At 44.3% G+C, this 72,089-nt stretch overlaps 1 protein-coding gene across 2 annotated transcripts; it reads right to left on the reverse strand.

Annotated features, from left to right (window-relative positions):
- Window positions 1-11,215: 11,215 nt before the first annotated feature.
- On the reverse strand, window positions 11,216-50,948 carry ACSS2 (acyl-CoA synthetase short chain family member 2). Of its 2 annotated transcripts, XM_066587936.1 has the most exons (19): window positions 50,127-50,948; window positions 43,971-44,166; window positions 36,482-36,573; window positions 36,155-36,258; window positions 34,526-34,598; window positions 33,921-33,996; window positions 32,568-32,682; window positions 30,892-30,930; window positions 24,126-24,263; window positions 23,808-23,978; window positions 23,548-23,681; window positions 18,413-18,545; window positions 18,216-18,272; window positions 16,503-16,583; window positions 15,532-15,640; window positions 15,130-15,198; window positions 14,804-14,980; window positions 14,641-14,715; window positions 11,216-11,787 (listed from the first exon to the last, which is right to left on the reverse strand). In XM_066587936.1, the coding sequence occupies exons 1-19, from the start codon at window positions 50,236-50,238 to the stop codon at window positions 11,660-11,662; spliced, it is 2,079 nt and encodes a 692-aa protein (XP_066444033.1). In that variant the 5' UTR covers window positions 50,239-50,948; the 3' UTR covers window positions 11,216-11,659. The 2 variants fall into 2 exon arrangements, with proteins under 2 accessions (XP_066444033.1, XP_066444034.1); XM_066587937.1 differs by lacking the exon at window positions 30,892-30,930 and having other exon boundaries at window positions 50,127-50,947.
- Window positions 50,949-72,089: the final 21,141 nt, after the last annotated feature.

Raw genomic sequence — 72,089 nt, forward strand, 5'->3', positions numbered from 1 at the left:
TTCCGCGCTGCAGCATATTTTTCATGCCCGGTGAATGGACGAGAAAATGCTAATTAACTTTGGGACTTGATTGCGGATATTGAATGGAGATGTGTGGCTGGAAGATATCTTCAGTGCACTCTGCCTGCATTCTCTTAAGTATCGCTCCTGCGTGACAGCTGTCGGGCGCTCAATAGTCGACCTGTGTAAAGGTACCTTAAGATGCTGCCATTAAATGATTTGAATGGGGGGGGGGGGGGGGGGCCTTAGTCACCCAAACAGCTATCCTGTGATTGACTTCTAGGCCTGGCATGTACAGAAGCCTATTAAGCAGTACCAGATTTGCATTAAAATTTGCATAAGGCTTTCGATGCATCTTTTTCACCTTTTAGAGGTGGTGACATCTGCAGCATAAAGTGACACGCTGCGGATTTAAAATCCTCAGAGCAAAGTTTAAGGATGTATGTTAAAAGGGTAAAACCCACTCAATGATCCTTGCAAATAAAAATCTAAAAAAAATTGCTGTTGCTGCATTCTATTTGTGCTTTTAAGTGTACGGAAATGTGAACTAAGAAACAGATTAAAATAGTTTAGATTTATTCATGAGCCTGGGCTTCCATAGGGACAAGGACAAACAACGGTTTCATTTCTTATGCTGTAACGACACAAATGATCAAAACAGAAAGGCCGGTTTCACATGTCAGAAAATTCTGCGAAATTTGTGTTGCAATGCAGGAAAAAACATTGCAGCATGTCCTATTTTCCTGCGATGTTCTCTCATTGTTTTCAAAAGGGCAGGCGTCACCCTGATTGAAAACAATGGGAGAACATTGCGATTCTCTGCCGCGGCTGAGTCCTTCATGTGAAAACGCCTTGCAGCCACAGGGCTTTCACATGGATGGTGAGGGCAAGATCGCCCGTGTGGAAATGGCCTGAGGCTTATTTACTACTGTATTTAGATGTAACATTACATCTTCAGTGTCTGATATCACCTGTATGATGCAACATCCCTTAACATGGATCCACGCAGAATTGCGTTAAGTTTCACGAGTTTTTGTCTGGCAGGGCTTAATCTGCCAATGAAGGTGAAAGAGGTGGAATAATCTGTGTCGGATTCTATCACATGACTTTACATTTAGGCCTCCAACGCACTAGTGAGTTTCATAGAAGCACAGAATTTGGCACAATCTGCGGTAATTCATGGCCCACCCACAGCCCCATTACAGTCTGAGGCTATGCACATGAACACTTATCAAAATAATTCCATGTTCTATTCCTGTTTATCACAGATGAGAAATGGGACCCGTTAATGCATGTCAATGTGCAACCTTGTGCATAAATTAGACAACGCTCGAGCAGGTGTTTGCATGCAGTTTACCGTGAGTTGCACCTGAGAGACTCTGCATGACTCGCATATGCGGGAAGTGTGGTGCCAGCCTTCTAGGACAAAACGTAGACTGAAGAAATTGTAAAGCCACCTCCTTTGCCTGCCGTTCCCTTTTGTACCATGCTTTACACTGCTGCTGTTTTTTCAAATACAACAAACATTTATGGCATCAAAAGCCCTGATGTACACATTTAAACTTGTTTCATAACTTTATTTTCATACTTTAGTAACAAGACCATATTATGAGGCCTGGCCATGTCTCAGTGGTTTCCAGTTCTATAGTTAAATTTTTTTTTTACTGGTTCGGAGGGGATGATGACATTTGTCTAGTCAAAAGGTGAAGTGCGAATATAAATCACTAACTAGAATCATTACGCATATGGCATTATGGGATGAAAACTGACATTGTCCAGTCAAATAGACTAATCATCCAGATTTAAGGACCTTAAACTGATTAGAAACCACTCTCCCGTTCCTGCCCTGTTCTCATGTGGGAGCACATTGCTTACAGAAGGTAAGCAGTATCTGTGTATGATAACATGGAGACTTAAGAGCAAACATCTGTGTTTGCCCAATCAATAACCTAAATATACACTGAACAGCAGCCCATGGCACAGGAGGCATGACAGAACACCTGAGCGTTCACATTGCATATGACCCTGGATCTCTGATAGCTGCATACTGGAACCGGTGCTATATACCAGAATGGTCGTTATAGAGTCTGACCTCCCAATTACTACTGCTTCACATTTAATGTGACTGATTGATCTGAATATGGCTGCAGCTCTGCCTTTGGTCAAGTAAATTCTTACTATTAATATTCAATTTGCAGGTATGTACTGTAAATATTGACATGCATTATAATGCAAAATGTTTCAATTGGGGTGCATTCACATGGGCGAGTGCAATTTTGGTCAGTGAAAAGCTGAGCTTTCTATGTTATTCTCACATAGGAAGTGCAAAGCAGTGAAAACATGTTTCTTTTTCAATGTGGTCCCTATAGTAAACTGTTAAAAAAAAAAAACATCATACTGGCTTAAAAATGACATGCGACTATGGAAGATTTTTTTTATTTTTTTTTTAAATAAAAAGGAAATTTGATTATTAAAAGCAGCCATTGTCCATTCAAATAGACCAATTATCCAGATCTCAGGACCTATTTACACGAGCGTATATTGGCTCGGCCAATATACGCTTCAATCTGAGCGGTTTATCTCCTCACCTCCGGCTGTTTGCAATGGGAATGGGCGGGACGGGACAGGGCAGAGCTAAGCTCCTGCCCCCTCCCCTTGTCTGCAGCCAGCAATGGGAGTGGGCAGGACAGAGCTTAGCTCCACCCCCATTTCATTGCAAACACCAGAGGGGGGGGACTGCTCAGATGGAAGCATATATTGGCCGACTGTGAAAACAGCGGGCTGATATACACTTGTGGGAAAGAGCCCTTAAACCAGGAGTCCCCAACTCCAGTCCTCAGGGACCACCAACAGGTGATGTTATCAGGATCTCCTATAGCAAGAACAGCTATCGCAATGTCTGAGGCACAGACAATAATTACATCACCTGTGCAATACTAAGGAAATCCTGAAAACATGACCTGTTGGCGGTCCCCAAGGACTGGAGTTGGGTGACCACTGCCTTAAACTGATAATCCGTAGAGTACACTCTATCCTGCCCTGTTCTCACATGTGGCAGCATGTTGCTCACAGAAATATAGTCCAAGTTACAAAAATCTGTATTCTACTGTTACGAGAGAAAAATAGTTTGTGTGAATGTATTCATTTAAATGAATGGGTTCTTTTGCTATGTGGCTTCTGTCCATCTGAATTGCTTAGGCCTCATGTCCATGAGCCGGTCAGATTCTGTGCAGGAAGTCCCACACAGAATCCAGTCCCGCTCACAGCCAGCGAGCCCTGCATACCTGAATCTTCCTGCCAGCGGCATCTGCAAGGATCTCTTCACTTCCGGTTGCGCTGTACTGTGCATGGTCCTTCAAGCATGCGCAGTACAGTTTTTTTTTAAAGCTACTTTCCCACGGAACGTCTGTAGTGTCAGGTGCAAATTGAACAGCTCGGCCGATTGAATCCGCAGCAAAACAGATCCTGCTGCGATTAGTTCTCTGGACCAAAAGATCCACTAAACAAATCTGCATGATTTAATGAATTTGCGAATGCTAATGCTTCCCTATAGATGGCTTGATTTGCGCAACTCCCGCAAATCAAAGCTGCCTATGGATATTGGGCCTTAGGGTGTATTCACACAGGCAAGTGTGATAGTTTGTCCAAGGAACTTGGGCGTTCTGCAAGAAAAACTGATCTCATCTCTGCAACGTGCGATTTTTTACACGTCTGAAAATCACACACCGTTTTAATAGTAAAATAAAAAAAATAATTGCATTGCACTCACATAGAAATTGCAACAACATGTAAGGGCTTCCACCAACATGGCAAAAACTCAGCAATACCGCATGAAAAACCACGGAAGAAAAACGCAAGTGTGGAAGAGCCCTTCAGGCTATTTACAGAGGAGATTTCTTCAAGGGACGTCTGTCAAAACTCTCACGAGCTTAGATATATGGCTGATTTTTCTCTTGGATCAAGTCTCAGAAATAAAAAAAAAAACCATCCAATATTTCTTTATATTTCCTATGGGTACGTGTAAAAGAAAAAAAAAAAAGTATCGCACTTGCATGTAACTGAGGCTTTTCTTCCATTTGAACTATTGGAACAAAATATGTGTTTTATGTACATTAAATGCATTATGTAATTTTTTTAAATGCCAAAACACATTGCAATCGCAAAAAATAAAATATGCGATGTGCGTCCTATTTTCCTACACCTACATCTGACTTGCCCATGTAAATACAGTCTTATGCAAATGTGTCATACACCATATTAAGGTAAGCACTATTACCCCCAACCCAATAGACTTTGGATGGAGGGTGCATGCTCATCCATCACTCTATTGAAACTCCTTACCATGGTCATCTGGGGGAGGAGATATTGGGGACCTGGGACCCCCTTTGTATGAAAGTGTTTCCCACAAAATGTACAGTACTATAGCTGGGACCACCATCTTTTACTACAGAGGTCCCTTATTTGAAATCTCAATCAATTCTGTAGAGTGGTTGCAAAGAGTCTTTCACGCAAGAAGGCTGAGTACATGAGTGCATTACACTGACAGCCCATTGATTTCAATGGACAATACAAGGAATGCTTCGTTTTCCTCCTGGTGGTGCTGCACAACAATTGGACACTTGTGAAGTTTCTCTGCAAAGTACAGCTCTTCAGCAGGGTTCCCAGGAGCAAGAGCCCTTTGTGCAAAGCAGACAAACCCAACCATTTGGAGATGGAGTAAGCAAAAATCCATTGCCTGAATACAATGAGAGTGTTTAAAGAACAAATGAATAGGAAAAGACAAAGTTATAAAGCCAAGTTTTACTGTGACATTAGGAAAATCCGTATTTTAAGCAAGCAGTACATATTAAGTGCAGATCAAGAACAAGCAAGCATTAGACATACAATATATGTAGCACATTTTATTCTTCCCTTCATCCAGTAATTATTACTGCAGATCTAAGCACAAATCACTCAAGTGATTCATTGGAAATACACAGTACTTTCCTCCACTACTGTATACTGACAGTTGCAATGATACATATTACACACTGACTATAGCAAGTATTTAGGAATAAAGATGGTAAAAAGTGGTTCATTACTATAGGCCCCTACTGCCCGGATTGTGGACAGTGGTGCTGGATTCCATATGACACTGGAAAGGTACAGAGACCTCGTGGGTTTACTATATACAAAAAGGTCAAATCACTGGGGGTGTATAACTAATACAATACTATTACACTTCCTACACAAATCAATAATTGGAGCTAAATTTCTTACTTTTGGATTTTGACCTGCCTTTCCCTTGAGAAAATTGGTACCTGAGGTGGGTGAAGGCCTCTACTATCGCCTGTGCATTACTAAGAACGTGTCTGTTGGACCAAACTGATCATCTTGCATCTATGGCAAGCTTCGATGATCTACCCTTTTTCCCTGAAAATAAGACATAGCATGATTTTCCAGAATTTCTGAGGATGCAAAATGATTTTTGAGGCTTTTTGAGGATGCTTGAAATATAAGCCCCACTCCAAAATTGAGCCCTGCTAACAGTTAATTAAAAAAAGTCAATTGAAATAGTGTCCAGGCAGCTATACATGTCAAAAAGTTAAACCTTTTTGAACAAAAATTAATATAAGACACTGTTTTATTTTCAGGGAAACACAGTAGGTGGCTGGCTGTATTTTGTGCAGCCTATGTAATCTATTGCAACAATACAGGTAATTCGTACAGTAGTAGGGCCGGTAAAATATATAGGACATATTGTTTTATTGTAGACAGAAGAGAAAAAGGAAACCCTTCTGCTCTAGTATAATGCTGGCTCATTCCAGGCCTGCTTCACTTTAGTTGTTCATGCACCAAACCTTGAGAAACAGGAAAATAGTCTGGGCAGAGCACCCGAATAAGGGAACCTGCGGTAGAAATGGGGCACTGGCGTACCGGAATTTTGGAGGGGTGATATTGCAAATGATACAAAAGGTGCCGACAGCCTAGTCTGATGAACCAGACCCATCATATAATGAAAGGATCTCACAGCATTCATTGTATTTTTTTTTTCTACAGTTATTGCTTACAAATACTGATTAAAATATGGCCCTGTGAAAGTGACCCAAGGCCAGTTCCAGAGAAACCATAATATGGCCACAAGATTCATTCATTCACCTCCTCCCTACTGAACCTAACTGCTACCGTAGTACAACTACTTGTGGTTAGAGTCAAATGTGAGCCGTGTTGTGATGTTCAAAGCCACAGTTAGGGCTTGTTCACACAAGAGTATTTGCGCAGCGTATTACGCATGCAAATGTGGTACGTGTAATACGCAGTCAATAGATCCCATTGATTTCAATTGGTTCATTCACATAAGCATATTTTTTTTAACGCCACTGACCCATCTTGTGCACATTTTGCATCAAAAGAGCCCATTGAAATCAATGGGCTTGCATAAATGCGCACCACATACGTAGAAAACCTGTGCATTCGCTGAGCATATATGCGCAAAATTAACGATTTTATGTGTGTGTGGGGGGGGGGGGGGGGGCACAAACATACAGTAGACGCAGAAGGGGGGGGGGGGGGGGAAGCGCATTTTGCTCATGCAAACACGTGGCATGTTTCAGTGGCTGAAATGCTCTTACACCAATGTAAGCCCTGCTTAGAAGCCAAATATACATAATTAAAAATCTTACCAAATTGTTCTTAATATCAATATGAATTTACGGTAGGTCTTTTTCATTAGGCTGCCTTCATGGAAGCGAATGATGGGCAGATTTGTGTTCCCATTGCAGATGAGTGTCCAGGTGTGACTGTGGGTCTATTGCCCCAAACTCAGGGTGCGTTCACACGAGCGTAGGCGTATTTACGTTCGCATGTGCGCAGAGTATAATCGCTGGAAAGAACGTTTTTTCGGCGATCTTGACCAGAGCTAGAAAGCGTATTATCGTTTGTTCCTACTTTGCAAACTATCTTTTCGGCCATCGAATATGTGTTGGTGCGTATTTCGGTCGCGTATGTTCCGGTTTTTTTTCGGGTTGCCGTTTTTACACACTGTAAAATCGCCCGTGCGAACGAATACATTCAAAACCAACGCCTCAGATGGTCACGTATATACGATTGGGCGCAAAAACGCGCCGTTTATGCGCTCGTGTGAACGCACCCTCAAGGTTATAGATCCCTCTAATGCTGCGAGATTAGGTCAGTAAATCCATGGTTGGGTGGGGAAACTAGTCCGCAAAACAGGCACAAAGATGTGGCCATAACACACGTTTGAATGCGGCCTTAAAAGCGCACCTTTGGTAAACCACTTAAAATATGCATCTCCCCATCAGGCTGCCTGCCCACGGGCGATATGTCACTGCGTTATCCGTGGCGATAATCCGTCCGCGGGTAACGCAGTGAACCCTTTCCATAGGCTTAACTAAGACGTCCACCAGTGGAGAATCGTAGCGATTCTCTGGTTGTGAGATTCAAATCGTGGCATGTTGCGATTTTCCACGATGAGCCTATCAGATAAGCTCACCGCGGAGACCTGTCAGTTCTCCCCCCTGCAGCGGAATATCATTAGCGATATTCCGTCTCAGCCGTGGACAGGCAGCCCTAATTAGTTCCTAATCTAAAGTTATAGAATGAGAGCTCTGTGTCATCTTCATTCATTACTGTATAGGGCAGAATAGAAGACTAAAGTACTGCAGCCCTTTACTTCCTCCTTGCTAAGAGATAAAAACTTGAATATTTCACCCAAACAGGGGATTTCTTATAAACATATGCAGTCATTTAATCACAGCAGCATCAGCACTGAGTTATGTTTCACAATCTGCAGTGTAAGGGGAGGGGGGGCAAATGTAATGTGAGCTAGAAGGCTTACCGAGTAATTTGTAACATAGCGGACGACAATAAATGTGTTGGTGAATTAGATACACAACAAGCTGAGCACTGAATGAAGGACAGACCTAGGTACACTACATGATAATGTAAGAGCACATTTTTTCTGGGGGTACACATTCATGACAATTCAATGGACGGTTAACACCTAATATTGCCAGTAGTACATCCAGGAAAATAGAAATATATACATATGAAGTAAAAGCTCCTTATGGCTTTGATGTAGAGAGGAAAATGGCTCTTCGAATATACAAAACAGTCGCTCAACAATCACACATTAAAATGCCCATTTAAAATTGTCTCGCATGATCTATTGCTCAAATGCTCTGTGTTTTTCTATATATGTGGTGATATGACCTCCATTTAATTAGTGGATGTACGCTGTACTTTGGCCTTCATGTGTGAAAATAGTGTAATAAATTTTTTGCCTACAAAAATACAATAGATTGTTATGGGCGGCACCTATATTTTACGGTTTTCTTCACACATCATCCCATCCTTGCCTGGTAATGATGCTGGTGCTTCTGTGAACTTAGATACAAATCTAGATTTCTCACCCACAGGCTGGATTCAGATGAATGTATATCGGCTGGGTTTTCACGCCCAGCCGATATATGTCGTCTCTCTCTGCAGGGGGGGGGGGGGGGGGGGGAGAGCCTGGAAGAGCCAGGAGCAGTGCTCTGAGCTCCCGCCTGCTCTCTGCCTCCTCTCCGCCCCTCTGCACTATTTGCAATAGGGAGAGGCGGGATGCGGCGGGGCTAATTCTCGGAACTTAGCCCCACCCCTGTCCCGCCTCCTTTCATTGCAAATAGTGCAGCGGGGCGGAGAGGGGGCGGAGAGGAGGCAGAGAGGGGGCGGGAGCTCAGTTCCTGCTCCAGGCTCTTCCATCCTCCCCCCCCCCCCCCCCCCACGCAGATGAGGACACTGTATATCGGCTCGGCGTGAAAACCGAGCTGATATACAGTCGTCTGAATCCACCCACACATTTATAAACTTTTGGACAGCAAGTTCCAGCTGACAATTCCCTTTAATGGTGTAGATTTTACCCTCTGCTTTGCAATGGGTGGAAGCTGCAGCGAACAATTGACATACTCTGGATTTAAATTCTGCACAGAGTTTCTCCACACCGTGTGGATGAATGTCATCCACATGGCTTGTACTATAAATGCTGCAGATATTCTGTGCAGAAATTCCGCGTGAAAAATCCACAGCATTTACATCCCGTGTAAAAGAGGTTTTCCCAGTAGATATTTATCACCCATTATCGCAGATTTTGGTGCAGATCTGCTGCAGCTTTCACTGCATCAATTTGAATTCAGTTAAATTGAAAGAGTGAAATCTACTGCAGAGTCGCACATAAATCTGTAATAAAATCCACAGCCAGTCAGCACTATGTGAACGCACCCTAAGGCTGGATTCACACGAACGTATATCGGCTCGGTTTTCACACCGAGCCGATAAACCTCGTCCTCATCTGCAGGGGGGTTGGGGGGATGGAAGAGCCAGGAGCAGGAACTGAGCTCCCGCACCCTCTCTGCCTCCTCTCCACCCCCTCTGCACTATTTGCAAGTTACGCGAATTAGCCCCGCCCCCATCCCGTCTCTCCCCATTGCAAATCGTGCAGAGGGGATGGGAGCTCAGTTTCTGCTCTTGGCTCTTCCAGGCTCCCCCCCTGCAGAGAGAGACGAGGTATATCGGCTCGGCGTGAAAACCCAGCCGATCTACGTTCATGTAAATCCAGCCTTAAACAAAGAAATCAGCAAAAAATGTGAAATCTAAAACGGAGTTAAAAAACAAAAAAGACACGCTTTCTGTAAGGCCCAACAGATTTTTCCACATACTACAGGTTGTGCGATAACTGTTTATTCTAAAAACTTAATTACATTAAAAAAGGAGTGTATTTTAATTAATAAGAAACCCCCTTAGGCTTCCAAATGAACAGTTCCTTTGCTTGCTGCCAGTACCCAACCCAAGTATGTTCAGGCATCTGACAAGCAACAGGTACAGTTGCAGCGGGCGCTACCCCTCCGTATCCATGATCCTGTGGAGCCACTCGCTGCTGGTAGCACATATTCATCACAATCACACTCTCCCGTCTCCTGCACCTAAAAGGATAAAGATTGTTGCCACTTGACATATTAAACACATCTACACTGAAATTGGCAACTAGTGCCTGGCATGAATACAGTCCTCAATGGTTCAAAGATAATGGCCAAGCTATAACACTATTAAAATGATAACTGCCCCCTGCTGGGTATTGGAATGCTACGTCCATTCAACATTTAATGGCTAGGAGGTTCATCTCATTTCTGTTTGGGGGATATGCCAGACAGCTCCCTACTACACATACGTAATAAACTAAACATGACATTATGAAAGCTACTTTTACACGGGCCGATAGCTTCCTGAATAACTGCTCAAATAAGCCATTATGGACGACTATCTGCCCATGTCAAAGTATAGCTTACACCCTGTAATAGAGGTGAGAGGAGTCATGGGAACCGTACTCCTTCACATTGGTAATCTCACTCACAGCGAGCCCCAGTGGCAACAAACAAAAGGTGCTAGGCAATAACGAAAATGAACCTCTTGATATAAAGTATCTTCACATGGGGAGCAGTCAGATACAGCGATACTTTGTTTTTCTTTTTTTAGATAGAACTTTTTAAAAATCTGCCCTGTAATTCCAGAAACATCTAATGGTCATATCAAAATCATCCATTCTGGAAAATCTCACCAGCAAAACTACAATACATAGAGAGGTCTTTATTCCCAACTCAGCTAGTTGTAGCACAATCACAGGCAGTTGCCTCACCAGGTGGGATGGGGGTCACCAGATCCCCATTCTCTACATCGGTGCTGGTCCCAGTGGCTTGATCCACATTTGTCATATACCAGAGTTGGAAATAACCATGTCTAGAGGACCTACCAGCTCTCCCGACATGTCTGTTTTAGGAAACGCTTTCCCATAATACCATAAAACAGCATTTTTTCATAGACCCCTGTATTGTGCCATTCCTGCTGCAAAATACAAATAAATCGAAAATTGGTCGTTATTATTCCCATTGCCAATAGGGTGGTACCCATACAGACTGTCCAACCAGGGGCGACCGTTTCAGACTATACAGGGACAGCCCCAATCGCCAAGAATGGTAAAGTCCAGTTGTTGATTCATGCATTTCCAGGAAGAACAAAGGAAAGATGATCCAGAATTATTATGGCAAGTACAATCATTTGCTACAACAGACATGTCAGTAAAGCTTACACCTCCTCTTTAAACCCTTGAATAGCTTATCTTACAGTATTAGCAGTTTTCTTTGGAGCACACACATTCATCCTGAGGCATTATGGACTAGTCCAGTACATCAAACTCTTGATTTTTTTTTTACAGATTGTGGTAAAGAAACCACAGAACATATACAAGTAAAATTAAGGAAAAAAAGTCACGAATCACACATAGGACTCAATCCTCACAACATATACACTATCCCTTATCAACACCAAATGATTATATGGCTGCAACATCCAGGAGGGTGTTAACTTTTTCCTGGCATTCACAGCTAACATTACATTCTCCATTAAGGACAAGTTCACATGTTGCAGAAACGCAGCGAAAACCGCAGGTTAGAGTTACAGTACGGTTACAGCAGAAGATCCGCAACGGTTTGTTTCCTCCATTTGTGAATAGGATTTGCTTTAATCCCATTTACTTTAACAGTAAGCATTTCTGCTGCTGACAGACTGCAGCGTTTCCGCAGCGTGTGAACGCGCCCTAAAGGATTCAAGGTTATGACCTTCTTGTGTCCTATTGAATCGTTTTACATCGGTTTTGGAACAGCTGTTGTATCACGGTTGTGTCTGCAAGAGTTGAAATGTCTCCCAGTTCTTGATCGTTTTTGGCAATTTTTCTTAACACCCGTCTCATTATTTTTCCTGTACAAAGATATAATAAAAAACAAAAAAAAAAATTGTCACTTTTCAGGAACATAAAGTGCAGAAATCGATGAGGCAGTAATTGGGGTTTATCAGGTTTCAGAAAATAAAACAAAGAATGATGAAAAGAAAAAGGACTATTTTTCAATATACATGTTGTATGTCCATTACTATAGACTAAGATCTCATTTACACTGACAGATGATCGCTCAGACGACAGTTTGAGTGACCGTCTTTGCATACCTTATAGTAGCCAAGTAGCTACTATACAGTTATAAAGCCCAGCCAGGGCCCCTAATAGAACAATACAGCTGTTTTACATAAGCAAACAGCTGTATTGTTCTGCATGCTTACAGACCGTGCCCATTGTGAATTTACAACAGGACACGGGTACAGGGAATCTTATCAGCGCAGCTGGCTGTGATAACAGCCCGCTACGCTGATAACTGCTGATGGCTCTATTCAAGAAAACTTGAAGTGAGTGATCAATGACTCGCGCACAAAAACTGCACGATGTCCGTGCATTTAGACGCAACTAGAATCGCTCAAAAGACGGCTTTGAGCGATTTTCGTTGTGCCTAAATGGGTCTTTACAATACACACGTTGACAGTCATTAACATTTCAAAGTCGAAGCCACTTTTGCGGACATGGCCCGATTTTTCAATTCGGACCTGACTTTTTGTGGTTGTAAATTTTTTTGAATGCTTTTACTTATGCAAGGGTCTACGAAATTATATTTTTTCGTGACGTCTTGTACTTTGTTAGTGATAAATTTCAGTAGACTGTTGCATTAAAAGAAAAAAAAAAAAAAAAGTCCTGCCTCTGGCAGGGCATAATAGGCCACATTTTGGCCTTCAGACTGCCATGGAACCCACTGGCACACTGATTGGATTGCGGGAGTGGCATTTGGATGAAGGAGGGAGCCCCCTTCTCTAAATTCTCAGCTGCTGCGGTCTGCTTTGACAGTGGCATCTATGTGGTTGAATGGCCAGGATCAGAACCAGCTCTGATTCTAGGTACAGCAGCGCAAGTCCAGCTGTTAGTTACAACTAACTTCCATGAAAGATACTGCAGAAGCAGCTCCTGCGCCCACATAGTGCATGACCATACATTTACAGATGGTTGTGCTAACACCTTGGCGGTCGTGAGGTACATGTGCATTCCTTGTCATCAGGGGGTTAAATAAGAAACCTCATTGGGGATTCCTGTGTAATCGAAGGGCAGACTTTATTGAGACACAGGAGGTCAATGATAATTATGTAACACCAATGTTAAATAAATGCTAAGTGGAGCTTTAAATGGAGTTTCCATTTTTGCTTGGATAAACCATCACTCTATGATTAGTGGGGGTCCAACTTCTGATCTTAATGTAGGGCTGCATCGCTTTCTAGGTTTTCCTTGCACAGTTGGGTGGCTGCGAACATCACTGTACAGGGTAAACTTATGGGATGTAGGAGGCATCATCCAACGGACCAGGAGCTGGCTTAGCAGGACATTTGAATGGAGTGATCGTGTCCAGCGAACACTTGAGACACAACTTGCATATTCTATGTACGTTACAAGGGAGTAATAGCTATCATTTTAGAAAGCTCTCTGCCTACCTTACATCTTGGTGGGAATCATTTATGAAACAAAACAATATAAAAGATGACATTTTACTTTGAAAGACAAAAGTAACATCAAATAACTTTATATAACTAACAACGCGGCCCTCCCCTCCCCCCCACCCCTCTTTTTGTTTTCTCCTCCCACTTTAAAAAAAAAAATTGTAACTCCTTTATTTATCCATCGAGGTTGCTGTATGAGGGCTTGTTTTTTGTGGGACGAGTTGTATTTTTCAATGGTGCTATTTAGTGTTCCTTATAATGTACTGAAAAACGTTAAAAAAAAATTCTAAGTGGAGTAAAATAAAAAAAGAAAACAAACGACATTCCACCATCTTTCAGTGCATCTTGTTTCTACGGCGCACAAACCGCAACAAAAACGACATGAAAACTTTATTCTATAGGTCAGTACGATTGCTATGATACCAAATGTGTGAAGTTTTTTTTTTGCTGTACTACCTTTTGATTTTTTTTCAATGACATTTATTTTTTAAAATTACTTTATGCCACCATCTTCTGCACGCCATAACTTTATTTTTCTGTTGACGTAGTTGTGCGAGGGCTCATTTTTTGCAGTACATCCTGTAGTTTACGTTGGTACCATTTCGGAATACATACGACTGATAGCTTTTTATTGCATTTTTTTTATGGAAGACAGGGTGACTGAAAAAGTGCATTTCTGTTTTTTTTTCGGACGACATTCACCGTGCTGGGTAAATAATGCGCTACTTTAATAGATCAGACTTTGACGGGTGCAACGATACCAAATACGTATTTATGATTTTAATTTTCTTTTTAATAGATATGGCAAAAGAGGGGCGATTTAAACTATTACTTTTCCTTTTTCTTTGCAATTAGTAAGACTTTATTGATCTGATTTTTACTTTTTTTTTTTTAGTCCTTCTAGGGGACCACAGCTAGCGATGCTTTGATCGCTCATGCAGTATGATATAATGCATTACATCATACTGCAATCTGACAGGCAGTCTTATCAAGCCACGCCACGGGGATGGGCATTTAAAGGGTTAATAGCAGTGATCAGCCGTGCGACTGATTGCAGCTATTGCTCGCAGGTGTCAGCTACAATAAACAGCCAACGCCCGAGCTGTATGAAGAAAGGTTGCCCCGCGATCTTTCTTCCTATATATCCGATGCTGCATGACATAAATGTTCGTCGTATATCGGGAAGGGGTTAAATATCCAGTTAGCAAACAATGTAAAATAAAAACATAGTGGACCATTTCTTACCTGAGCGTGTTTTAGGCAATCCAGGAGCATTCTGGATATAATCTGGAGTGGCAATTGGTCCAATCTTTTCCCTTACTAGAAAGATCAGTACAACACAATGAAAGAGGTTTCTGATCATGTAAAATGCTGAATCAAAAACATTTATAAGGATAAAAGTCATTACCTAATTTCTTTAGTTGATCAGATAGCGAGCCAGTGAACTCGTGTCCATCACACAGTGTGACAAAGCAATACAGACATTCCCCCTTCACTGGGTGAGGATGACTTACAGCAGCAGCCTCCGCCACAGAGGAGTGTTCAATGAGTGCGGACTCCACCTCGGCTGTGCTCAGCAAGTGACCTGAGGGTGGAGTGAAAGAGCGGAGCATCAACCAGTATAGTCAAATGATCCATAGATGATCACATGATCACAACTGGGAGGAATGTTCCAATCAGATCCTTCCTGGGGTAAATTAGGCTTTCTACTACACAAGAGATGAAACAACTCACCAGATACATTAAGCATGTCATCAATCCGTCCAGTAATCCAATAATAACCATCCTTGTCTCTTTTACAACCTTAAAAAAAATTTAAAAAAAGTTATTTTCAGGCTGTTTTCAATGACAAACTTTACTTTTTTTTTAATATTTTTTTTTTTTTTTTTTTTTAAACAAGCAGCATGGTAATTGCCTTTCTAGATAAAGGTAACTTTAGGTGGCAGTCAGACAAATCTCAATGGTCATTCCTTTATAAATGGGAAAATTGTGGGTTGTAGAAACCATAAATGCAATCAATCCACCTGAAGTAAACACCGAAGTTACCTATCGAATGGCAACAAGCAGAGATCTTGAAGAAGGAGTTAATGCAGGAAGTATATTGCAAATTTGTACAGACAAATATATAAAACTTACCATCTCCTGTCACATAATATCCAGGGAACTTCTTAAAGTAGGTCGCCTCAAACCGTTCGTGGTTCCCGTAGACTGTGCGCATGATTGCAGGCCACGGTTGTTTAAATACCTTGAAAATAAAAGTAAAAATGTGTCACCATAAGAAACGTGAAAAATCATGCAATAGTTATTTACCAAAGAAAATACAAGATTTTGCTTTCACTTTTTTGTAGTAAATTAGCCCTTTCCAATCCACTGTCTGACATCTTTCTACATTCAGATTGAAGCTTCTACAGCTTTAATGTCAGCAGACGTCCGCCAGGGTATTCTTACCATCTATTGACAGCCACTCTGCTGTCGGAGCCTCTCTGGTGCACACACACTGGCTTTAGCCAGCAGATGGCACCGTTGTATAAAAGAGAAAGCTTTTAGGAAACCCTGAATCCAAAATTGGATTGAAAAGTGTTAAAGGGAAACCTGTCACCAGATTCATGCTGCCCGAACCGGAGGCAGCATGAACCCAGGACAAGTGTGTACATTGCGCCCGTGTATGCTGTATTATGAAACACTGCAGCGTTTCAGAACAAACTTGCTCTGAAGTTCCACACAGCAGTACGCTCCCAATCAAGAGGGCAGGCCAAGCTGTGCCCGTCTCTCCCAACCTGGTCATCAAGAGTGACAGCTCCTCTTACTATAAAAAAGCAGAAGAGAGCTGTCATTACATGGCAAAGAGGGGGAGCTGACTACTGATTGATTTACACAGCTGGTATCAAACTCAGTAGAGCTATACAAATCTCTATGCGGTGTTGGCAGTAGGAAAATATGATTATTGTAAGTCAAAAAGCAGGTCGCAGCATGTACATCACTGTGGCCAGACATGGTTTACAACCTACAAATGGCTTGGCAAGAGGAGAGGCGGCGGAATGTAAAAAATAATAAAAAGAAAAAAATGTTTTGAAATTAGATTTGGGTCTACAGAACCATTTACTTACCAAATAACCTTCAGCTTCTCCTTCAAGTTCCTCACCAGACTCATTCAGGATGGCAGGGACTACTCCAAAAAATGGGAAAGTCTTAACAAAAATTAAAAGAAAAAAAATAATAAATATTGTACTCTTTATTTCCTACCCTCCATCAACTAGTATTTTGCAACAGTAGCTTGAAGAGTGCAATGCTTATGGCTCGCTCACAAGAGCGCATGGGGGCTGCATATTATGTAAGCATCTTTCACCGGAGTAATTCACAGTGAAATACGAATGTAACACGCATATTTACTGCAAGCTTTCAACCCCCACAGCCTCTAACACTATGTCCTCACTCTACCTAAAACTAAATCTCTCTAAAACTGACCTGCTGGTATTTCTACCCTTCGCTAACCGTCCTCATCCTGACATCTCCATCTCAGTGTGTGGCACCACCATAACTCCCAGACAGCATGCCCGCTTCCTTTGGGTCATATTCGAGCTCTCCTTTACCCCCTACATCCAATCTCTTCTCCGAACATGTCAGCTGCACCTCAAGAACATCGCAAGAATCCGCTCTTTTCTCACTATGCACACGCTAAAAACGCTTATTGTTGCCCTCATCCACTCACGGCTCGATTATTGCAACTCACTGCTGATAGTCCTCCCCTGCACCAGACTCTACCCTCTCCAATCCATCCTGAATGCGGCAGCCAGGCTCATCTTCCTGTCCAGCCGCTACTCGGACGCCTCTGCCCTGTGCCGCTCACTGCACTGGCTGCCCGGTAACACAGAATTCAATTCAAACTCGCTACCTTCATCCACAAATCCCTCCACAGTGCAGCGCCGCCCTATACTGCTTCCCTCATCTCAATCCATCACCCAGCCCGGGCCATCCGAACTGCTAACGAAACTAGACTGAGTGCCCCTCTAATTCGAACTTCTCATTCCCGCCTCCAAGACTCCTCCAGAGCAGCACCGGTCCTCTGGAACGCACTACCAAAGGCTACCCGAGCAATCCAGGACTCACAAAACTTCAGGCGTGCTCTAAAAACGCAGCTCTTCAGGGAGGCATACCACATTCCCTAAACAAACCCCACTGTACTCCGCCTGATAACATGCTCCCTGACCTACTGACTGCAATCTCTGCCAGCCACGATCAACTGCCCTTGCAGTCATACCGATTCTGCCATCACACGGCTTAATGTCTGACCATTGTCTATGTGTATAGCATCCGTCACTACACCTCCCCATACCGTGCACATCTCCAGCCCCTTTACCTTCTGTATCACCCCACTATTCGTAGTATGTAAGCTCGTTGGAGTAGGACCCTCACCCCTACTGTTTCCATCAACTGATACTATGTAACCGTGGTTCTGTAATTTTTGTACTTTTGTCTTTCTGTATTCCCCGTCTTTGTTAGCGCTGCAGAATATGTTGGCGCTATACAAATAAAGATTATTATATTATGCTTCTAGAGGCCTATTAGCATCTAATAGGACGTGTGAAAAAAGCACATCTGAATGGCCCAATGTAAATCAACAAGCTTTTAGGACTGCGTATTATACATGTGAAAGATACACACATAATACGCAGCCCCCACTTGCATCAATTTAAGATTGCTTCAATCAAAATTGACCCCCCCACCCAAAAAAAATAGGCTTGTACATTAAATAATCCCCGAGTACATGGTTAAACAAAAACCCCCTTTTGTCATCAGTTATTACTGTACACTTAACTTACTGCTGAGCCAGGCTTGGTTGGTGTTGCACCTGGAAGTGGAGTTAATACATGGCCCCCCTGCAAAGAAATAAGTACTTATAAAACAGTAATTCTTTTGCAATTCATTTCCCTTTATTCTAACAATTCAAATCAGGAAAATATACATCTGCTCTGTACCATTCAGCGCCCTTCCTCAGGCATCAAGCACTATTTCTCACCGTTTCTGTCTGCCAAAATGTATCAACAATTGGACATCTCTTCTCTCCCACCACGTTGTAATACCAAAGCCAAGCTTCAGGATTAATTGGTTCTCCAACAGTTCCCAAAATTTTCAGGGATTTCCTACTATACCTGCCAAGAAACATGTATAAATGTTGAACATCCACTGCAGATGTAGTAGTGCTTGCTCCATTTAATAAAATAGTCATGTGGCGCTAAGGAAAAAAAACAAGATGTCATTGGGAGGGCCATGGGCACCAATGCATGTGCGGAGGTCCCTGTATTAGTGATGTCAAAGGTGATGGCATCACAGGTGGCGCATGACAGAAAATGATGTCACCATTAGCTGTATAGACTGATCCCCAGAATCCGCAGCTGCGAGACAGACAACAGCTACATGCCGGTCCATGGGTAGTCCTTGCTGGAGGATTTCTGCCTTGCTTTAAGATTCCATAGTATGAGAAAATGCTACGGAGAGTATTATTGTTTTGATATTACTACTGAGGTCATTGAGGGTTGTCAGAAATGTTCTTAGGTTCACACTGCTATGGTTATTTGCTTCAGAAAAGTGTGAAAAGTTTGCCATGACATGACAGGCCCTCCACTGGAAACATGCATCCATACATGCACTCTTTGGTGTGGCCGCTAAAGGAGAAGAAAAAAAAAACAACAAAAATCCATACCGTAGATACCCTTACCCCGCTTTCACACGGCCAAGAAAACCATGCAGGATTTGTGCACTGCAAGACGCACGAATATGAACCCCATTGTTTTGAATGGAGTCATATGCGAGGCATTTTTAACACAAAGACGCCTTGCATCTGTGAGGACATGGCACATTGGCGAGCCTGACATCGAGCCGGGCTTCATGGCCCGATATCGCACTCGCCCGTACGAAGTTAGCCTTAATCTAGACCTGCATTCGGGCTTCAAGCTGTAACACTGCATTGATTAAAGAGAACCAGCCATGTACTTTATGCTGTTCTTACAGAGCACAGCATCACGTAGCGACAGGCAGATGGATTTCAGGAGTCTGTCACTTAGGGCAGTGGTCCCTAACCTTTTTGGCACCAGGGACCGGCTTCAAGCACGAACATTTTTACAAGGCCCGGCAGGGTTGGGTGGGACATGGGCAGGGCTTTGGCTATATGGGGCCGGGTTATGAAGGGGGTTGGAATTTAGTGCATACTTATTCAAGTATAACATTTAGAATGTCCTGGCAGTACACACATAGGGCAGTATAATATATCCACCGCCCCACCTGGCAGCACACACATAGGGCAGCATATAATTTATCTCTCCACCCCCCCAGCCCACACATAGGGCAGCATATAATTTATCCCCCCCCCCCCAGTAACAGGCAGCATATAATTTATCGCCCCCCCCCCGCCAGTAACGGGCAGCCCCCCTCCCCAGTGGTAAGCAGCCCCCCCCCAGTGGTAAGCAGCCCCCCCCCAGTGGTAAGCAGCCCCCCCCCCCAGTGGTAAGCAGCCCCCCCCCCCCAGTAGTAAGCAGCCCCCCCCCCCCAGTAGTAAGCAGCCCCCCCCCCCAGTAGTAAGCAGCCCCCCCCCCAGTAGTAAGCAGCCCCCCCCCCAGTAGTAAGCAGCCCCCCCCCCAGTAGTAAGCAGCCCCCCCCCCCAGTAGTAAGCAGCCCCCCCCCCCAGTAGTAAGCAGCCCCCCCCCCAGTAGTAAGCAGCCCCCCCCCCAGTAGTAAGCAGCCCCCCCCCCCCCAGTAGTAAGCAGCCCCCCCCCCAGTAGTAAGCAGCCCCCCCCCCAGTAGTAAGCAGCCCCCCCCCCCAGTAGTAAGCAGCCCCCCCCCCCCAGTAGTAAGCAGCCCCCCCCCCCCAGTAGTAAGCAGCCCCCCCCCCAGTAGTAAGCAGCCCCCCCCCCAGTAGTAAGCAGCCCCCCCCCCAGTAGTAAGCAGCCCCCCCCCAGTAGTAAGCAGCCCCCCCCCCCAGTAGTAAGCAGCCCCCCCCCAGTAGTAAGCAGCCCCCCCCCAGTAGTAAGCAGCCCCCCCCCGTAGTAAGCAGCCCCCCCCCGTAGTAAGCAGCCCCCCCCCCGTAGTAAGCAGCCCCCCCCCCGTAGTAAGCAGCCCCCCCCCCGTAGTAAGCAGCCCCCACCCCAGTAGTAAGCAGCCCCCACCCCAGTAGTAAGCAGCCCCCACCCCAGTAGTAAGCAGCCCCCACCCCAGTAGTAAGCAGCCCCCACCCCAGTAGTAAGCAGCCCCCACCCCAGTAGTAAGCAGCCCCCACCCCAGTGACAGGCAGCCCCCACCCCAGTGACAGGCAGCCCCCACCCCAGTAACAGGCAGCCCCCCCAACCCATATACTTACCTCCTCCCCGCTGTCAGCGTCGGTCCCTCTCTGCTTGCCCAGACGTTAGTGTGCAGCCCTGCACGCTTCCTCCCCGAGTCCTCTCCTGGGGAACTAATGAGCAGGGGACTCGGGGAGGAGGATCCTGGTTGCACACTGATGTCAGTGTGCGCCGGGACCAGCGCAATTACCAGCGGGGAGCTGCGGCGCCCCCACTGGTAATCGCCTCAGTGGTCAGCGGCGTCGACACGCCGCGGGCCACATAACACAAGGCAGTGGGCCGGATTCGGCCTGCGGGCCTTGTGTTTAGAAGAAAAGTTCCGCGGACTGGCGCTGACCACCTAACGGCCCGACCCTGGTCCGTGGCCTGGTGGTTGGGGACCCCTGACTTAGGGGGATAACTTGCAGTGTTTTTTAAGAACTTACAGCTTGTTTGTACAGCTCACAGCAAGAGATGAATCCAGTTTAATAATTAGGCGCTACTAGATCCCACTCATCCACCCCGATTGACAGTTTTCTAGCAATTACACTGCATACTGAGAAAACTAACAATCACAGAGGATGGGTGGGACTAGCAGCACCTCATTAATTAACTGAACTTTGTATTTGTTTTTCACTCACTTTTATCCTGCATAAAAATCATCGCCGGCTCGCTCACATCTCGTTACGCCTAAACACTTCCCACTCAGTGTTTCATAAAAGATTGTGAGAACCCAGCAAGAAGTGAACAATTCTCAGTGATGATCTGTCTGTTTAACCCCTTCATGACATGGCCTATTTTGGGCTTTAGGACGCAACGATTTTTGGCGGATTTTCTTCTCCATTTATCAAGTCATATTTTTTTTGTTTTTCCATTGACGCGGCCGTATAAGGGCTTGTTTTTTGTGTGGCGAACTGTAGTTTTTATCGGCGTCATTTTTGGGTACATTGACTATATTGTAAAACTTTTATTCTTTTTTTATGATAGCAGGGAGAGAAAATGCATCAATTCTGCCATAGATTTTTTTTTGCAGTGTTAATCATGCAGCATAAATGACACAATCCATTTTTTCTGCGGGTCGGTACGGTTACAACGATAACAAAATTCTTACCTTTTTTAGGTTTTTCCACTTTTCTGCAATAAAAACCCTTTTTTTTGTAAAGCTTTTTTTTTTTCTAAATCGCTGCATTCAAAGTCCTGTACCTTTTTTATTTTTTCATGTACGGAGCTCTATGAGGGCTTATTTTTTGCGAGACAAGCTGTAGTTTTTATTGGTACCATTTTGGGGTACATACGGCTTTTTTGATCACTTATTGCGTTTTTAGTGAGGCAAAATGCTAAAAATTAGCATTTTGCCTCAGTTTTTTAGCGTTTTTTTACGCTTTTTTCCGTGCACAGTCAAAAGCATGTGCAATGTATTGTACGGGTCGTTACGGATGGGATAATACCAAATATGTGCGGTTGAAATTTTTTTTTTACCTTTTTTTAGGCTAATCTTAGAAAAAGCATAAAAAACTTTTTTTTACATTTTTTTTTAATTAATTTTTTCACTCTTTTTTTTTACAACATTTGTGTTCCTCTGAGGGACTTTCACGACAGCCCTGATGATCACTGTGATAAGGCATGGCAGGGCTACTGCCCTGCCATTCCTTACCGCTTACACAGCGATCTCAGGCACTGGCAACACAGGACGCCAGTGTCTGGCGTCCTGCTGCCATGGCGACAGGCCGGGCTCTCGCAATAACATCACGAGAGCCGGCCGAAGACACAGAGGGAGCACGCGCTCCCTCTGTGAACTCTTTCCCTGCCGCAATCTACTTAGATCGAGGCAGGGAAGGGGTTAACAGCGGGACAGCCGGCTCCCACTGCGGGATAGCGCGGGATCATATGTGATCCTGCGCTATCCCCAGGATGCTAGTTTACGCCCTGTTGCGGGAAGTACCCCGCTCCCAGGACGTAAACTTACGCCCTGGAGCGGGAAGGGGTTAATCATTCGGCACGAGCAACTAGTGGGGACGTCACTTGTTCATGCGCTCGTTTAAACGAGAATCGCCCTGTGTAGAACGGGCAATACCTCTATGTGTCCATTGTATTACTTCTATGGTAATCAGATCTGTCTATAAGTTGTGTGTACCGTTCTTATCAATACATGCACAGTGAGTGATCAGTGCAGGAGACAGAGAGGAATAGTCTTGAAAAAAAGCATTTGCCGCTACTAAGATATATCAGTTTCTTATATTTGCTTGTACTATTGATTTATGGGGGAAAGAAAAAAAAAAAGTTTAAAACTTCAGGTACTCTTTTAAAAAGGGGCTGTCCTGTTACCATTAACCTAAAACCATTTAAATAAAATTTGTCATGCTATAAAACTTTCTAATTTGGTCTCATAACCAATCCTCTGTGCATCCAGAGATACAAGCGGCAGTGATGTGAAGCGGATCCCGACTGTTTTCTTTATTTCTGCCGATGTCCTGTTCATGTACTTCCCCATTTAGTTCCTACCAGGACAATTTACACTGCATCACTAGTGACGTAATGCCTGTTGCCTGGACAGATGTACCGTTACTGAAGTGTCTTATCCGTGCGCATGCACAATCTGTATCGAGAGTTGTACATGCGCAGTCCAGATGGGAAGTGATTGACCTTGGCAGGAGGTCCCAGACCATGATAAAATTGGCAGATGGCAGTAAATGAGACTAACACTATGGACAGCAAAATAAAGCGAGAAAGGTACTTTGAAGGATTTGTATAAGCGTTGTGAACAGTACCAGGAAGGAAGGAAAAAATAATTTGAGTGGGAAAACTGAATGACAAACTGATAAAGTATCTACTGGTGCGATACCTTTTAACTGGCTCCTCTCCGAACTTCATCAGCAGGCGGATTGCGGTTGGTGCTGTGTAGAATTTGCTTACACTGTACTTATCAATGATCTGCCACATGCGGGAAATGTCTGGGTATATGGGCAGACCTTCAAACTGGGAACAAAATGGAAACAAGTTAAAAAAATATATAGGACGCCAAATAAATGGTGAAAGGAAGCTATCCAAAACTGGAAAGCCAAAACTAAAAGCGGTAGCATATGGTATGAAGAATTTACTTACCAATACACTGCTTGCCCCATTGGCTAGTGGTCCATAGGTGAGGTAGGAGTGGCCAGTAATCCATCCAATGTCAGCAGTGCACCAGTATATATCATCATGATGGTAATCAAACACATACTTGAATGTGGTAGCAGTGAAGATCATGTAGCCTCCCACAGAATGTACAACTCCCTGTGAATTGGGGGAAAAAGTGGGTTATTCCATCCTTGCATCAAGGACATCACCTTTACAGGCAAAATTGCCTAAAAAAACCCCCAATAAATCTAATTTACATTTCCCTTTGCCAGACCCTTTTTTGCCCCGAGTGCATGTACTCACCTTGGGCTTGCCGGTAGACCCACTGGTGTACAGAATAAACAGCGCGTCTTCAGCATCACACCACTCCGGCTCGCACTCCGTGCTGGCATTCTTCACAAGTTCGTGCCACCACAAGTCCACAGATGGATTCCATGTAGTCTGAAAATCAAACCATACATCTCTGAATATACATTGCACTACTTGTTTATTCCGATTTTGTGCTTGCAGACGCACTACTCCGTAGGTGTGGCACCTCTAAATAAAAGGTGGTTTTCATAGGACGACTGTCACTTCATTTTAGCATCACCGCGTAATGGTTACATAAGGTGCATTCACAGCTTAAACTAATTGTTCCTTTTTTTGTTCCATACAAGCTTCCATTCGCCAAATGTCATCTTTTCCATGCCTTCTATGCAGTATGCTTATTTCTCTTAAACCATCAGGAGGTTCTAGCACAGCTGCTGAAAACAGCACTGTGATGGAACCCTTGAACAGAAAGGAACCGAACCATTCCATTGCATTAGTGAAATAGACACCACTTTGGGGGCTTCCGGTTGTTTTAGTTATATTTGGTAAATACAATAGGGTAGTTGGTTATTCTATACTCCAAATAGAATAGAAATTGTAAAACAGACATCAAAGTAATGCAAGTGCATGGTTCTGATTCCTTACGTTCAGGGGTTCCATCACGGTGCTGTTTTCAGCAGCTGTGACCGAATCACCTGACATATTACTATAGCGAAATATAAAAAAAGGACTGTGGGACCGCTCTTACTGCGCCAGCACCGCACTTTGGGATTCAGAACATGGGCAGTAACATACTTTCATCTTTTCATCATCAATGTTGTCACATGAGCTGGGGACGTCAATCAAGAGCAGGATGGGGTGCTTTTCGCTAAGGGGAGAGAAACCGGACAAGTTCCGGAGATGAACTGCCTATCGGGTGGTTTAAGGGAAATTATCATACTGTGCAGAAAGTGCAGAAAAATATTTGGCGATTGGAAGCTATATGAAAAGTTACTTTAAGCTATGAATCACACATCTTACGATAGCATTGCTCGGTAATGCTAAAATTCGGCAGCAGGCAAATTCTTTAATGTAGAACAACTTTGATTCCTTGTCAAGATCATCCAGAAGTTGTACTAAGTAAGGTGTTCACAAGTGGTTTAGTATTTCCATGTACAAGGCATGCAAGCGCATACAGAATCCCCTGCACTTCCAAAGATGTCGCCACCAAAGAGGTCAGCCAAAGTAAAAGTCATCACAAGATAATGAGAAAATGCAAACAAATCCCTCCCCTGTCCAAATATAGTAGATGCAAACAAGTGGAGGTACTAGCTGCTTGTTTAGGAGTGGGAAAAAACAACTATAAAGTGCCATGTGAACAGCGTATTTATTGGTGGTTTCCATGCACTAACAGTGTTCAAAAAGGCAGCAAATACAGTAACTATTAAAGAGGTCTTATAAAAGGGCTAGATACATCCAAGACTAGATTGTTGACATAACTAAAAGGTGAGGTCTCACTTTAAATTAGTAACAGCCCGAACCAAAGTGCAGAATTTTTAGTGAACTCCAAAATGCAAAAAGGTAAACTGTAAAATGGGAATTAGAGGCAAACACTGGACCAAATACAAGTGCACATTTTTTCGCGTTTTTGTAGCTAAAGCTGGCCATATACATTAGATAGCCACCTACTTCTAATTGAACCACCACTGAATGAATGAATGAATCATCTGGTGAACATTCATCACACAAAACGCAACGATAAACATTTTAGTCCACCACAATTGTTCAAAACTGGCCATATACATTCAATGGCCCAGAGCAAAAGATGAAAGATCCTTCTGGCAACAATCCTTCAACAAAAGACCGTTCAAGCATGAATAAGGTTTATTTCAAAGGTCGATCTTTAGTCCGACTATCGGCCGAAAATATCTAAAATTGGCAAACTTCTTTTCAGAAGAGGAGTCAGTCATTGGTCAGCTAAAATAAATTGTTCGTTTTGGTTGAGATTGTCCATTTCCAATAAACTTTAGGCTAACGTCTATGGGCCCTTTTAGCAATTAGTGACCAACTATTAACCAAAAAAAAAGTTCAGAGTATGATAAAAAAAAAGCAGTGAGATTTTTACTGCTTTGTATTCTTCCACACATCAAACTTTGTTTATTACCTTAGATGACATCAAGGGGCATTGTACATAAAGAGTGCACTCCGACAGCAAAAGTCAGAAATCAGTCATGCAACACAGATTTTTGACAGAAGCAGCCAGTTCTCAACTGATCCGCTATCAAAACAGATCTGCAATTTACAGCCTGACAGAAGCATGAACAACGTTCGTAAATTATAGTAACTATCAAGCTGAAGAAACCTTACACAAAGGGTCAACTGAAGTATTTATACCACCACAAGCGGGCCAATTGGATCACGTTATGATATGACAAGTAAACATATCCTCTGATAGCTTTAAAGATTCCAAGCAAATCTTTTTCTCTATTGCTAGGCTGGAATTGGCAGGCATGCGCTGTTCTACACCCAATGCTCACTGAGCAAGCGCCAGAAGTGTTCCTGGGTTGGACATGAGGGAATAATTACAATTGGTGGACTGTGCTGTCCATTATAGGTGGTAAGCACAGCTAGTGTCTCATTATTGAATGAAACTGTGTATGTGGTACTATTGGAGATTAGACTGCTTGTCCCGGCTCTATGCATTTAGGAGCTGTCATTGTGGTGCGGCTCTCAGTATAGCCTCGTTCTTTTCCCTGATGATGCATAGTTAGGTGAAACTTGCGGGGTAAGGGGTGAGGAAGTCAGTTTGTAGACTTCTCAATTCCCATACTATGATGGCATGATACATTATCCACGAGAACTCTCCTCCAGCCGCCCTGCCGTCAGCGATCCAGCGATGCTCAGTCCTGTGCAGTGCGAGCATCACAGGGGCGAGTGTTTGGCATCGTTCGTCCGACACTCGTTATGTGTAAAAGGACCCTTAGGCCTTATGTCCACTGAACAGTTATAATTAAAATGTCCGTGCGGGTGTCCCGCACGCATTTTCCGCTTCCATAGGGATGCATTGGACACTCGCAGGTAAGTAAATATATGCGGATGTTTTTTTGCCCTGCCGCGCGGATCGGAGGGAAGTTCCGCTGCGTCCGGACAGGTAAGAGAATGTGTGGGAAATCACCCGCAGCATACTCCATTTTCTGCGGCTCTCCCGCAGGCTTCCATAGAAGCCTAAGGAAGCCGTCGGTATCCGCGGCACACCCGCAGCTGAATTTCTGCTTGCCAGTGCGGGAGAGCAGGGGTTCAAAAAACAAAAGGGGGCACGGCGCATGCGCGCGGCACGCCTCCAACATGCCGAGCACATCCGCCGGGCCAAAGAAAGAAGATCTGGCCGCAACAGAGGGAAGATCCGCTGCGTCCGGACAGGTAAGAGAAATCAATTTTCAGGTCTCATGTCCGCGGGAAAGGAGGGACCCGCTGCGGGATTCTGCATGGAGAATCCGCGCGGGCCCGTATTTCCTAGTGGACATGAGGCCTTAGACTACTATTGCATACCAATGCATAGTGTGCATCAGGTAGTCAGGGAAGCTGTTCAGCTATCTGTGATATCGCGATCGCCAGTGTGAAGGAGCCTTAACACAAGATCCTGCTCATCACAAACAGAAGAATGACAGCAGATGCTTTGTTTCATAGCACCTGGCTTTGCATTAAAAGGTTGGACCCAGACCACGAAGCATGTTTAATGTGTCTGAAAATGCATGCACACACCATAAAAAGCATAGTATATAGTGAAAATCTACATTAGTAGAAAACTAGGTTAGTACAAAAACATGAATACTGCTATCCTATTCATTCCTCTATGCACTTCACAAGCATATGACTTGCAGGTGACCATCTACAAAAGTCAAATCTGCATAGTCAGCTGATAATAGCAGTGCTTGTTGCTAGACAATGGCTTGAACCTTTTCAGATGCTGCCTAGCAAATAAAGCACAGGATAAAATGTATCCATAGTGAGGCCAAGTGGCTCCCGAATTATAATGGCTTCAAGGGACAACTTAAGATCTTGTCTCATAGACTTTCAAGGGAAAGAAACAATGTGGAGAGCTTCTAGCTCGGCAGAAATCTGACCTAAGGATAAAACTGAATCCAGCACATTAGTTGGATAAATACAGTAAAGATTACAGAGCAACTACGCAAAAAAATTTTTCCTACAATGTACAGAATAGACAATTACAAGTATTTTTGCAATATGTTTTAATAGCCTATTCTGTACATTTTTTGCACAAACCCCCTATTCTATTCTGCTATGCAGCTAGCTGAAGACTGTTGAAAAATCCATTTTCACTTAACTAACTGCATAGCTAACTGAAGGAGTGCTAGCTGTGCCTACACTGTTCTCTCTAGTGCGGGCACAGCTGTTCCATATAACAAATTTATTAATAAACCCTGCTTTATATTTTATTGATTTTTACAAACATACCTGTGCCCCTATGATCTGCCCCCAGCACGGTTTTTATTAGTTTTCTACCTTCGATCCTCCGTCGCCCGGTGTTGTGTAAGGAGAAGCTGTTCTATGCCTCCGACTGCTTCTCAACTTCACAGAGCGCCAGTTTCCCGCCAGACCCCATGCAATGTCTTTGGGTTGTGACATACACCCGATGCACTGAGACACTTTCAGTACATGGGGTCCGGCAGAGAACGGGTGTGCTATGATGGAGAGAAGCCGCCCTATAGCACAGAACGGATTCTCCTTACACAGCGCCCTGGAACAGAGGAGCGGAGGCAGGAGACCAACAGCGCTGGGGGACAGATCATCGGAGAACAGGAGCAAATACGTTTGTAAAAATCAATATAAAGCAGGCTTTATTAATAAACTTGTTACACGTAACAGTTGTGCCTACATAGCTGAAGGGTTTTGAATGAAAAATGTACAGAATAGGCTGATAAGAACGCATTGCAAAAATGCTTATAAACAGCCTATTTTGTACAATGTAGAATATATATTTAAAGCACAGACACGCTTTGAAGATAATAAGCAACACACAATCCAAGAGTCCTCTTATACAGGCAGATCCATCTGTAACAAGTGCATGTCGATTGCCACTATGCAAACTGACGATGATAGATAGATATGGGGACGGACAACCATCTTAACCCTTACTAATCCACTGTCTGACGTCTTAAGACATTATGATTTAAGGCTGTACAGTTCCGATGTTGGAATATGTCCGTCGGGGTTCTCTTACTGTATATTGCCAGCCTCTCTGCTGTCGGAGCCTATCCAACGTATCACCTCATGTAGTACTGGCTTAAGCCAGTACATAGCGCCATTGTATAGTGGCAGAAAAAGAGTAAGTCCCCTAGGAAAACCAGGATACAAATTGGACCGGAAAGGGTTAACTATTTAAAATTACTATCGGCTTTACGTCCAATTTACCACAAGGGGATCTGCTGCTGACAAAATGATTTTCATGCCCGGATAAAAGACACAATCAGCAACAAATGAGCATTTGCTCACTGGTTAGCCAATTGCATGGCACAATTAAGCCAGTTTCACATCTGTGTCGGAACCTGACCTAAAGGAGAAACTGAATCGGAGGTTCAGTCACAGTTTTGGTTGAAAATACTGAAAGAAAAGCGCTGAATGCAGCGCTTCTTCCATCCAAAAGCCAGGCAGCTGCGTGGAAAGTGGACAAACCCTGTTATAGTTAATGTGGTCCATCCAGCGATGGAGCAGTTTAGCTGTGGGGATTCCCTTTTCTCCCCAAATGGAGCAGGAAAACGGAATCTGCAACGCAGAATTGAAACCACCCATACACAAGGCATTGATTGGGAAGTAAAGTTTGGCCAATCATCCTGTGTTGGAGGGGCTTAAGAGCTCCTGCACAGTGGCAAGAGCAATATCGGGCTGTGATTCACGGCCCACTATTGCCCTAGCAATGCATGTGGAACCCCTGGATGCGAGAGGGGCCCCTTTATCCCAACGCTTTCAATGGGGCGGCAGCACCGCCGGCCCATTGAAAGCAATGGAAGAAAACTGCGATCCTCTGCTGTGACAGCAGCAGCAGGGGGTTCCTTCAGCCCCCTGGGGAGTCTCCCTAATCATTGAACACCCTGCCGCTGCTGTCACACAGTGTTCAGTGATGAGGGAACTTCCCGCGGGGATGAAGGAATCCCCTGTTGCTTCCATCACAGCAGAGGATCGCGATGTTCTCCCATTGCTTTCAATGGGGCCGGCACTGCTGCTGCCGCTGGCCCAACTGAGAGCAAAGTGAAACCCCTGGATGAAGGAATCCCCTGCTGCAGCTGTCATAGCTGCAGCAGAGGATCGTGATCTTTTACAATTCACCATCGCAGGCGTGAAAACCTTGCAAATCAGAACGAAACCATTGAAACTCATTGGTTTCATAATCACGTGTTTTTACTCCCTCTCGCAACGCAAGAAAAATCGCCCAATTTTCTGGCCAGTGTGAAGGAGCCCTCACTCTGAGAAACTCCCAACTATTCTCTTGGAATACATTACATGTATCAATTGTGTAATATTACACTGTATCAGTGTATCCTGTTGCCACGTAATCCTTTATTAAACAGGATTCATTACAAAACATAGTCCTGGTCCAAGTTAAACACGTAGAGGTGGAAAAGGCTATGCCTACATAAGACAGTGCATGTTAAGGACACACCCTGTGACAGATATATGCAAAGACAGAAAACCACGGTGTCGTTAGTGAGACGCACTGGAAATGATTAACACACACAGCTGCCTGCAGACACAGGTGAAATACCTGGGGCACAGCTCGCTTTGCTCTGTCCTGCTTGTTTCCCTGTTAAAACCCAAATATACAAGTATATTCAGTAGCCTTCAAACCAAGAAAAGCACACAACACTGACATGGTGGAACAAGGTTTGGACTTGCTTTTCTGTGAAACAAGAATACGCACACACATACAACACCTCCATAAGTCCTTAAATTGTCGTCTTCTGTCCAGTTATTTGCGACCATCTCTAACCCAAACCTGCTTCTGTGAAGCCTGTGTGATAACCAGTAGTTGACTTCCCAGACTCCTGAATGCCATAGCTGCCCACGGTAGTTTATTTTCCCCCATTACCGCATAAATGGGCAGGTATGCATTTAATAGTCCCTATAGAAACTATTATGGCAGGCATTAGTGGTCATACGGCTTTCTGAGAACCCTGCATAACCTACAAATGGGCAAGAAGTTTCAACAACTGGAGAAGAGGTCAATTCACTGGACATTTTATTTCAAGGCAGAAAAGCATTAGCAGGGAAAGCAGGCTGCTAGATTTCCTGTTAAAAAAGGTAAAGTAAGGCTGGGCAAAGTAAAAATGCCACAAGGTATTAGTAACTCTGGAGCGGTTAAACTAAGCTACACTTACGGAATCATCAAAATGAACTATTGTGATCACTGACCCACTGGAACCTCGCAATAGGGAGTTGCTTTCCCCACTGGGTCTATTGATCCTGATGATTGTGTATTGAGTGAGCTTTATTAGTTTATGGACCTATGATTAATCTCATGGGACCCGAAAACTAGTTTATGCATGTAGAAACATAACGCAACTGGGGAATATTACATTACAGATAAAAAGGGTATATTGAGCGATGTAACATGTAGCTAGAATTACTATTCTTTGTACAGCAGTGATTCTACTAAAGACTCCACAAGACCTGAAATATTTAGCAGTGGTTCGCATTGGTTTTCTTCTTCTTATGGAACTAACTATGAATAGATCATTAGGATTTTAATTATATACGAGTACCCAGATATTTATTTACCAATGCATATATTTATTTATTCCATCACCTTAAGTGCTGCTGTTCTAGCTGGTGATGGTATTGCTAATAGCTTATGATGCAAGCAAATGCTTGTTGTAGACATTGTGTATAAAGTCTTCCAAATCTTAGTCGACCAACAGGACGATTCTGCTCCAAGTCACACCATTAAAAAGGTTGGCCATCACTCCTGTTTAAAGGGGTTGTACGGTTTTAAATTAAAACATTTTTTACCTATGGGGCAAGGGTTAAAATATAATAAGCCCACTCACCACTCTTCCGACCCCCCCAACACAGGAAACTATTGACTGGCTCCACTGCCCTTCCCAGTCCTATGCCACTGGAAGTTAAGTGACCACTGTGGAGAATCAGAGGCTTCTGAACTCCTAGCATCGGTCCTCACATCTTGGGCACCATGATGACAGGAGTCCAGGAAGGTAGCCCTGCGGTCCCTGACTGGCTGGTTAGCGGTGCCCTTGGGGTGGTGAAGACAGGCGAGTATACTTTTTTTTTTTACTTTAACTCTTGCACAGTCAGTAAAGATTTTTAATTTGAAAGCACACAACCCTCCTAAGCCAGGTGCCTTGAAAGGCCCACACCAGGCACACAGGTCATACAGAGCCGAAACGCATGCTGGAATATTGGATCTGTCTCCAAGGGATTTACCTGTAAAGTTTGGCAAATCCTCTTGCATGGAGGTGAGGATTTGCTTGTTCCATCACAGTTTATGTCATCTCTCCCCAGATGTTTTAGCACAATGCACTTCTTCAAGGGGTAGTTCCTGCAAAGAAGCAACAGTCATATACACACACACTAGTATATTACACATACACATACATATACACACACATTTCATATATCTCTCTCTCTAACACACACACAAAATATTTCTTAGAGAAGTCACTCAAGTGTTTTTTCAGAAGATTAAGAAATGTTTCTTCTTCTAGACATTTACCCCTTGGCAAGATTCATTGTGTATATATGTAAAAACGGAGGTGTTCTTTGACATGCATACCGGGTAGTCATCACCATACGCCAGTGCAGGAAAGCAGCCCACTCAGGAGCTGAGACCGCACCATCTGCAGCACTTCGCTGTATATTACTGGCTCTTGATGCAAAAAGTCCAAAGAATGTTCCAACTTGGTGGATTCTGGTTTACATACATCCATAATATTTATATGTACCAACATGACAAAGGCAAATACTTGTTGTGAAACAACCCCTTCAAATGACAAAGAAGGTCAAGGCAAATTTATTTGTTTCCCATCTAGGGAAGGGAAACAATTACCCATTTTTGCCTGTTAAACCCCTTAATAGAAAAGCAGGATATACTTCCTGTACGCTCAGGGTTTGTGTGGAGGGGGAATTGAAGGAGTCGATCATGCTCGATACAATGCGGGTGACGGACATTTTTTTGTAGCCAACGTCCGCCTGCAACAGCTCCAATCAGCCGATAGGCTGATCAGAACTGTTAACCTTTTAAATGCCGCCAATTCAGACAAAGGTATTTAAATTCCCTGATCATTGTTCGGGGTCCCGGACAGCCTCCGTCGTGATGAGATCGTGGGGTGCTTCACAGTTGCCATGTTAGCCCTATGGCAGCCTTTTGAAGGCCCCCAGGGCTTCCATAGGGCTAATGACACACCCTGTGAAATATGCAAAGACATGCTGAGTAAATCAGGGTGTGGCGCTGATAACAGTCATCAGTGATTTCTAACTTGCTAGAAATCAGCGATGAACGAAAAGTGCACGATGGCAGCGCATTTAGACACATCGATTATCGCTCAAAAGATGGCTTTTGAGCAAATTTTAAGTGATAATCCTTGTATTTAAATGGGCCTTTAGTGTATGGAGAGCCAATTTTCATTACAGCAAAGACCATATTATCAAGTGCAGATCACCGAATCACCAGTTAGAAAAATACCAATGTCAGGTAACTGCAACACATATTGAGAAAAATGAAGCTTAGTAATGGGGTGCCTATAGGAAAGGGGGTTACTTCAAAGCCTTTGCACTCACTTCTCTGCACACTTCTTTAGTGCCTCATCTGCAATCTGCTTCAGGTTAATCAATTTATCTCCACGAAAAAAGCCATCTGTAAAGAAAATCAAAATATCAAGAAAATACTAAAATCTGCCCAACTTTTATGAAATCTCCTACTGCATGCTCCGCCATTTATATGGGTTGTTCTACTTATTAATTTATTTTTTTAATCTGGCCGTGCACTAAAACAAATGAAGCAATACTCCCCACTCTTCTAACCTGTGGTAAATGGTGAAAAGGCTCCCATGGTGAGCCCAGTCTTCGCTGACAATGGTGGCAGGGAACGACTGCAGCCAGAGGCGATAATGTCACAGTTCTGCAGATCTGGCATGATGGCACCCAGGATGTGAGCGCTGATGTCAGGAGAACGGGCAGGGAAGCTGTGGCTTCTGATTGGCTGTAGCAGTCACCTGACTTGCACTGCCAGTACAGATCAGGATAAATGCAGGAGCCTCTACGACGTTTACCGGGTATAGAAGAGAGGCAAGTATTGCTTCTTTTATGATTTTAGTGCATAGCCAGCTGTTTGAAAAAAAAAAAAAAAAATGAAGTCAGACAACCCCTTTAAGAACCATGCCTACCTGCTGTAATAAGGAGGGAGCAATGAGAGTCCAAGATCCGCTCACACAGAGACTCAGCAGAAAAACCTGCAAACTAGACACAAAAATGTGATACATTTACCATCAAACATAATTCCTTACTTATTAGGCAGCAGGTTGATGCTTTTGTTTTCCCATCAACAGAACCTTTCATGCTCATATGCTGACCATCTGACGTGTATGAGTGCTGACAAAACCCAACCATTGTTATGAAGGTTTTTTTAGCTAACATGCATGTTTTTCCTCTGGGATGAGAAAGGCAAGAAGCCTTTAGTAGCAGCTTAAAGGGGCCTGAACGATCATACATAGTACATTCGTGGCATATTGCTTGGATATGCAATGGTTGTCCCACTTATAACATTGTAACGTGCCTTTAAAAATGGTTTGGTTTATTACTGATTACTATATATATATATTAAATTCCCTATAAGACCTTATTCACATGGACCGTTTAGCTGTCAGATCCACGTAGGATTTTTCTGACGTGGATCTGACCATTTAATCCACAGCAACACTGAGCCTCGGAGTTCGGCAGTGGATTAAAATAAAGATCAGCATGCAGATTTAGACCCTGTCAATAAGACAAATCCATGTGTGGTATCCGGATGTGGTTCCTGCTCCAAGAATTGACTTGTCAATTCTTCTGTGCTGCAATGTGGATTTCAGTACCTGCATGTGGAACAATCTACACCACATAAACTACGGCGTGGGTATTCATTGTGTTCAATAGAATGCTAAAATAATGCAGACTCCGTGATGAAATTCCACAGTGTGAATAGGGCCCAAGATTCCAATCTTCTGTACCCCCGTCAGGTCATGATTTCTGAATATTCTACAGAACACTGTAGCAATTTCGGAAGCACTGCCAATAGTTCTGAATCGTCACGTCTAAATGCACAGCCATCGTACACTATTTATTTACAGTTCGTTGGTCGCTCACTTTCAACCAGCATAAAAATCATTGCTGGATCGTTAACTTCTCGCTGAGTGTAAATGTTCCCCACTCCGTGCTTCTCATATGATGTGAAGCGCTGAGCAAGAACCCAGCAGTGATCTGCTTGTCTAAACGCTCTTCACGAGCGCTTACAATGTAGCGGTGATGTCACTTGCTCGTGCGGTCGTTTAGACAATGGTCGTCCCGTCTAAATGGGACATAAGCCTATCCTTAAAACATGACCTGTTGGGAGGATTTGGCCAGTGTTTCGCAACTCTAGTCCTCATTATTACTCTGCATGAGCTGTATATGTATTGCCTACGATGGGATGAGATCAGAGATGAGCGAGCATACTCGCTAAGGACAATTGCTCGATCGAGCATTGTCCTTAGCGAGTATCTCCCCGCTCGGAAGAAAAGGTTCGGCTGCCGGCGCGGGTGACAGGTGCGTTGCGGCCATGAGCAGGGGAGAGCGGGGGGGGGGGGGGAGAGATCTCCCCTCCGTTCCTCCCCGCTCGCCGCCAAATCTTTGCTCCCAAGCGGGCACGTACTCGCTAAGGGCAATGCTCGATCAAACAATTGCCCTTAGCGAGTATGCTTGCTCATCTCTAGATGAGATACAATCCTTTGTGCTCTCCACAACTGTACATTTCACAAAATGTTGTTGCTATAACTCACCACTATGGAATGAATGGCTCCAATCCGAGCACATGCCAGCATTGCCACAACTAGCTCTATCACCATGGGCATATAAATCGACACACGATCTCCTTTTTTAATACCTAAGGAAATAATATTTGTCTTATTAAGCAATGAATGCCTAAAAAATAATCCTGGTAAGAGTCCATGTATTAAAGGGGTTTTCTGGACTAAATATTGATACCCTTTCCTGAGGATATGTAATCCATATTTTAGACACAGCCAACCCCTTTAAACTCCAAAATGTAATACATTAACAAAATATCATCATTAGTCGAATGACACATAGAAAAGAGCGCACGATACCTTGGTCACGTAGAACATTGGCAAACTGGCACACCTTCTTCAGGAGTTCTGCATAAGTGATGGAGGTAGAGTCTTCAGGTTCATTCCCTTCCCTTGAAGGAAGTCAAAGCCAGAAAGGTTTTATTTAAAGTGATAGAAATTGGTTCATAGAGTCACAGATGATACAAAAAGTATAATATTTAAAAAGTGGGTAACACCAACACATATTGGTTGGTCATAAGAGCAATTCAACTGGCAGTATGTCATTGGACAGGACACTTTACCCTAAAATGCATGATTTTTTTTTAAATTATTGTATCCACTTTGCATGAGGTATCCAAAATTCTACAGCATGCATTGTAGGGTTAATACAACTTTCCAGTCACTTCCTATAGTAATGCTACACACACATGCAAGAGGTCATAGGACCCAAGTTTGATATTTGTGTTAATGTATGTACCAAGAAAGACTCTCCAGTGGGCCCGGGTTAGGACAATAATCCGGCCTACCAGGTCCAGCAAAAGGCTATTCGATTAGAAACAGTAACCAATAAAACGCTATGTGCCATTCATTCCATCCCACTAAACAGTGTACATCCATAGCTGCTCACAGCGGTCGTTTTGACCATTTTCGCTTTTTTTTTTGTTTTAACACTTGCATTTGAAACAGATTCCCTTCTGATATTTTAGCGCCAAAACCTGCAGCTCCGCAGCCATACCCTCATACAATGCGGGAGGGATCTCTTACTGGCACTGTCCCTGAGATCGTCAGCTCATGGAAGCAGGGCCTTCTCTCCCATTTGCTTCTTTAGATTGTGTTCGTATGTCATGCATTTAAGACGGTGTATTTTAGGGTGGTTTCACATCTGTGGTGTGGATTCCGCTTTCCTGCTCCATTTAGGGAACAAGAAAAGGGAATCTCTGCGGCTGGACGGAACTGAACAGCACTGGACAGACCCCACTGATTATAATGGGGTCCGTCCGCTTTCTGCCCAGCTTTTGGACAGAAGAAAAAAAGCGCTGCATACAGCACAGATCACTAAAACACCAATGAGAAAAACATAAGAGAACGGTCACACACAGTGGTAGCTTAATGATGCAAGAAAATAAGAAAAAAAAGACATTATGGTCAAATCAGTTCTGAGTTACAATTAATCCCAACCAAATCCAATCCATGAGATCGCTGGACAGAAAGGATTGCTAAACTTTCAGATTTCCTCTATAGGACATTAAAGGGGTTGTCTCGCGGCAGCAAGTGGGTCTATACACTTCTGTATGGCCATATTAATGCACTTTGTAATGTACATCGTGCATTAATTATGAGCCATACAGAAGTTATTCACTTACCTGCTCCGTTGCTAGCGTCCCCGTCGCCATGGTTCCGTCTAATTTCGGTGTCTTCTTGCTTTTTTAGACGCGCTTGCGCAGATGGGTCTTTTCCCTTCGGCTCGGCAGCATCGGCGTTTTGGCTCCGCCCCCTTGTACGTGTCATCGCGTAGCTCCGCCCCATGATGTGTGCCGGTTCCAGCCTCCTGATTGGCTGGAATCGGCACGTGACGGGGGGCGGAGCTACGTGATGACGCTACAAGGGGGCGGAGCCAAAACGCCGATGCTGCCGAGCCGAAGGGAAAAGACCCATCTGCGCAAGCGCGTCTAAAAAAGCAAGAAGACACCGAAATTAGACGGAACCATGGCGACGGGGACGCTAGCAACGGAGCAGGTAAGTGAATAACTTCTGTATGGCTCATATTTAATGCACGATGTATATTACAAAGTGCATTAATATGGCCATACAGAAGTGAATAACCCCACTTGATTTCGCGAGACAACCCCTTTAACAAAATTAATATGCATATAACCAAAGCCCAAATGTTCCATAGAATTAGCAAATGTGATGTGACTGTTTTGGCAAGTGTCCGAGGCCATACAGATGATGTGACAGGTCTATATGGGACAAAAAAATATATTGAAAAGCCATCCCTGTTCTGGGTATCTTCAGTTATGATTTTACGATCAAGGTATTCAGCCACTTCGTGGGTCTCAAGTGTGAGGACGGCCGGTCTCAGGGTACCAGAAAGCTCAATACTGGCTCAGGTTATTCACATTTCACCCTCATATGTGTTATGTATAGATGGGGAAAAATCTGCTCTGAAACAGGAAGGTCATTGTATCTCTAGAATCCCCATCAGGAGAGAACATGTAAGTAAAATTCTGCAACTGCCCCCTGCATTGCATGTAAGAAGCTGAGAGTTATGGGGGTCTGACTAAGTACCTATAAAATGTGATACCACCCTATGTACAGTGACAGACACCGGGAGATGGCAACCCGCTTCTGCAGGTCTGGTCAGATTTTCCCCAAATCTCCTCACCCAGATCTCAAGCAATGAACTTACAAATCTGTTCTTTATTGTATTTCCTCTTCAATTCACAACTGTTTTGCTTCTGTTTGTATGTCATTTAATTTTCTCCTTTTGTACCTGCTGCACTTTTTGAATTTGAATTTTTTGTCAACTAGAAGAACCAAAAACCAAAATAAAGTTATGGTTCTTATAGTTTAAGTGACGGAAGTGTGTGTGTGTGTGTGTGGGGGGGGGGGGGTAGGACGACAACTTCCTGGACTCCCCATCACCCAAGTACCATAACTTAGTTTATAGTGCTTTATGTTGATTACAGGCTCCCTTTAAAGCTTAAGGGAAAAAAAAAAACCTCAATAGGTTCGGTACTTGTATCTTCTTAAAAAAAAATCTATAGGCTTAATGGAGGGTTTGACTACTAAAGTGCGATGTGTTTCTATGTGCACCTATACGGTACCAGAAGCAATGCGCCTGCTCAGCCTAGTAATTCAGCCGGTGGTGGCAGCATGTAAATGGGGCGCAATGTATACACCCTCTTGTGTTGAGTGCAAGGCTAGGGGACTTAAAATACAGTAAGCCTTTGCAGTTGCACCCGCATCATGCGCTAGCCTGATATTACAGGTTAAAAAGTAACCAAGGTAATGATTTTAAGCAAAATAGTCCCAAGAGTCAGTCAAGAATCTTTATGTTTTCAGTACATACAGTAACTATATAAATATATATACATATACACATACACAAACATACATATATATACTTTTTCGAACACCAAAAGTATTTAGCAAACAAGCGACATGATTTCCTCCTGCTCGGTCAGGATGGCACTAGTGAGACTCTAGTTACCATATACATACTAGGACAGGTTCTCACCCGTATACAAGATGTACAGTCCTGGGTGTTATCGGTGTATTTTCTCATTCCTTTTTATAGCCTCACGTTGACATGTAAACTCAGAACAGTAGGGCAAACAGACTTCCTGCAGTATGTCAGCCGCTGACACATCACACTTCAGGCTTATAAACAATGGCTGCTTGTTCAGTAAGACATGAAAGCGCACGGACAGTAGATTAATACAAAGATTTTTTTATATATAGAATTGTCTTTTTCTGCCAAGCCATTTCTTATATCCACACCGCACCGGCTCCTTGCTGCATCACTAGACAGATTTATGTTCAGGCGTCTAGGGCAACTGAATGACAAATTCTTGTGAGAGCTATAATGGCAATCATATCAAAGCCTACCGAATCCATGCGAAGTCCAGAAAGTGGTTACAAACATTTCTGCAATGGTCTTATTCATCCGAATGGGGCTAGCAGAAATCCATGCCCATGCAGCAGTAACAACCCAATGTACAGGCATGGGACTGATTTCAAAGGAGTTTTCCAACTTTGAATTACTGATGACCTATCCACAGAATAATTCATCAATAGTCGATTGCCGAGGTCCACCGCTCAGGCCCCCTGCCAACCAGATGTTCGCCAGCCAATACTATGTCATGTTTAATGTGAACTGAAATACGTGATACAACCGCCAGTGATTAAGGGTAGATTACATGAACGATTCTGTTTAGAAAAAAAAATAAAAAATTGTCCAGAAATAGAATGTATCTATTTGAATGTGTGTATTCACATGGGCATTGCTTTACTCAGATAACTATAAAATATTCTGGTCCGATCCTCAGGCCAGATTAGGACATGTGATGTGCGGTATCCGGCACATCGGACAGCACACAGATGGGAGGTTTGTTTGCTGTCCAATGCGAGCTGCACCAAAAATTATTGGGCACAACTCAAAAATCATTAATGCGCATATTGCCTGAAGTTATACATTTTGTCAGCATTTTACTCCAGTTTGTCTCCCTACAGGTTTCTCTAGCCTCCCAAGTATATTTTATACACCCAACACTTCTATGATCATCTGATTGTTGTTTAAGGCTGTGGTTCACACCGGGTGGAATGTCCATGTAGAACGTCCCCAGTGGAAGAGAGTCTTTTCCCCACGCTGCAGACAGTCTGCTGCGGACGAGCTGCGTGGAAACAGACATGCGGTACGGAATTCAAATCCGCAACAAGCCAATTATATTGTCGTCTTCTCTGCGGATTCTCTTCTCTCTATGGGGAGAGATTCCCACAGCGGAATACAGACGGAAAAGTCACTTTAAAAACCACGCCAAATAGCATGGGTTTTGAAGCCGCCTTTTAACGGCGGAAATCTCACAGAATTTCCGTGCCGTCCCCCTACGGACATTCTACAAGATTTCTGTCCCGTGGGAACCCAGCCTTAGTATTTACATCCCCAACTCTAAAGCAAGGAGATGTTATCCCACTAAATACAATGGTCACCAGCTCAAGGTATCGGTCATATATATATATATATATATATATATTATATATATATATATCTGGAGGTATTACTGCTGGGATCCCCAGCGATCATGAGAATGGTGCACCCCAAATCCACTAGTGAATGGAGCAGTGGTGTATATGTATGACCACTTCTCAGTTCACAGTCTATGGAGATTGCAGAGTTTAGCGCTCAGCCATCCCAGTCAATCCCATAGAAGTGAATGGAAATCTGGTCATGCATAAGCACTATCACTCCATTTACTAAGGGTACTTGGGATCACGATTTTCACGATCGCTGGAGTTTCCAACGAGCAGACCGTCAGCAATCGTGCAGTCGGCAGCAATGCTGTGGATAGGTAATGTATTTAGTGGGAAAACCCTTTGAATATTTTCTAGCAAATCAAAGAAAGATGCAGGAGATAATCCTATATTTGGTCAAAATGAGCACGAAGGCCTCAAATCTATAAGTATAGTAATTATAGTAGTAAAGTAGTTATAATAGAACTATCACATGCCTGAACACAGCGGAGTGCCCGCAGGGTATCGCTACATCCTTGTATGTGTTTGCTTTTGCATTGCAGCGGCCCATTGATCATGCATGGTCAGGAGGTGCTCACTACATTTATCTTGTTACAATAAAGGTGCTTTTACATGGAAAAAGAATTATAGTTAAAAAAAATTGCTGAATCATTGGAATTTGAACAATGGTTTAGTGTAAACACAGCCAATGATTGAGTGATAATTCGTTCACTTATTCATTTAATGCAGGCATGAAAATCATCATTGGCTAGTGCAGTGAACTGAACCGACTGCCTGAGGGCTCCTTTACACGTGCAAGAAAATCACGCAATTTTCTCACGATGCGAGAGCGAGTGAAAACGCATGATTATGAAACCAAGGATTTTCAATAGTTTCATTCTGCGTTTGCGAGGTTTTCCCTTCTGCGATGCTGTGCAACCCCCCACCCCCCAAAAAAAAAAATGTAGCATCCCCTCTCTTTTTGAGATACTGCCCATTGTCATCAATGGGGGTAAGCGGCAGCAGCGCCGGCCCGTTGAAAACAACAGAGGAACATTGCAATCCCCTGCTGCGGCTGTGACAGCTGTGGCAGGGAATTTCTTTAGCTCCACAGGGATGCGAGACTGTCGCATCCACGGATTTCCCCATGTTTTCGACAAGCCCGGCAGCAGCAGCGCCGGCCCCTTTGAAAACAATAGAAGAACATCAAATACCCCTGCTGCGGCTGTCATAGCCGCGGCGGGGAGGAAAGGAACCCCCGCAGAGATGTGAGTCTGTTTTCAAAACAGAAAACAGTTACACAAGTTTTCAATGGGGCCAGCGACAGCAGCGTTGGCCCCATTGAGATCAATGGGAAAAGATTGTGATCTCCTGCCGCGGCTGTGACAGCAGCGGTAGGGGATTCCTTCAGCCCCGCAGTAATGCAAATTGTTTCCATCCAGGCATCGTGACAGCGTTTGCTCGTCCGCCTGTTTATCCCCATGTGTAAAAATAACCCTACAACAGTCCTTCATACTGAGAAACAGATGTTGGAGAGAAACAAAAATTAAGCCCAATCAGCTATTTATAATGACCATAATTTGATAATGGTGGAATGTAACTATTGGTGCAGTCTAATTTGGCTATACCAGGTTCATTAAAGCGCTGCCATCTCTCTGAATATACAATTTGTGCAGACATATTACAGAGCTCTGGAAAACATGTATTTGTACAAGGCCATTAGGCCGGGTGCTTGCAGACCGTACCGACTAAATCAAAGCTCGATGTCGCTGTCTGTCAAATGGATTGCTGATGGAATTGGATCAACTGATAAATTGCCACAACAGCTGAGCCTATTCGGATGACGGATATCCTGCATCAGATCGGCGCTACAGGGCCTATAAAAAGGATTCTCCGGCTTGGAACGTTTATGATTTATTGTGCAACACTGAATCACAGCTATTAATTCAGAGACAATGATGAACAGAAAAGGACTGAATGACTATGCAAGAACAGCATTAGTGAAGGAGACAAATGACGAGGAGTCACAGCCTTGTGTGTCTAAAATGGGAAAGATGGTGTATACAAGGGAACCTTAGGAAACTCATTCTAGGGATCAATGGGGGTCCCAGCCGTCAGACCTCCACTGACCATAACGTTAATCTACTTTATAACACCTCATTTACTATAAGCACAAAGATGGCCAACCTGAAGCCTTTTGTTCGGCTCGTCGCTGCCATGGAAAGCTATGGGCAGCCCACAATCCTGAGGCTAAACCTATAAACTACAGGTACATATACCGAATTGTTCCAACCTGCAGATTGGCAAGAACAGTCCCCCAGCTTCCACAAACTCAAGCAATTGGTCAGGTAAGAAGTGAAAAGTGAAGTATATCAGTTGACTTCTCTTAGCCAATGGTCAATGATGAGAGAATGTGTTTCCCTAATGGCCTCTGTTATATTATACCATGGGGGAGCCATTAAAAGGCACTTTATATAACTTGGACAGCACCTCCAAGGAAAGGTTTCAGATATTAACAGCAAAGCCTTGCAAACGTAGATGTGTTCTACAGGGAATATCTTCTGTATCGTCCATTCCTACATTACAAATAAAATAAGAGGCAGACTGCTCGGGCTCATAGGCTACAAGCAGGGGGCTCCCATTTATAACATATCCTCATGTCCTAATCCTGCATATGCACTGGCATCACTGTGATGAGATAACTTCTTTAACTGTACCACAAATGTTAATTAACATTTGTAAGTTATCATTGATAGCCTTTTATGTCACATCTGACGCCAACAGTGTAACTTACCAATAGAACGCCACTTTATCCCCCAGCTTCTTCTCTTGGACGTTTCTATCGAGGACATTGTAACATATATTGGTGACGGCGCCTTTCATCCATTCAATGTAAATCTTCCCTTTGGTGACATCAAAGTTGTACTTCAAAAGCGGACGAGTAGGAGGCACCCTCCAGTAGAAGTCATTTGCAATTTCGCCCCAAAACTCTGCAAAAAAAGTTAAAAGTGCACAAAAAGATCAGTAACAGCAGCAGTAAGTAAGCTAGAAGACTAAGTACTATTATTTCTGTTTAGCACTGGCTGATTGTCTAATTGTAAAAGTACCTTTAGGCCTCATGATCACGGCATAAACTGATTTGCAAAATCCACACGGGTCTGCCGTGCCCATAGGGAATCATTGGGCACCCGCAGGTAATTAAAATAGCTGCGAATGTCATTTTCCCCCAGTGTGCGGATCGCACGCGCGAGTAAACAACCGCAGCATGCTCCATTTTTATGTGGTTTTCCCGCATGGACGGCTTTCATTGACGCCAATAGAAGCCGTCTGGATCCGCAGTTGTCACTGTGTCCGTGCCACGGACTACAGGAAAGCAGGAGTTTAAAGGAAAAAAAAAGAAGGCACAGCGAATGCGCACGGTACCCCGAGCGCATCCGCCGTGTAGAGGAAAGAATATCTGGCCTGTATGAAGGAGAGCCGCACAGCATCCGGACAGGTGAGTAAAATGTATTTTTTGGCCTCATGTTTGCGGGCCGGGTGGAATCTGCTGCGGGATTCTGCACAATGAACCATGCGGGCCCGCGGGCATGAGGCCTCAGTTGGCTGTCTGTAGTTGGCAGCTTTCTTCAATGCTATTACTGCCAGGCTTATCATCTAGGTACACAAAGGGCAAATTTTGGTGTAATTTACGAAACGGACTTTTTAAATACCGAAGTTGTGTTCACATGTGGCAGATTTATCGTAGAGCGCTCTGTGACTTCCCAATCCATCTACTCGTCGTCAAAACAGCTACATCGAAATGAAGGAAATTATTTGCAGTTGCCAAAAACTTTCTGCCTAATCGGATTAGGAAAACATGCAAAAAGTGCAACTGGTAAACTAGCAACCAGGGCGCATTTATATAATTCATGTATAATGGCTGCATACACTTCTCGGAACTTTCTCCTCCATGACTGGTATCATTTATCTCGTCACCAGTGAAAGCCCATTTATTCCAAGGCTGTAATTGGTATGTGCAGAGCCGTTTATTTTGCTGGAATGTTGGAGCCGATGCCAATAGTCCTGCGATGGGGGGGGGGGGGGGGGGGGGGGTTCGGACTGGTCTTGAAAAAAACAGGAGGATAAAAATGAACACAGTTTCAAAGTCCTTTTAAAGGGGTTAAACCAAGATTTCAAGTTATCTCCTATCCATAGAATAAGGGATTACTTGCCGATTACTGAGGGTTTCACTGCCGAGACCTCTTCTAATACCAAAATGAATGGCGTGCTGACACAGCATGAATGGTTGGGGCTTCATTCATTTCAATGTGGCTGACGGAAATACCCGAGTACTTGTCACTCTGGTATCTCCAGCAGCTGCATTCACAGTGAATGGAGGACCAGTAAGCTGGCTCAACCAGCGCTCCATTCAGTCTCCCTTTAGATGACGGGGAACACAGGGCCCCCATTTTTTATATTATCAGGGTACTCCGCAGTGGGAGCCACACAAATAAGCAAGTTACTCCTTATCCTGTAAAACCCCTTAAGAACTGCACTAGATGACTATAAGGCTCGGTTCAAATCACACTTGTCAATGCGTTTTTCACGCAGATGCAAGGTGGGTTTTATTCAATAACATCTCACATAATTTCTGTGAAATTGCGATCCTCAGGTACGCGTTTCACACACATCCGGGGATCACAAGCGTTTTCCATGGGAAACATCACACCACACTCGCTTGCTCATTGCACGGCACATGTTGTCTTTAACCCTTTGCAACCCAATTTTGGATTCAGGGTTTCCTAGGCGGCTTTCTCTTTCTGCCATTATACAATGGCGCCATCTGCTGGCTAGAGCCAGTACCGCGGTATGGGACATGCTGGAGAGGCCCCGACAACAGAGCGGCCAGTAATCTACAGTAAGAGTACCCTGCCGGACGTCTTCTGACATCGGAGCTGTACCACCTTCAACCAGAATGTCTTTAGACGTGAGACAGTGGATTGGAAAGGGTTAAAGGTCCCATTAAAAACAATGAGTGAGGTGCTCCAATAGAACGCCAGAAGATAGGACATGCAGTGATGTTTAAACTCGGAGCATTGCTGTGAGGGAAAAAGATCGTTCATGTGAATAACTATTCAAAAGAATGCCGTTTATGGCGTGAGCTTCGCGCTCATATGCATATAGCCTTATAAATGATTGCACGCTTCTTCTGAATAGAGGTAGGTGGGCTGAAGCAATCCCTGGCCCACTCCGCCTCCATTCACCATCGATAATCGTTCCTGAGTAAAAGCATGGGAACGATTAATGCTGGGAAAACCTTTCAGACATCTACACCCGACAGGTCGCCCCGTGTAAAAGGGCCCCAACACCGGCAGTCCCACTGAACGGAGGGGGTGGTGCACATGCGTGCCCACCTGCTGCCATTCACTTCGGGACTGTACCGTGGCCGGGCGGTCTGCACAACAGGTAAGACCTGTCCTTAGACAACCCCCTACATCTTAACACTCAGGATTTATGCATAAATATTAACATGTTTTAAACTCCATCAAACCCTTTATTAAATTACTACATTGTTTTATGACCCAAATTTGTTTTGACCTGAACTAGAAGGCCCGCTCTGGTCCTATGCACTGTTTTACTATAAATACCTGCAGTACTGAAGGGATACATTAGTTGCAAAACAGCAAACAATTAGCCACATCCCATCTTTAAGACCAAGCTGCAGGTGCTGCCAATGTTTGCAGTAAACACAACAGTAACAGACTGATCTACATTCTCTCAGCTCTCCAACGTACCAACGACTGACATTCAATCCCATTCACTTAGGGGCAAAAAGAAATATTACACAGATGAACATTCTTTCTAAGTGACACAAAATAAAAACAGCAGGATTGCCCCCGTTCCACCAGCACTAACATGGTCCCAGGGGTTCGCAGGTTTTCTGGCAGGGGCTTTGGTGGCAGGGAGGGTCTCTTCCCTTTCATGTGTGTCAATTACATGTATTTTTTTAATAGGCTTAAGGCCGCTTTTATACGGTCGTGAAAAATCGTGTGAGATTTGTACGTTGCGAGACGCACAAATCTACCATGATATGATCCTCTCATTCTTTTGAATAGGGCATACACATGAGCGATTATTTCCTGCAGCGCGGTGAGGGGAAAAAACGCGGCATGTCCTATGTTTGGGTGTTCCCTCGGAAAGCATCGTCCATTGTTTTCAGTAGGACACGAAGACACATTGCACGGCTTGTGAGATACACGCAAGAGCGATGCGAGGTTTCCCGATGGGAAACACTTGTTGATCCAACGATGCGGCTATTGGATTGGATACAGATTTTGGTCCGAAATACACATCAACGACATTCTATCCATGTAATTGAGTTTTCGCTACCCTGTTCAGATCATATCGCCAAAATATATCTGAACCCCCGAAAAGTGAGATTCAAACAGAACCAAAGCCTTCCAGTGCTGAAATGGAGACCAATAAGAACCACATGGGGCAACGGAAGTCTATGGTTCTACTTTCTGGACCCCGACAGAACAGCGGGACGCACACAGGAATGAGGTGTGAACAGCGCCTCACTTGATATGCATTTTGCATTTCACTGTTTTGCAGAAGCAAACATCCGCTGTGGAAGCAGCATGCTACTCATTTTGCACAGGGACTCAGAAGACTAGCCCCATTGAACGACATCCTTGTGCAGATGTGCTGCATACTCACAGCAGAAATATGAATGACAGCCTCGGATTTCTGCTGCACAACTCATTAAAATACATGTTGCATTTGATACATGGATATATTCCCTATAAGGCCGCGCTCACACATCCCTACGGTAAAACTGCAGAAAAACTGTGTTTTACCGGAACAGGGAACTGTGTATGCCTGCGAATGAAGGTGTGTAAAAAACGCCGTGCAATCACGTATGCACTATGCTCCTAACGCACCCATAGAAAACATTAGGGCGGAACGGGTGTAAAATGCAGTAAAATAGAACATGCTGCGCTCTTATTTGTGCAAGAAATCTACACAAGTGTAAATGGATCAATGAAAATCAATGTGGCTTCATTGGCTCCATTCACTGCGTATTGTGTGCGCGTAATATGCAATGAAATTACACTCGTTTGAGCGGGGTCTAAGTGAGAGCGCTGCGGCTGCCGTCTTCTGGGAGCCATTTACCAGTTTTAAATAGGTTTTCCGGAACTTTAGTAATTTCTTCTATTGATGACCTATCCTGAGGGTTGCATGTTGAGCCTTCCTTAGTGCAGCTTCCACCGAGTTTAATGTAATACGAACCTGGGCTACTGCACTACAGACGGCACGATCTGCTACCTGCAATGTCTGTACTGACTGCAGTGCCAGGAATTAGCGGATGGGTGGGGGATCGCAAGCGGGAGCCCACCGACAATCATCTATTGATGACCTATCCTGAAGACAGGTCAACAAAAAAAAAAAAAAATTATATATATATTTCCTTAACAACCCCTTTTTGGGCAATGCTGTCAGATAAACAGTGGTGAAATCCAATAACTACATGCAGGCATTAGATACATTGTAATACACATCAGGTTACCAAAAAAATAAACATCTTGAGAACTGAATGCCCTGTGATGGGTAAGGTGTGTGTTTAGCAGAACTGGATTCGCCATATTCAGCAGTTGGTCATGTGACACATCAGAGGTCTTTTTAAACCAAAGTAGCTATATAAAATGTAAGATATATAATGCAAGATACCAGCTGGTATCACGCACAAGCGAAGCAATGGTTGGATGACACATTTCCTCCATCATAGTATATATTATGTATGCTGTTCTCCCAGATTCTCGCCTCTCTGGGCAGGGCATTATCAGCACTTTCACCACTACTGATACTACAAGCACATAGGTAGATATTCTAGGGAATCACTTTATGACTGTCACTGACATCCCGCCAACTTCATAAGAGGCAGGCATGAGCATCACATCTTGGGGCTCACACAGGTGTATGCAAAGTCAGTCCATAAAAAACAGACCGATCTTGCTGTGTTCTGCACGAGTTATTGTTGCGCATGCGCAGGTTGTTAATGTCTGCGTGCCGTCCGTTTTTCAAGCATACAAAGAAGAAAAAAAAAAAAGCATGGCGGACCAACTAATGTCACTTTTTCCACACAACATTGGTTCAGATTAAAAATTGCACATCTGAATACACCAATTTATTTTAATGGGTCGGTGTGCTGTCTGTATTTAGTTAGTAAAAAACGATGGACAGCACATGCACTGAAAATACAACTACCCCTTTTCCCTGAAAATAAGACCTAGCATGATTTTCCAGAATTTTTGAGGATGCTAAATGATTTTTCAGGCTTTTTGAGGATGCTTGAAATATATAAGCCCTACTCCAAAATTAAGCCCTGCTAACAGTTAATTAAAAAAGTCAATGTAAAAATAGTGTCCAGGCAGCTATACATGTAAAAAAGTTAAACCTTTTTGAACAAAAATTAATATAAGACACTGTCTTATTGTCAGGGAAACACGACTATGTGAATGGGCCTTTGCAAAGTGGACAACAGCCGCCTTAAAGGGAAATTCCGGGACTTTAAAAAAAGGTTTATATTGACAGGTCATCAAAAGAGGATTGGTGGGGACCCAATGCGCGGATCTCCACCAATCAGATTCAGAGGGCCACTGTCACTGTGGTTAGCACAGAAAGCATTGAATTCAACCATAGCCACACAGACTGTACGAACCCGGGCCACCGCACTATGGTCTGCAGTGACAGCAACCCTGGGAATCCATCCACTGATTGGGGATCTGAGTGGCAACTTCCTGCTGGTCATCAATGATGGATAGATCTGCCCTTTAATTAGTTGTCAGGTGTCAGACCCCCAACGAATGTGACCTTGACATGTCATAAGTATTTTGCAAAAAAAAAAAAAAAAAAAAAAAACTTTTAAAACATCCCACAAGTTGCACCCCCATAATCAGACCTCACTCACCGCTGGGTTCTTGTACGGATTTCTTATACATTTCTTCATATTTCTCAAAAGATGGGACGTGCGCAGCGGCAGAGACCTCCGGCGCAGGAGGGTACACATCAGCCGAAGACATGACCGGTATATAGCAAATACTAACAGGGTAAAAAATGTGCAAAACTGACGGACGGGAGAGAAAATCACTGCCCTTTAAATCAAAAATGTCAATAGTGAAAAAGTAACAAAAAAGCTGCAGATTCCAAAATATTGACTCAATCCTATGCAACAGTTGCAAAAAGACAAAAATCAATCTACAATCCTAAATATTTAAAAAGACAGGAAGCGCCAAAATGTCCCAAAGTCACAAGAAGGCAGGGTGACAGCGCTCACTGCAACTCCACACTGCAGAGAAAGCCAGGCTGACCAGGACGGAGCTCCTGTGCAACAAGCTGCAGACGGGCTGCAGGGCAGAGCAGCTGCAAAATGGGCAAAGAAAGAAAAGCACTTCAAAATCTAAGAATTGCTTAAAATCTTGCTATTTGCAGTCAGCAGCCCGTGCGGACAGCGCCGCCGGCAGTCCCGGGCAAGTAGTGAGAAAAAGAAGTTTCATTCAGTCTCCGGAGCCTCAGGAAGGGGACAGGGACTCGGGGAATGCACTGCACAGCCGAGGGGGAGCGAGGAGTCCGGGAGCCGCTGCCGCGCGTGCCAATGTCCTCTGAGGAAGCCCGGAGGAGTCAGAGTGCGGGCTGCACCGTGCACAGAAGGCGTGAGGAGTCCTTCCTCATGTCCAAGGATGACCCTACAGAGGAGGGACTGCAAGACACACAAAGAAGCGGCGCCTGGGTGCTGAGCCGCTCTACGGCGCCACCTGCTGCCCGGAGGAGCACACGGCAGCTCTCCTCAGCGTAAATGGCGCGCACTGCTGGGTCACATATGGGTGTGGTTAGTGAGAAAAGAGATAAAGTATAAGGAGGAAGGAGCAGTGTGTGACAAGGAAGCATGGAGGGCAGAGAGGAGACAGTGTAGATAGTCAGAGGGGCCCCATCTCACCAGAATGTGCCCTATCTGGGTGACAACTTTAGTGCGCCATGTAATGGCTCCGACAACCGGCTTTCTCAGACCGCCGGTGCCCGTTCGCGCAGGGCGAGTTTCTGTCCGTATTTTCAGTACGAATACTACAATACCAAATTTATATAGTTTATTTATTATTTTTTTTGCTGTTTTATTTTATTTTTAAAGATGTTTATTTTTTTATTATTTTCTGCCGCCATCTTCTGCCCGCTGTGACGTTTTTATTTTACCGTCGACAGAGTTGTGCGACGTCTTATTTTGTGCATATTCACAAACAAACTCGCCCGTGAAATCTGTAGAAGCGTTAAAAAGCGCTGACGTTTTTATGCATGTTGCCAGGAGACGGTAAGAAAAAAATATGGAAAAACACGAGGAAGGGCCGTACCCGGAGCATGCTGGGATCATCAAAGATGCTAGAGATCCAAAAAATGCAGCAAATGTGAGAAAAACAGCACTAGAACGAGCGCAATGTGTGTCGGGTTTTCCATATTTGGCGGTTGACCTCCAGCAAACAGCGGGGTGCAGCAATTTTTTTTTTTTGCTGGAAGAAAACACCACTGCATCAAAATTGCCCAAAATGTGACTTTCTTGCAAAAAAGACAGTGTGAAGCTTGCATAAGGTTATTGGACAGACTGTGGAGTGTCCGCAGCAAACACTTGGCCGCAGATCCGCAGTGCAAAATCAGCATCAAAGTCCACACCGTTTTGGGGCGGAATTCACCTCATTTGAAGTGGCAGATTCTGCGTTCGAAATCGGCCGCAGCTAATTGACGTGCTGCGGATTTAAATTTCGTATCGCATGTCAATTTGTGCATGGATGGTGGTATCACTATCTTGGGCATTATAGAAGGAGGATCTTGTAGCGCTGTGGTAACATAGGAAGAGTGCTAGAAAAGCGGGAAGCCAAAGATGTTTGTGTGTTGTAGCTGGGAGAAATTGTCATGGAGGTCAGGGCCAGATACAGAAGAAAATGGAAACTGAACAACTCCAATCAGAGAGGATGTCACCTGTGATCACTGCATATAAAGGTGCTGTAGTCAGTTATACGGTCTGCAAAGCACCTGTTCAGAGCTGCTATCTAGCACTTTGAATATTTTTTTCTGCAACATTAGGGCTTATTCAGACAACCGTATATTAGCCGCGTATTCACATCGGCCAATATACGGCGTCTCTCTCTGCAAGGGGTGAAGGCTGGAGGAGCCGGGAGCAGTGCTCTGAGCTCCCTCCCCCTCTCCGCCAACTCTCCACCCCCTCTCCGCCCCTCTGCACTATTTGCAATGAGGGGAGGTGGGACAGGGCGGAGCTAATTGCCCCCCAAACAAACAAAAAACTTAGCCCCGCCCCTATCCTGCCCCCGCTCATTGCAAATAGTGCAAAGGGGGCGGGAGCTCAGAGCACTGCTCCTGGCTCTTCCAGCCTCCTCCCCCTGCAGAGAGGGACGTCGTATATCGGCCGGCGTAAATACTCTGCCGATATACGGTCATCTGAATAAGCCCTTAAGGTGATGTTGGGTGGTTAAAATCGGGGGGTATGGTTTGGCCATCGTATAATACTATAATACTGATCTTTGTATTGGTCTTTATTCAGTAACATTATGCTGGCTTAATGGGTCAAAATAGGTGCAACCTTAATACCCAGTCCCCCAGAAAATAAGACCCACCCCGAAAATAAGCTCTAGCATGGATTTTTCAGGATTTTGATGATGCTTGAACTATAAGCCCTAGTTACAGTTAATTAAAAAAAATCAATTTAAGTGGTATCCAGTCAGCGATACAGGTTAAAAAAATAGAATCTTTTGGAGCAAAAATTAATATTACACCTTGTCTTATTTTCAAGGAAACGGAGTATATCACTCCAGCCCTAAGGCCCGGGCTCACATGGCTGTAAGCGGAATACACTGCGGGAGGCTCGCAGCAGATCTCAGCTGTGAGCCAGGCCATGAAATTGAACGCGCATGACCGTGTTTGTTTCCCGCACCGTCGCTTGGCGATGACGTGGATAAATGCTGCCCATACACAGTGTAATTGTGTATGGGCTGCGGGTATATCTGCGACCATAGAGAACGATGGGCTCTGTCCCGGATATCCACGCTGAAATAAAACATGCTGTGTTCTATTTCCCACGAACGGATTACACAATTCCGAGTGGAACTGCATAATTCGATGCATTTGATTGATCTGCGTGTTACTGTGGATCATGCGCTCGCGGGATTTGTGTAATTCAAATCCGTTTGTGTGAGACCGGCCCCAGGCTGGCCCCGCACTCCAGAATTCCCATTAGCAACGACCAACTCAAACGCAGCAGGACTGTTGTGCAGCACCCAGGCCGCTGCAGGCGACTGGCAGTCTCTTTCCGGAAACCTTCTCCTTAAACCATACACTGTTACAGTTTGCACCAGCTACATGGTCGGCACTGATGATTGCAGCTATCCCACAGTTCAGGGTCACTCTTATCAGGCAGGTTACCCCACTCCCACACTCTTTGTCTATGGTCATCTAATGTGTTAGTGCTCAAACCACTGAGGCTCTACACCTTTTTTTTTTATATACCTTGAGCCCACTAATCAGCAAATAGCCCTGCACCCGAAGCATCCGCTTCACTTGGCTTTCTCTCTTCAGCTTGGCCTAAAGCATCATGCTCCAACCTGTCTCTGCTCAATCACTTCTCTACTTCACAGTTCTACTAGATGCATCATACGTAGGGACTAGAGATGAGCGAATCTACTCGTTTCGAGTATTTACTCGATCGAGCGCCGCGATTTTCGAGTACTTCAGTACTCCTGTGAAAAGATTCGGGGGGCGGGGGGAGGCGTGGCGGCGCGGGGGGTAGCAGCGGGGAACAGGGGGGAGCTCTCTCTCTCCCTTTCCCCCCCACTCCCCGCTGCAAACCCCCACTCACCCACGGCGCCCCCCGAATCTTTTCGCCCGAGTACGGAAGTACTCGAAAATCCCAGCGCTCGGGCGAAAAAGGGGCGTGGCCGAGTAGGCTCGCTCATCTCTAGTAGGGACCTGACTTCCACCAAACAAGGTGCATACCCAACAGAGCTTCTAGAGCCAACTTAGCCTCACTCGAAGGAACACCACAGCCCAATGTTCATGTTCCCCTGCATTCCCCAATGTCTTCACCGAGTTCCAGCCTCCTGTGAAATAGGGTCCATGACAACCGTCCTTCTGCTGGTCCTAAACAGGAGACTTGTGCCCCAAATCAATACTCGTTCCTACCCTTGCTTCAGGAAAGTTGCCACTTGGCCACAAACCACAGTACAAGATACACGTCACAGAGAACAAAAACACAAGTACACTTGCGTACAATTACATGAATCCAGTATACATGTAGCAATCTGGCACATAACATCATAAACATGATAAACCCTGGGGCTCAGCCTGCAAGATCACAGCAAGGTTACTGCTGGTTTTATAAATGCCAGTACTTGTGCATTAGTCTTGGCACCACTTGTTGATTGCCTGCTGCAAAGTTAAACATTGACCAGGTAGCCAGTGTAGCATAGCACTGCAGCGTTCGCACAAGTGGATACTTCTGCTTTTTATATAGGGAATTCCTACAGCAATTACACTTGCACGTAATTATCATAAATGCGCGGTTTTGTAACACTACTGACCTTTGTGCACATAAATCTGAATTCCCACGGCTGCTTGATGTCTTCTTGTAGCACAACAGCTGCGATCTGTGGGGATCCAAGTGTGTGTTTGCAACTTCCAGACGATTTTCATGCAACTGTTGCACAAGACAATATCAAGAAGTGAGAGAAGTTGTGCACCGGTGGCAGGCATGTTGCCTTCAGTTTGCATAACTGAAACGATTCCAGGCCAGGGCTCCGCAGCAATTCTACACTTGGTGATGTGAAGCGTTGCGATGTTATCTTGTGCAAGATCACAGTGCAAACATGCATCCGATATGCTATCTGCTATTAGCTAAACAGTTGGAGGGGATTCAATTCCATTTATGTGATTATTGCAATAAACTCTTGGATTTTTTGTTTACTCAAGATATTGTGGACTTGTGATATCCAGTACACACGTGATGTCATGGAACACCAAAGAAATGCATTTCATGCGATCTTGTACTGCGTTTTCACAGTCATGCGACTACTGCGAGAGTGTAATTACTGTGGAGTCCTGGTCTAAAGCGGTTAAAAAAGAAACACCTTGAAGCCCATTCTCGTGGCCATTTTTTCTGCACATGAGCTGTCCGCTTATTTCCCGGACAGCACACGGACCCATTATATCCAGTTAGACTATACACACCAGAGCTTTTTCACACGGACTAATGGTTCTTGTGAAAAAATTGTTGCATGTCTTATTCTTGTCCTTGTTAGTTCATCCTAGAACAGACCTTTTTTTCAATTTAATGAAAGATTCTACCACCAGCTCAGGGGTACCGCCATGGGGAGTCCATGTGCCTCAACGTATGCCAACCTGTACCTGGGCTGGTGGGAAAACAAAATTGCTTTTTCAGATGTCTGAGAGATTGACGGGTGATATTTTGCTCTGGTTTCGCTATGTTATGTTTTTGGTCTATGGACGGGCCGAGTCACTTCCTTTATGGATTTTTTGGTTCATCTAAATAAAAGTTCCATTGGCTTTCATTTTACTTTTGACATTCAGGAACATCCTCTTTCCTTCTTGGATTTGTCCATTAGTTAAAATTTTGAAAGAAAAGGTGGTCACCACAGTTTACCGCAAACCAACAATTTATTAAGCTGGAATAGTTTCCATCCCACGCCTCTCAGAAGGCCCCAGAAGAGACTGATTTTGAAAACAAGGCCCAAAGTCTGTGAGATCTCTTTACCTGGAGGAGGTTATCTCTAAGGCATATTGATTGGCTCGTAATCAGGTTTGGGAACCTTTGTTGGTTCTCCGAGCCTGTTCTCAGGAGGATGGAGTCATAAGAATCATTTGGACCTGTGAAATGCAGCAAAGGGGACCTTTTCATGTTCCAAATGCAAGGCCTGTCAATACATCTGTAGGAGCCATTATTTTGTCAGTGCTATGACTTGTAAACGATATGAGCATAGAGAATTTATCAATTATTTGGCCACCTATTCATGTGCATGCAATTATGTTGGCAAAACAACCCAACAACTTAGGAGAATCTTAGGAAACATCATACGCGAGGAACCCACCCCGCTTACATTACACATGAAGGTGTACCATAAGGATGATGTTTGTAGATGCCTAGGAGAGCTAGTTTGAAATGCACAATAAGTGGTCTTTCTGTATATCTATGTCCGCAATGTATCAGTGCTTCTCCCGTCCTCGTTAGGTCTGTTCTGCCATCCGTTTTGGGAGAATTCTCTCTCCTGTATGTGCCGGGGGTACGTGATTGGCGTCACTCGTTGCCGGCAACTGCTGTCGGCGCTGCACTTGCACAATAGCCTTGGAGCTCTGTCACCGGGGGAGCACGGTCTTTCTCGCACGTGCGCAGCTGTAGCAGGGGTTTCCCTGTTACGCAGAGATGAGCATCTTTCAGCTGTGAGGCTCTGCCGAGATTGGCTGGGTGATCACCTTTGAAGAGCGACACCTAAACAGGCATAAAACCGGACTTCTGGTTAGAGCATTTGCGCTTAGATGCCACCAGTCCATCATCGGGACTTATGTGTGCTGAAGCATTTATTTAGGTTATTTGATACACCTTATCTTGCATCGCCTCTAATTAATTTAATTTATTTCTTAGGCCCCATGTCCACGGGCGGGTTGGATTCCGCATGCGGGAGCTCTCAGTGGAATCTGACCCTGCCCGTGGCCGAGGACAGTGCTTACCTGTCCGGGTCTTCACTGCGGATGTGTATAGAAGCGCTGGCTGGCGTGCTGACACAAATGCGTAGTACAGATTTATTTTTTTTAAATCGCCTGCTTTCCTGCGGAATGCGCTGCCCGTCCGCAATTCAATTGCAAACAGGCAGCGGATTGGATGGCTTTCATTGACTTCAATGGAAGCCGTCCGTGTGGGAACTGCAGCAAAATGGAGCATGCTGCAATTTGTTTTCTGGACCGAAAGGTCCGTAAAACAAATCTGCATGCTTTAATTCAGCTGCGGACGCCCATGTCTTCCTATGGGTGGCTTGAACTGCGGATCGTCCGTGGAAAATGGGCCTTATTCACCTGTGTTATAAGAGAAAGATGATGAGTTGATATTGGTTATCTGCTAGTTAATCCATCTACAGCCTGTATAGTTGGCAGTGATAGCCGCTGGGTGTGCGTTTTTTAGGACTAAATTTGATACATGCGGTCTGTTTTACTAACTGTCAGTGGATGTGAGCCTTTATCAACATCCCTCTGGAACTGATCAGTCTACATGGTCTGCTGCTGTTCCTTTATATGTTATTAGGTTTTTGACATTCTCTACCCTATACATCATTATCATATGTTTAGTTGGTTTATCATACCCTTTACTAAATATACAAGAAGTGACTAAAGGTGCGTTTACACACACAGATGATCGCTCAATGTTCATAAGAAACTGACAGTTTTGAGCGATCATTTTGCATTAGCTACTAATGGGATAAATCAGCCCTTTTAGTGCTTCATTGCATGTATTTAGAGAACAGCGGGTGGTCTGTTGTCTAAATACATTGCTATTGTTCTCCAGTGGACAACAGCTGTTAACAGCTGATAAGAATGTTATCAGCGCTGCCCGCTGAGAACACAGAATGCTGTCCATCTTAAGTTATCATCCTGAGGGACGAGGACTTCATGCGGACCTGAAGTCAGCGATGGATGAAAAGTGTACGATGGTCGTACACTTACAACGATTATCGCTCAAAAGCCATCGAATTTTGAGCAATAATCGTGTGTAAAAGGGCCTTAATTCAGGGGATTGGTGTGCTATGTACATCCTAGGACTCCTATTGGAGGGAGACGGAGGTTATTGGGACTAATTTGTTCTTTAGTTTATGTGTCAACTCTATGTCTCCCCGTGTTTTATTGCATTCAGGAAGGTCTGACTGGTTTTTTTGTCACATTTTTCCTGGACATGGAGTATTTTCTGGTCTAGGATTGATGCGAAGTAACACGCATTTTGTACTTAGTTGTTCTGATTTATATTGCCCATTATTTTTAATCTACTTTATTAAAAGTTAAGTCTTAAACGGGTGAATTCTGTTTGATTTCAGGTTTTCTATTGCCTTTCGGTGAATTCTTCACATCCATAATGTAAGATCGGGTCGGGCCTTCTATTCAGACCAATAACTTCCTCTATTGAGTAATTTACGGTGATGATCATGTCCCCTAAAGGGACGGTCTACACAGTATATACATGAAATCCGCATAGATGAATCATCACCTGCATGAACATTACAAAAATATGAACTTCCTGCAGAAATGTTTTTGGCAGCCCCAGCACAATGTTCATAGTTGTAAACTAAATGCAATTTTTTGTCCCTCGTTGGATTTTATTAAAATCAAATTCAATATGAGGCAATTGTGAGATTTTCTCCATAATGCAAGATTTTAGAAACCGGGCTCCACCCCGAAACTGCAGAAAACCACAAATAAAACCACATGCAATAAGTTGCTGTGGTGCTCCGATTGTACACATGGGTAATGCTGCCCCTCTTATCGCATGGATGTCCGTACTGTAGGTTATTATGTGTTGCATCAGTCAACAAATGGCTGCCCTTACGATGGAAATATACTTCTAGTTGGATTGCACAGGCTCACAGTTCAATAACCACAGCTAATCTGTGTAGACGTCCGACAACCAAATTCCCACTGGGGCTTTTCAGCAAACGATCTGTTTGAAATCAATGATCATAACCGCTTTGGTCATTGAACATTATTGCGCCATCATTCATTACTCCAGAAGCGTTTCCTAGATATAGCTGGTTACATATTCAGAGTCCTTTTGATATGCAGAAGTGCCTATGTTACAGATGAGATGTTTAAAGCATGACGCTACAACTCGGCCGCTTACACCCATGTGTGCACCATCCGTAAGGGAGAGGTGAGAACTTCGCCTTACTAAGTACTAGAGATGAGCGAGCATGCTTGGTTAAGGCAGTAACTCGAGTGAGCATCGCTCTTCTCAAGTAACTGCATACTTGTCAAAGAAAATTTGGGGGGTGGGGGCAGCAGGGGAGAGTGAGAGAGATCCCACTCACCCCGCTGCCTCCCCAAATTTTCTCGGACAAGTATGCAGTTACTCGAGAAGAGCGATGCTCGATTAACTGCCTTAACCGAGCGTGCTCGCTCGTCTCTACTACCCCGTTTCCCTGAAAATAAGACATAGCATGATTTTCCAGAATTTTTGAGGATGCAAAATGATTTTTCAGGCTTTTTGAGGATGCTTGAAATATAAGCCCTACTCCAAAATTAAGCCCTGCTAACAGTTAATTTAAAAAGTCAATTTAAATAGTGTCCAGGCAGCTATACATGTAAAAAAGTTAAACCTTTTTGAACAAAAATTAATATAAGACACTGTCTTATTTTTGGGGAAACACGGTAAGTACCCTTCCATCAGTGTAAAGGGGCAGCATATTGGTAGCTTCACTGACAAGTAAATGTATCATCTGATTTTTGGTTAGGTGGGTGCGCAGACCCTTTAATTACTTAGAAGGGGGCATGGCCAAGCGGATGGCGGGATAAGCCGCACTTTGGACGGGCTCCCGCGTCTCCTACCTTTCCTGCAGCCCTGAGGCACCGGTGAGCGGCAGTAAAGAAGAGCAGCGTAGCCCATGGGGAAGAGAAGACCCACCCGATCGCAGTCCGGTACTCCGGTCAGCAGAAGCGGCGGAATGGAGCGTTATCTCGGCGGAGCGGGGGAGGCGACTGTGAGGAGCAAGATGGCGCCGGCACCAGCAGAAGCGCGGGAGGCAGATCACCTCCTGCACTCTTCAGCGGCTCGGCATGCCAGAGAAGGCGCCCTGCAGATGCCAGATAAGGGGGAACTAGCAGAAGGCAGAGCAGCAAGAGGAGCAAGCAGAACGGACTTCTCCCCACAAGAACAGCTGGAGCAGAGAGGAGGCACACAGACCGAGGGTGCAGTGAGTACTTCGGGCAGCAGCCCCTGCACACAGCACAGCACATCCTCCCCTACAGCACAGGCATACATGGCTGATAGGAGTGATAGCCCCTCATGGACACCCTCACATATGCCTAATACCATGGCTAGCCCACCCCCTAAAGAGAATAGAAGCTCTCCACATGATATAGGAGATGAGGAGTGGAAACGCCATATAATGGCGATACCAGCAAGAAATGAACTGACTGAACTGTTTCATAAGTTTGAATCTTCCAACAAACAAGTATTAGACAGCATTCGTTCAGATATGCAGCACCTTGGCCACAGAATAGTGCAAATAGAAGACACTCAGGAGGGCACGGCAGCTATACTAGAAACCCACAGACAGGCTATACAAGCCCAGGCCGATCAGATTACAGGTCTCATCATGCATATTGACGACCTGGAAAATCGGAACCGCCGAAATAATATACGAATACGGGGCCTGCCAGAGGAGGTTGAGAGCCAGCAGCTTGAGGAGTGGGCACAGACTTTTTTTCAACAACTACTGAAACGGTCAACGGAGAATCCAGTGGAGATAGACCGAATTCACAGAGCCTTGGGGCCCAGGGCCACAGACCCCAATAGGCCAAGAGATATCATATGCAGAGTGCACTTCTATAAAGACAAAGATGCAATCATTAAAAAAGCCAGAGAAAGAGGAGACCTGCACCATAATGGAAAGCCCATCATATTCCTCCAAGATCTGGCACGCCACACCCTGCGAATGAGAGGAGCCCTCAGACCTCTTTTAACAGCCCTGAAAGCACAGGGGACCCCATATAGATGGGGATTCCCCTTTTCACTGTCCGCCACAAAAGATGGGAAAACAGCTGTTTTCCGCAACATGGGTGACCTACCGAACTTTCTAGGAACTTTGCAGCTACCAATGGTCGCCCTTCCTGATTGGCCCATGGTTCCAACGGCCCTAGCACCCACAGCGCAGGAACAGTGGCAGACCATGCAACCAAAGGCGCAGAGAGATAAAAGAACCCGCACAGATAGGAACACCTGACCTATGGGAGCAAACTTTAGGATGACATACGGTCTCCCTTTTGACCCCTCGTAACATCAGTCCAGAACATCCAAGAGACACTAACCCTTTCATCTGTACCTCGGTTGCTCCACGAACAGAAGCAGAGACAAAACGAACATATATCCCATAAGCCACTGAAGTTGGGCCCTGGGAAAAACGGAGCGGGAGTCCACACACCGAGGCGGAAAGGATATGGGACTCTAGGGACTGACTCCGAGTTAAAGAGATCAGACTTATGAGACGCTTATTAAGTTAATAGTTACTAATTGAGGATGCAGATTGTTCTTTTCTCACCTCCTTTTTTTTTTTCTCGCTCTCTAATGATACGTCTCATTAACCCCGACCTTAACTTCCTTCTCCATTTTCAGACTCTTAAATATAGAACACCACCATACACTCCCTGGTGCCTCGGGGAATATCCTTTAAGGCCTCAAATAGGGGCCAGCAACAACAAACACATGTTGGATACATGGGTGGGGGACGCGGGGGTTCGGAACACCTCCTTCCGGTACCTCCTTGCTCCCCACACACAGGGTGACCATTCGCACTGTTGCGAAAGCTGGCAAGCTCAAGCTAGCAATTCACCCAGCAAGCATGCGCAACTGCTATGCGCTGCGCAAGGCTTCAACAAACAAGCCTTTCTCACCTTTCTCTTTTCTCTCCCTCTCTACGGGCTTTTTCAAGCTTAACACAACGCCGCCTTCCCGCACACCCGTTTTACACCCACCTATCCACTCCCGACCTCAGCTGAGACACCTCATATCTCAATCAGATGGCTGACATCACCTTTAGCACTTTTAACGCCAGGGGGTTAAACAAACCAGCCAAGAGGGGGCAGATCATGGACCATTTCCACCGTCGAAAGACAATGATAATCTTCCTACAGGAAACACACTTCCAGGAATCCAAAGTACCGAAATGTAGGTACCGTCACTACACATCGTGGTACCATAGCACACATCCGACGAAGAAAACAGGAGGCACTTCTATAGCAATACATAAAAGTTTACCACATAAGCTGCTGGCCTCCGAGATAGACAAAAATGGGAGATACCTATTCTTAAAAATCCAAGTAAATGCTGAAATCTTTACATTGGCTAACGTTTATTTCCCTAACCTAGGCCAGAAAAGCTTTGGAACCCGAACGCTGAAGGCTCTGGCGACCTTTGCGAACGGGTCCAATATCATCATGGGAGGCGACTTTAACCTCTGCATGGATCCGGCTCGTGACTCCTCGGGGGGTAAGTCGGGGGCTTCCCCCACAACAACGCACAGACTCAAAACAGATCTAGCTAGCCTTAGATTGGTAGACTTGTGGAGGACACTCCACCCTAGAGATAGGGACTATAGCTTTCACTCACTAGCACACAACAGTTATCACAGACTAGACTACCTTTATATATCACATAGCCTACTAGACAGAAAACCCTCCTCATCCATAGGCTCCTTTGTGTGGTCGGACCATGCTCCAGTCTGGGGATCACTGGCGACAGGACAGAGGAATAAACAGAGCCCAGAATGGCGCTTAAATGACAACCTACTGGACGACGTGGTATGTCTACAAGAAATACAGCTGGCAATAGACTCCTTTATAGCCAACCATGCTACAGATACAACCGCAGCCCCTGTGAAGTGGGAAGCCCTCAAGTGCGTATTACGGGGAATCTTTATATCGCACGGATCCAGAATTAAAAAGCTGAGGTCCACCAAACTAGAGGCCCTATTGACTCACTTAAACACACTTGAGTCAACAAATAAAGCGACACCCGCTGCAGACACTGCAGCAGAGATCTCGGCGACTAGAACAAATATCCTTAATATATTGGAGCAAACCTCTCTCTGCCAACGTGACAGAGCTAGAGGAAGGTTCTATGAATATGGGGACAAGTGCGGTAAGGGACTGGCTAGAGCATTAAATCCTAGACCACCTCAAACCTACGTCTTCACTATAGATAAACCAGGAGAGGGATTGGTCCACGACAATACCAGGATCCTCGAGAGCTTCCACGCATATTATCAGAAATTGTATAATTTAGATAAAGAACAGAACAACACTGAAGGGGATCATAGGAAGGAGAGAGAGACATACATAGCAACCCATGCCCCTAAGAAAATATTCCACGAAGACACGATGGCATTAGAGACCGATTTTACAATCCAGGACTTGGAAGAGGCGGTCGGGTCATTGAAAATCGGTAAAAGCCCAGGCCCAGACGGGTTTACACCCCGCTTTTATAAGACATGTATAGGACGCCTGGCCCCCCTAATGTTGGAAGCATTCAACACAGTTTCTAGAGCATCCCCCTTTCCGGCGCAGGCGCTGCAGGCGGTTATAACAGTCCTCCCAAAGCCTGGGAAAGACCCGACTAATTGTGGGAGTTACAGGCCAATATCGCTTCTAAATGTTGACACTAAATTGTTTGCTAAAATGTTAGCGAGCCGCCTGGAGCGCCACATACCAACCCTGATACACGGGGACCAAGTGGGATTTGTCCCCGGAAGGGAGGCAGGGGACAGTACAATCCGTACATTGGCACTCATATCGAGGGCCGCAAAGGCGGATACCCCACTCTGCCTTCTTTCGGTCGATGCCGAGAAGGCCTTTGACAGAGTGGACTGGGGTTTTCTGGAGGCAACGTTAAAACAGATAGGGCTGGGCACAAGGTTCCTAGAGTGGATAATGGCACTTTATAATAATCCGTCAGCAAGAATACGAGTTAATGGGAAATTATCCAATCAGGTCCAGATTAGGAACGGCACGAGGCAGGGCTGTCCCCTGTCTCCCTTTCTTTACATCATTGTGATGGAGACCCTGGCCAATGCTCTTAGAACCAATTCCGACATTCGGGGAATGCAGGTGGCCACAAGCGAGCAGAAAGTCGCCCTTTATGCTGACGATCTGCTACTCTACATATGAAACCCAAGGATAGCCTTACCCAATATTTTAGAAGAGTTTCGGAGATTCGGCCGCCTCTCCAATTTCAAGGTAAATTTAAGTAAATCGGAAATTTTGAATATTAACATACCTGACAATGAGGAGAGGGATCTGGGAAGTGCCTTCCCGTTCAGATGGAAAAAAAAACGGGATCAAATACTTAGGCATAACAATTACGCCAGACATAAAGGATCTATTCTAAACAAATTATAAACCACTCCTAGTAAAGCTCGAAAAGGATCTAGAGGGGTGGCGGGCAGTATCCCTCTCCTGGTTTGGCAGGATTAGTTCCATAAAAATGAATGTCCTCCCTAGGCTATTATACGTCCTCCAAACCATTCCCATCAGACTCCCAGGGGCCTACTTAAGTAAAATAAGGAAACTAATAATGAGATTCATCTGGGGCGACAAAAGACCGAGACGTAGTTGGAGGGCCCTGACCGGCCCCAGGGAGAGTGGAGGAATGGGGATTCCCAATATCTCACTCTACTACAAAGCATCACTGACTAGAAGGGTACTGGAAATAGTGCGGAGTAGATCCCAGAAACGATGGGCGTCAGCAGAACAAGACTCAGTCCCATACAGGGGACACGGCCTAATCTGGATACCAGGAAATGGGAAACATAAAAGTACGGGACTGTCCCCATTTATGGAAGAAATAGTGACAGCATGGGTGGGACCCGCAACAAAGGCAGGTCTGATAAAGAGACCAGGACCACTGACCCCACTGGTGGGAAATATAGACCTCCCAACATTTTATAATGGCTCCCCGGTAGTAAACCTCTTGGTGAGTGACCAGACAGAGGAAATCCCTAGAATCAAAAACATGCTTGGGGGAAACGGAATAAAAACACTAGGAGAGATTCTGGAAGGCAGGGACACACCAGCTGGAGCATGGTTCCAATACTTCCAAATATGCCACTACATTAGGACACTAGGGGGACTGACATTGCTGGGAACAGGCACGACATCCTTCGAAAACAAATTTATACTTAACAAAACGGCAAAGGGTAGGGTATCAGAGCTATATCAATTCTTAGTAGCAGAGAATAGCCAAAGAAATGGAGCTGTGCTGGAAAGAGAATGGGAAAAGGAGCTCGGACGCTCTCCCCCCGAGGAGTATTGTCGATGTTCCCTGGTCCCCTGACACGAGTCAAAAAATCACTATTACGATTTTTTGTCATAGCCATGCGCCAAATAATTCCCAGGAGATGGAAATCCCCATCACCCCCCACAAGAGTGATGTGGATCGAAGCATTAGATAACATCCAACACATGGAAGAAACATGTGCAAGGGATGAGATGAGGCATAGCAAATATCTGACAACCTGGTCCATGTGGATCATTCTCCGTAACACACCAGAGATGTCGACGTGGGTCACAAATGGCAATACACCCCTCCACTGATAAACTCAATCAGCTAACCAAAATTAAGTCTCAGAATCTGTGATGGTTATCTCAAGGGTAAATAGGTCGGACTCATCCCCTCCCCCCCCCCCCATCCTTCCTTATCCTTTCTTCTTCCCCTCTTCTCTATCCTTCTCATTTCTAGAATTCTAAATAATAAAAGTTGTTATTTTCTATAGATAGTTAATGCCAAGGAAGTCATACTAAGACAAGTTTATTCATCTATCCGGTTTAAGGTCTTGGTATACAAAGTTGACATAAAATAGTAATGTGATGTTATCGGATAATATTTGGTGTCATCAAATGTTGATTGAACAGTTTTCAAAAAATAAAAAACACATTTTGAACCATAATTACTTAGAAGGACACAAAGGGAACAAAAATTATGTTTACCCAAAGACAAGCGTCCAGTTCATAAATTATAATGATGTTATATTTCCTCTATCTGGGTGTGTTCTCATAATAAATAAGATTAATAATTTATCTCTTATTGCTTTAATCAGTCACTTTTCACTCTTTGCGAATCCAGTGGCCCTTTGCCCCAGCAATACTCCATGGGAAAATCTTGCAGCTACAATAAACTAAATGGTTGTCTGGTCTCTAGATATAGTGATGTCTGACTAAGTAAAGAAACAAGTCTAGGTTCATTCAGCTTGGATAAGTATAAACAACTACAGTACATTAGGGAATTGCAATCATAGCAATTGTCTAATATTGTGTTCTTATTGCTGGAGATTACAGATAACGTGTATGACTGCCGGCAACTTCTAATTACGCTTTGCATCCCTTCTGTTGGTCTCACAGGCTAGCTAGTATAAAGGCAGTACTTCCAATACTAATACTATATTAGTGATTTAAGTATCTCTTTACTGGGCTTGTGTAAGCTGAAAGCCCTTTTTACACAGACCAATAATCGGCCTAATGAATGTTCATACAAACCTTGTTGCCACCTATTGTCCAGTGACACAGGATACCCGTAATCAGCCAAAAGTCGGCTAATCAAATCATTTGCATAAAATCCTTGCTTGTAGGCAGCACATTCCCTTGTGTGGACAGGTGAAGTGCAGCCGACAAATGTGGAAATAAATGGCCGTATAGATCCTTGCAAGTAGTAAGCAGTTGTTCAAGTATCTTCAAGTAATCATCGTCCTGTGTGAACTCCTTTTAAACAAGCGCTGATCAACATAACGCATGCTCCTTTCACACGGGATGACAGTTGTCTATACCAGAGGTCCCCAACTCCAGTCCTCGGGGACCACCAACAGGTCATGTTTTCAGGATATCCTATGGTAAGAACTCCTGTGGCAATGTCCGAGGCACTGACAAGAATTACATCACCTGTGCAACACTGAGAAAATCCTGAAAACATGACCTGTTGGTGGTCCCTGAGGACTGGAGTTGGGGAACACTGGTCTATACGACTGCTGACGTCACCACTAAGGTCATTAGAGCTCGTACAGAGCGTTTACACTGCCAGACTTCACCGCTGGATTGCAGGCTGCTCGCTCAGTGCTTCACCTTCTCTGTGCAGCGCTGAGTAGGGAGCGTTTACACAGAACGAATGGTGAGCGCTAATCGTCCCATGTAAATGGCCCATAACTCTAATAATGTGGGCAGTCCGTCTACTGGTGTAAAAGACCCTTAAAGGTGTTGTCCAGTTACTGGACAACATTCCCACAATCTGTGCTAACATAACAAAACCATCTGTACTTCCCCATTCTCAGCCTCCGCCATCCAGCGCTGCAGCTTGGCTGTGCTCCAGGTGTTCCTTATTGAAGACGATCTCCATAATGGTGAGACTGCGGCCTCTGATTGGCTGCAGTGGTCACATGATATCCGGGAGGATGGCGAGGATGCAGTGCTGGAGGACAGGTAAGTAAAGCCACTACTCGGACGCCTCTGCCCTGTTCCGGTCACTGCACTGGCTGCCTGTTAAATACAGAATTCAATTTAAACTCGCTACCTTCATCCACAAAGCCCTCCACAGTGCAGCGCCACCCTATATCGCCTCCCTTATCTCAATCCATCAACCAGCCCGGGCGCTCCGCTCTGCTAACGAAACCAGACTGAGCGCCCCTTTAATTCGAACTTCTCATTCCCGCCTCCAAGACTTCTCCAGAGCAGCACCGGTCCTCTGGAACGCACTACCTAAGGCTACCTGAGCAATCCAGGACTCGCAGAACTTCAGGCGTGCTCATTGTCCACCTCGCATTACCGTGCACATCTCCAGACCCTTACCTTCTGTATCACCCCATTACTTGTAGTATGTAAGCTCGTTGGAGCAGGACCCGCACCCCTATTGTTTCCATAAACTGATTACTATGTAACTGTGGTTCTGTAATTTTTGTAATTTTTGTCTTTTTCTATTCCCCCTGTCTATGTAATCGCTGCGGAATATGTTGGCGCTATACAAATAAAGTTTATTGAGAGAGAAAGAGAGAGAGAAGCTCTCGAATTTTACGGAAAGCTCAACTCGAATAACGTGGACCTGAGCATTTGGGTGCTCGCTCATCTCTAATTGTAAACCTTTTCTCCTATTTCCCTAGCCAGAAGGCTGGGCAAATAGAGGTGAGTGTTCTTGAATTTGTGAAAGTGAAGCACAGTATAAATGTACCATCACCCAATAGGATCCAACCCCCAGTGAGTTCAGGCACCCCAGGGTCACCACTCCTAGGACACTTCTGCGCCTTATGCTTTCAGTTAACCTGGCCTCATTACATCGATTTAGAAGCCAGTGTCACCTTTAAGATAGCCGTCGGGCCATCCTGCTTACATCTGACATTCTACCTCCCGGTGCATTGATGTACCAATCCTTCAACAAACAGCCCAGGCCATAGCCACTGATAGGGAACAGATACTTCACTTGATCTTAGCCAAAAGACAACAGTCCTATGCTGCATCTGACGCATGTCATGCAAGAAATTATGTGTGACCCTGTCATCCGGTAAGGCACCGTGGGAAGCCTGCACAGTTTATTTGTCTAATGCAGAGGAGCATTAGAACAATTGCTATCAGAGCATCCGGCCCATCCCTCCCATTAACAGCATTATTTGTGTATTGATTTGATGTAAGAATCTTACTAGTTTCTGATTTGTTTTGTCCCAAATATTTACTTGCATTTTGTGTCTTTTCAATAAAGATCTGAATAAAAATTGTACATGTTTTTCTTTTTTTTACAATTGTCCACTCTACGCAAAAAAAACCTCAATCTAAGTGAGCAGCACTGTGCCAGCTGTTAAAAACCCATTTGACTTCAATAGGTTAAGGAAAATTCAAGATTAGGCAGGCGAGGGGTCTACGGAAAACAAAAAAATCGGCAAGTGGTCTACGGGGCAAAAAAGTTAGGGAACCTCTGACCTAATGGATAGAGCTGGTCTGCCCAGACATAGATGGCCAATTGCAGATGGTAATTGACCATTACCTCTGCACCCATTAATAATTATACTACTGCATTGTCATGGGAGAAGGGATGGTATAATTCTATTCTTTTGCAAGATATATGTTGGGCTTATCTAGTGTTGAGTGAAACAAACCAGTAGAACTACATTTTGGGACAAGCTTTGCTAAAAGTTGAGTTTGGCACAAACCCGAACTGAGCTTTAGGGAACGTTCTACTAGTTTGGTTTACTCAATACTAGTCCTGAACACAGGTATATAATTCTGTATAAAAGCCCCTTATAACACTCTAAAAGTGTCTTATTGTCTGTTAGACAGTGTTGTACACTAGTTTTTAGGGGAGTTTGGTGAACTTCTGGTTCGGTTGAACTAATTTGGACCGAACTAAAGTTTTTGCAAAAGTTTGTTAAACCGGCAGAACTGAACTTTGCAAACGTTTGTTCATCACTAGTCATGTCTAACCTGCATACTAATATTTGAGATGTGCAAGCTATAGGGCTGCTTTCAATTTAGGGGGCGCAAGTGCTGTACTGCTGTGGACCTTGACAATATCTGCATTTTGTGTTGTCATTTTGCATGCGCTCCGTGTTGTCACAACACGTTTGCCATATCCTGAGCGGCAGTGCCCTTATAATATTGCAATAGGACAGGATACAGGATGTGACTGGCTCGGTTCCCGAAGTCTTGTATTACTCATTCCTGGCTGTATCAGAATGCTGCCTGTCATTTGAAGGCTCCCCATATATTTATTACTATGAGCCATTAACAAAATGAAACATTCCTAAAATAGAAATCTGTATTGATTTTATTTTAATCAGTTCTAGTGCTCTGATTTGTATGGGCTCTTTCAATTACAGAAAAGGGCTTCATATTCATTACATATTATATTAATGTAGACTGTTCGCAGTGCATAACAATCCGTGACTGCTTTATAAGTGGAGAGATAAGGTCAGTGTATAAGGGAAGGGGGAAGGACATATTGGGGTATATTAACCCTTTGCAATCCAATTTTGGATTCAGGATTTCCTAGGGGGCTTTCTCTTTCTGCTATTATACAATAGTGTCATCTGCTGGCTAGAGCCAGTACTGCGGTATGAGGCATGCTGGAGAGGCCCCCCGACAACAGAGCGGCCAGTAATATACAGTAAGAATACCCTGCCGGACGTCTTCCAACATTGGAGCTGTACAGCCTTCAATCAGAATGTCTTTAGACGTCAGACAGTGGATTGGAAAAGGGTTTACACGTGACAGATTTCTTATGAGTAGGGTTTGCAGAAGTGGGACCCGATGACCCTGGAGGTCCCTTCCAACTCTATCATTCTATGATGAGTCCATGTAGATGATGCAGAAACCACTCATTGAGAACTACAGAACAGAGTTTTAGTTGCATATATTTGCAACAAATCTGCTGTGTATGACATACTCAATAATGCATGGTTGGTATAGGATGTACCATCCATAAAAACAGGTGAGTGCCTCATTTCATGTACTGCTCTGCAGAGGCACAGCATGTTTATAGTTATGTTTAGTCTGAGACCTCACAAAGTTGTGGCACAGAACTTTTCCTTGCTGTTTCAATGGCTTTTGCTTTAAGATAACTTGTTGCAACCAGTTATCAGTGTTCGGTTAAATTTTGTTACATCTGTACTTATGTATGTTATACTCTGTGCATGTAATATTGTATTATATGCTTTTGTGTCCTGGGTTGCTGGACTGGCAGGCCACAGTTATCTGCAATGTTGTCATGCCAAGTCACAGTAGTTGGCAGCAAGAATGATACCCGTTAGTGGTTTCTTGGCTCTCCACTAACGGGTATCAGGTTCAGCAAAAGCCTAGGAGGTGTGGGGAGGAGCTGATAGAAGGGGTATGCTCTACTGTAATGGGGCTGTGCAGATGGTCCACGTGTGATGTCAAGTAGACCTGCGATTGGCTAGTTACAATACGTTCACATGTAGCCGAAATGGTGCATATTTTCTGCAGTAGAAAATATGCATTAAAATAGCGTAAAAAAACACATCCGAATCCGTAGCATTGGTGTGGATTTTGATGCGGATCCACAGCAGATTTCACCCTTTCAATTGAAGGGGTGAAGTCTGCTGTGGATCAGCATCAAAATCAAATTCGTTACTTTTTACAGCACAAAGCTGTAATTTATTGTGTTGTCCACTTGTGATTGGACTATCATAGACTTCTTTGTTCTACATTTTGCAATAAAAACCATTGTGAGTGGGCTTCTCCTTTCAAAAGGGATTTGGGACAGCACTAGATTGTTCTATGTTGTGTTCTTCTCCGGTGCACCATACAGACAACTGGGCATTCCTGGTTTATGAGGCTTCGATACCCCTTTGAGTATAACCTAAATCAAGGGATAACTCTAACATTTTCTGGTGGAGGATGCAGGCATGTGGAATGTTCTAAGGACTGTCAAGGTCTCTGGGTGGTGAACACCAGGCAAGTACAAGTCCATGCGGTGAGGTAAGACCATTGTTTCTTATGCGTGTTTGGTTCTGTCTGCCATCTTGGAAAGGTACAGTTTTGGTTTTTTTTTCACTTGCCAAATTATGAACCAGAGTAAACATACAGTAGGTATGCACTCAAAAATACAATGTAAGACTGCAATACAAAGACAGCGACGAGCTGAACTCAGTGGCTTTTCCCATGTCCTTGAATGCCCTGACAGACAGACTGCTAGAATAAGGAGAAATCACTTTTGTCTGGTTAATTCACACTCTGTTCTGTGCTCAAGGGACAGATCCTAATATGTCATACAAAATAGAGCATGCTCAACAGGTTTGATAACTAGAGTTGTTTGCAATCGTAGAGAAGTACATCTGAATGACTGGGAATTGTGAGCCAAAGCCAGAATCTTCTGGAATAAATTGCTCATGTGTCCAGATTAAAGCTGACAATTCAGTCAGCCCACTTTTACACAATCCCCGTATAAAACTTGTTTGGGAGAAGATGAGTCCAAAACTCAGTGCATGGGGGTATCAGCGATCAAGAGAGGGATGGGATTACATTGTGTTCATGACCCTCTCCAACTAGCCCTCATGTTAGCTAAAAACTTTACCAAAGAGTCTTCCTCCTAATATCTACATTGTGTGCGAACATGAGGCCTATAGAT

This window comes from Eleutherodactylus coqui, chromosome 13 (genome assembly GCF_035609145.1).
Source record: "Eleutherodactylus coqui strain aEleCoq1 chromosome 13, aEleCoq1.hap1, whole genome shotgun sequence".
In the NCBI taxonomy this organism is placed as follows: Eukaryota; Metazoa; Chordata; class Amphibia; order Anura; family Eleutherodactylidae; genus Eleutherodactylus; species Eleutherodactylus coqui.

What these genes read in the sequence shown, in the direction of transcription:
- ACSS2 (XM_066587936.1), bottom strand. Translation starts at nt 50,238, where the DNA reads ATGTCTTCGGCTGATGTGTACCCTCCTGCGCCGGAGGTCTCTGCCGCT. An exon ending in GGTCTACCGGCAAGCCCAAG is followed by an intron (nt 23,979 to 24,125) that starts GTGAGTACATGC and finishes CCCAATTCACAG; the next exon opens with GGAGTTGTACATTCTGTGGG. An exon ending in ATATTATGTGACAGGAGATG is followed by an intron (nt 15,199 to 15,531) that starts GTAAGTTTTATA and finishes ATTTTTTTTAAG; the next exon opens with GTTGTAAAAGAGACAAGGAT.